The 71,133-nt window shown below is 48.8% G+C and overlaps 1 protein-coding gene and 1 long non-coding RNA gene across 5 annotated transcripts; both read right to left on the reverse strand.

Annotated features, from left to right (window-relative positions):
* Positions 1 to 4,200: 4,200 nt before the first annotated feature.
* Positions 4,201 to 38,782, reverse strand: DUSP26 (dual specificity phosphatase 26). Of its 4 annotated transcripts, XM_039526845.1 has the most exons (5): positions 13,650 to 13,723; positions 12,983 to 13,097; positions 9,095 to 9,345; positions 6,472 to 6,686; positions 4,207 to 5,002 (listed from the first exon to the last, which is right to left on the reverse strand). In XM_039526845.1, exons 3-5 carry the CDS (start codon positions 9,271 to 9,273, stop codon positions 4,803 to 4,805), a joined length of 594 nt encoding a protein of 197 aa, XP_039382779.1. In that variant the 5' UTR covers positions 9,274 to 9,345; positions 12,983 to 13,097; positions 13,650 to 13,723; the 3' UTR covers positions 4,207 to 4,802. The 4 variants fall into 4 exon arrangements, with proteins under 4 accessions (XP_039382781.1, XP_039382778.1, XP_039382779.1 ...); XM_039526847.1 differs by lacking the exons at positions 12,983 to 13,097; positions 13,650 to 13,723 and adding an exon at positions 10,347 to 10,454 and having other exon boundaries at positions 4,201 to 5,002; XM_039526844.1 differs by lacking the exons at positions 12,983 to 13,097; positions 13,650 to 13,723 and adding an exon at positions 38,742 to 38,782 and having other exon boundaries at positions 4,203 to 5,002.
* LOC120399004 lies at positions 34,331 to 36,181 on the reverse strand. The gene is made up of 2 exons (XR_005594878.1): positions 36,104 to 36,181; positions 34,331 to 34,776 (listed from the first exon to the last, which is right to left on the reverse strand). It is a non-coding gene; the product is annotated as an uncharacterized LOC120399004 (long non-coding RNA).
* Positions 38,783 to 71,133: the final 32,351 nt, after the last annotated feature.

Here is a 71,133-nt window from a genome sequence, read left to right on the forward strand (position 1 = left end):
GATTCAAGTTCTAAAGACACAGAGCTGCCCAGCCAGCCAGCTAGTATGTCAGGAAGTGGAAGAAGAATGGAGCTATGTTAGGAGCAGATAGACAACAACCCCCGGAAACATAATGGGGCCAGTTTAATGCAGCTAAATATGGTCTGAACTGTGATTTGTTTGTGGGTCATAATATAGCCACCGCTAATTAGCCCTGCTATAGTGCTTTTCAGCCATAGACCTCAGAGCCCTTTACAGAGGCGAGTATGATCATCTCCATTTTAAATAATGGGGAAACTGAGGCACAGAGGGTTTTCAAAACCCTCCACTGATTTCAGGATACTCCATTTTGGGGCACAACAACTTACAATACCTTGGGCCCGATTCTCATGTAACACATTGGCCAAGTGTGTCTTTGTCCCCTGATAGTAACTGACTCATAAATAGGTTGGAGCTGTTACTCTCTGAACCTGACACTTTAGCTCAGGCACTAGAGGCATGTGGTGTTAGAAGCAGGTGTCCGAGCATGAATGCCTAGCCGGGGTGCAGTTATATTTATAAGTGCAGAATGCCCACTGCAGTTATCAGGTGGGGTCACACCTCTCTGGTCTCTGCTTCATAGCCCTTCATGCAAGTTTCCCCACTCCTACACTGCAGGCTTGTGTAGCACCCTAGTTCCCACTTGTATGTGTGTAGGTAGCAAGGCTATCCCAGCCCCCAGACAGCTTTGACTGGGAGCTATGCAAACCGATTGGTTCCCAGCACATGACTTGCCTGATCTATGGGGGTTGTTTTAAGTTTCAGCTTTGATCAACCTGCCAAAACATGGTTAGAATGGTCACATGTTACCTGGCTTGGGGGCTTGAATGGGGCTGGGAATCTGGACCCAAACCTTGCAGCTTGACCTCATTTCTAGTTATAGGTTGAAACTACCACTCCTCCCTTTGGCAGCCATGGGGAGAAGGGACCTCACCCCAGACATGAAGGAACAGGGCCCTGCACCCCAGTAAAGCTTCTGGCAACCATGGCCACTTCCACAATTCCAGATCAAGTGCACTTGGGTAAGAACAATTGTGTACAGCTTGACTCTGAATCCTGTCTGGCTCATTGGAAATTTGTTCTTGCGTGCCCTCCTGTGACTGTTGGGAGCAAAGTGGAACACAACTGCAAATGGGACCAGCCTGAGTTGCTTAGATGAACCCCAGAAGGCCGCTTTCCAACGAGCTAGGACAGAGGCCCATCGTTCTAAAGGCTTCAGTATAAGCATAGTTCAAAGGCTGAGCCAGGGAGGTCAGCAAGTGTGAACTAGAGACCTACAGGGATCAGAGATGAGGGGTAAGAAGGGACTGCTTTTCATTTCGTCTCTTTCCAGTCCCCAAGTGTACGTCTAAATGGCATTTTGGAGTGAGTCTCCCAGGCCGAGTTGACAGAAATGGCTGTACAGATAGCGCGTTGAAGTTGCAACCTGGGCTCTGAAGCCTAGGGAGGTGGGTGCTCTTCAGAGCATGAGCTCCAGCCCAGGAAATGTCAAAGCTCTGTCTACACAGCTATTTTAGAGTGCTTGTGCGAGTCCTGCTAGCCTGAGTCTGCCAACTCAAGATCTGACTGTGCCAATCTCTGAGTCTGTCAACCCAGCCTGGAGGCTTGCCCCCAAAATTCTGTGTAGACATGCCCTGAGCTATGAAGGGTGAGGACTCGGTGAGTCCTTTATGTATGGGTAATAGTCTGTCTTGGTTGCTGAGCTCAGGTCAAACCAAGCAGGAGATTCCTTAGTGGATATATGAGCTGCCCTCGCATAGTACCAGCAGCCAGACATGATGACTGCTGCAGAACCAGCACTGACATCCTTGCTTGGGATGTGCCTGGCATACCCAATTTAGGTGCTTTGGAGAGTAGCCCAGAAACATCTCCCCTTGACCTTCCCAGACCCCTGATGCTATCAGAGCTGCTGTTGCTGCCGCCTGGGCCTTCAGCGTGTTTAGGGGTACAGCCCACTCCTGGAGGTTAAAAGGAGACTTTTGTCTCTGCATAGCTGTCAGGGAAGGTAACTTTTGCTGGTCCTGGTTTCCGTGGCCAGGCTTCTTTTGGCAGAGAACAACATCACCATCTGGTGGTTGATACAATTCATGACAGTGGGTTAAGCATTTCTTTGTATTGTGTTCTAATCCATTGTATTGTATTATATCCTGGGGCTGATTCTCCCCAGCAGCCCCACTGTAGATTGTGGGCCTCAGGCCTTTTATCTCACGGGTTTGTTACCTGCCTTCTTCATTCAGTTGGAAAAGACTTTCTCTTTTGCTTTCTGCCTCCATGGGACTGGTCCATCCATTACATGACTCCTTTTTGGGTGATTATTGAGACCCAAATGTTATCCTTGTAACATTTTGTAACACTGAAACAAACATGCCAAATTAGGGACCCACCCGCCCCCATAATGCATTACATAGTTTATGGACAGCCCCCTATTTGGCCGCCCATCCATTCACACTGAGCTAGGATTTGGCAAGGCAGATCAGGCTGCCGGTCCCCTCCAGCCCAGTCTCCAGAACTGGACGATACCTGGTGCCTCTGCAAAAGGAGAACCCCCTTGATAATGTGCCTGGCCAGTGGTGCTGTGCGGTAAGGTAACCTCATGCAGGTACTCCTATGCCAAGGCACCAGCTTTGCTGGCACCATTGAAACCCAGCCCACTGGCACAGGGAGGAGAATACCTCTGGGTAGAGCATAGAATCTGGAGGGGGAATTTGGAGCTCCTCAGGAGAGGACTTTACACCCACCTTTGCTTGGGACCACTCCCAGTCCCCATCCCAAAATCCTAAAAGTGGGAGGGGTGGGGAGCGGTTCCTTTGCAACATGGGGGTCGGGAGCTTCAAGTTAGTAATATGGGGAGATAGCTAGGCCCAAACATGGAGCCTAGTTATCTTGAGAGTTGAATCTCAAACGTGTTCCTGCAGGGATGGAAAACTGTGTCACAGTGAAGCCACCTGAAATGCTGGTGAGGGAGGATGACTCTTTGATCTTATGCTGCTCCCTTGTGGTCATTGGTAGTATGGCTCCCTGAGTCTTGTTATTTATGCAGGGAAACTTTTTAGCAGGGTGGCAATGAATGCAGCTGGCAGCAATCCTGGGAATATAGAGTCATAGGATCATAGACTTTAAGGTCAGAAGGGACCATTATGATCATCTAGTCTGACCTCCTGCACAACGCAGGCCACAGAATCTCACCCACCCACTCCCGCAACAAACCCCTGACCTATGTCTGAGCCACTGAAGTCCTCAAATCATGGTTTAAAGACTTCAAGGTGCAAAGAATCCTCCAGCAAGTGACCCATGCCCCATGCTGCAGAGTATATGTCATATATGGAATATGGCAGAGGCTGGGCTGGTTTGGTCTGCCTGTGGCAGAGGGGCGCGTAGGCTCTGTGCCCACTCAGTCTTTGCTCAGAGTCTGCTGCTCTGGAAGTTAGTTAGTGACTGCCCTGATGTCAGTAGACTTTTTAAGATATGGCCACCTGCCCCTCACCAAAAACAAGATGGACACTCCTCAAAGCTCATTGCACTCAACCCCCTTCCCTCCAAAGCTCATGTATAAACACTGTTCTAGAATGAACCCAAGCTTCAAAGATGGAGCCTGTCCCTTGGAGGTGCTGGGCACTCTGGCTATTGCCGTTGGATCAGGATCCCACCTCTCCCAAGCATTTTCTTCCAGGCCCATCCCTAGGGTCTCGGTTTCTTAGTCCTTTGCTGGCTCATTCCCTCCAGTAGCTCTGTGGGGGGGTCCCCATGTCCCGGTGAGGAGAAGGACTGGAGGGGCCTCTTAGCACAATTCTTATATCCCTCACTGCAGAGATAAGGAGGGAGACAACGCTCCCTCCCCCAGCCCACCCCATCCTGTCAGGTAGACGCCTTTAGGCAGATGGGATTTGCTTCCTTCTCACAAACCTGACCTCAGCCCAGGGGCTGGGAGAGGATCATGAAGAGTTGATTGTAGGCTTAATGTGGGAAGGGTCACAAGAGGCATAGCAGACTCCCCCCCCACCCCCCCAAAAAAACCCAACAAAACCCACCCTAATCTGAGAAGGGTTGCTGAGGGCTGCACTTTAAGCACTGTCTTACTTACACACACACACACACACACACTTTTTTCAGATCTCTAAGCACTGGCTGATTGGACCTTTGACTGCCCCACAGTCAATATATCAGTATATTGCACATGGAGCTACTAGTGAAGAGGCAGCAGCATTTCAGCTTTTTGGTGGGATGTGATCCCTGAATACACACAGTCTAGAACCTATCTCTCAACCTCCTTTGGGGTCTGGGCAAAGATGATCCAAAACACAGAAGTGGGGGGACATATGTTTTTCCTCTGCAGTAACTTTATTCTGACAGATAAATGTTTTACATTGAGGGCACCCCTAGTCTACGACTCCATGGGCCAGGCCTAATTCTCATTGTCACCAAGAAATGCACGCAGCTTGGATCTCGCAGCAACAACAGGCAGGGCTGGCTTGCTGCCTGGGTGTGCCCTCTGGCAGAACCAACCCGTGTGGGCTTCCCAGAGCCAGGGTACACCTCTAAGTCTTGCAGCCTGGAAGGAGGTTGCATGTTAGGCCTCCATAGACCACAGGACTGCAGGTTGGGGGCCCCTCTGAATAGCTTCCACTCCTTGAGGACCCCCCTGGACAGGGTGGACATGGGCCGAGGGAGTCCAGCTGCACCTGCCAAGTGCCTGGCCCATGATGAAAGCCCTGTGTCTGCTGCTCAGTTGGCAGTAGGGTTGGGCTGAGCACCGGACGCTGAACAGTGCCCTCTCCCCTCCCTGCTCATGCTCGCCGCTTCAGCCTCAGGGAGTTGTCCAGGGAGACCAGCTGGTGCAGGAAGCCCCGGTTGGGGATGATGCCGCGGTGGTCCTTAACCGTCTTTATGGCTTCCACCAGGGTCATACGGTGGCGGATCATGAGGTAGGCGAGGACCAAGGTGGCTGAGCGGCTCACCCCGACGGCACAGTGTACAAGGATCCTTCCTGCAGGGAGAAGGGGAGCTGAGTCACAGAGGGCTACAGCCCCAAGGCCCCACTTCCTGGGGTTAGGGAAGCCCAGGAAACAGTCCTATAATAGTGCGGGTGAGATGGTCACTCCAGTGCAGGAGTTAGGATACAGGGCTAGATGGGACAGATGGTCACACAATGGCAGGGGAGGAGGGTTCCCTTGGAAAAAGTTGACTTTTCATTGAAAAATCAAAATCTGAATTATCTTGATTCAGAAATACTGCTGTGGTGCCTTGTGGGAGCAGTCGTTTGAATGGTTCATGCCCTCATTTTCCTCTCTAAGCTGGGTGGACGGGTCAGATGACATCTGCCAGGATGCACTGTAGTGCTTCTTATAAGCATAACGGCACCACAGTCTCTCATTTTGGGCAGGGGAGGTGATGCATCATGGAAGTCCCACAGCCATAGTGAATCATGGGAGATGATGTCTGGCTAGGGAGCCCAGCTCCAACAAGGAGAATGGGAACATGAGGCCACTGAACTACAACTCCCATGAGGCTCTGCTGCAGCATTTTCAATCAATGTATTCCAGTGTACGGCTAAATAGTTCCGTTTTTGGTAGAAAATCAAAAACTTTTTGTTTGTTTTTTTTCAGTGAAAAAACGAAGCGTTGCATGGAAAGCAGATACTTTAGTTTTAGTGAAAAAATGTTTAGTCAAAAAAACAATCTTCCTTTGAACAACAGTTTTGACAGCAACATTTTCAACCTGCCCTACTCCACGGTCCCTATGAGCCAGACTCTGAGCTGTGCCTCCTGAATGTGGGAGGCCAAAGATGCTTGTACCCCACTATGCACCTCCTGAATCCTGGTCTCGTCTGGGGACTCCAGATCCATCCCATCCTGCTCTGGATCCACCCTGCAGCCCTGGCTTACCCTTATGCCAGGGGTTGCTTATACTCTCTAGCACCATAGGAATTCCCAGTGTTGTGAGAGGAAGGGATCCACCTCAGATTTGGCCTATTTGTTCCATCAGGGTGGCATGAAAGGGTCAGGCCATGGCCCATAATTGGGGCCTTGCTCCCCTTCCACAATGATGGCTGCTGGGATACTGGGCTAGCTGGACCATTGCTCTAGTCTAGCTGATCCCAGCGTAGATGGAGGTGGCTCTGTTCTGGTGCAGCAGGAGGTCTGATACTGAGCTAGGAGGACCATTGTGCTGGTCCAACATGGTGACTCTGGTGTTATGGTGGCAGTTTCGCAGACTCCAGAAGTGGATGGATTTGGGAGGTTTCTCTGAGCCAATCACATGGAGGTGGGAGTGAGGATCCCCATGTCTTGCTAATGGTATCTCCACTGCTTCCAGCACAGAACCCTGGGTGGCATGTTTATAAGGAAAGAAGGCAACTAGAGATGAGACTGTTGGACACGGCGTCTCCTCTTGCCCAGCCAAGCTCCTCAGCCCAACCGCTGCTCCCTCTCCTCCAATCCCTCCTCTGCCCCTTACCTCCTCTCTCGCTCAGCGCCTGGTGGATGAAGTCAGCTGAGGGGTGGAAGTAGGGACTCATGTCGAAGCTGGGCGAGTCGTGGGCCTCGATGCCTAGGTAGCGGATTCCGGTGCCCTCATAGTACTCGGCACCTCCTCTCCACTTGCTGTGTGAGGCATTGAGTATGTGGGTGATGTGCAGGCGGGCCAGCTCACGCCGATTGGCTGCTATATCTCTGCAGAGAAGGGAGCAAAGGGTTAAAATGTGGGATCTTATGTGGTGGCAGCTGAGCAGGGGCAGGCTTCTTGGCAGTGGACTGTGCAAGTATTGTCTGCTAGAACTGGTACTAGAGAGGGGAGAGCTATTGGGCCAGGCCAGCATGGATTTTTGGCTTGGAGGGAACAGGCCAGAAGAAGGTATGGGGGGAGGAGGAGTCATCTGGTGGGTACACTAAAAAAATAAAAAATAGGTCATTCCTCAGCTAGCAATACACATTTCTCTGGACTGGGAGTGGTTGGGTCATTACAAAACCTAAACCTAAACCTAATTTCCCCCTACTGTTACTCACACCTTCTTGTCAACTGTTTGAAATGGGCTACTCTCATTACCACTACAAAAGTGATTTTTCCTCCCTTGGTATCCTACTGTTAATTGAATTGTCTCATTAGACTGACCTCCCACTTAGTAAGGCAAGTCCCATCTTTTCATGTGCTGTGTATTTATACCTGCTACTGTATTTTCCACTCCATGCATCTGATGAAGTGGGTTTTAGCCCACAAAAGCTTATGCCCAAATAAATGTGTTCGTTTCTAAGGTGCCACAAGGACTCCTAATTGTTTTTGCTGATACAGACTAACACGGCTACCGCTCTGAAACACATTTATCTCGTTTTCTCACCCCCAAGTGATTCTAGCCTGGGGCTCCCCACACAGCTCCTGCCAATGGGCCTCAATCCTGACCCACAGCCCCCCTGCTATACCAATGTGGGTTCCCCTTATCCCTTTACAGGTCTGCTAGTGCCCCTTAATCGTGTACCCTTGGTTTCCCAGACCTCTTGAGCAAAGAATCATAGAAATGTCAGGCTGGGTGAGACCTCAAGAAATCATTGGGCAGGTCTACACTACCCACCGGATTGGCAGGTAATGATCGATTTATCAGGGGTTGATGTATTGTGTCTAGTCTGGATGCAATAAATCAATCCCTGAGTGCTCTCTCATCGAATACGGTACTCCACCGCTGGGAGAGGCACAGGCGGAGTCGACGGGGGAGCGGCAGCAGTCGACTCAGCGCCATGAAGACACTGCGGTAAGTCAACCTAAATACATATTCTCATAGCTGAAGTTGCGTATCTTAGGTCGATCTCCACCTAGTGTAGACCAGGGCATCTAGTCCAGCCCCCCCATGCTGAGGCAGGACCAAGTAACCCTAGACCAGTGGTTCCCAACCTTTTTTGTCTGGCGGGCGCCAGACGATGAGCCAGGGAGGACTGTGGTGGCGGACGAGCATCCTCTGAAATGCCTCTGACTAGCGATGTCATACAGAGGCGTCGCCGCCGAAATGCCACTGAATTTCGGCAGCATTTCAGTGGATGCTCGTCCACCGGCCAGTATGCGGGCACACTTAGATGCCCCGGTGGGCGCCATTGTGCCCGCAGGCACCGCGTTGGGGACCCCTGACCTAGAACATTGTTGACAGGTGTTTGTCTAACCTGTTCTTAAAATCCTCCAGTGATGGGGATTCCACAACCTCCCTAGATAACCTGTTCCAATGCTTAACTGTCCTTAGAGCAGTGATACTCAGTGATTCAGGAGCCAAATTAGCAATCAACATTACCCAAAAGAGCCACAGTCGTGTGAATTCATTGTTTCATTTACTATATATATTTTTTCTTGGATATTCTGACCAAGTATTATTATTCTATCAATGACAATTGGTTAACAACATAGTAAAAGCATCCTGATGAGTTAATAATTTAAATTGGTTAATAATTAAATCACCCAGTGTTTTACCTTAGAGAAAGTTTTTCCTAATATACGACCTAAATCTTCCTTGCTGCAAACTAGGGTGCTTGCTGTGTCCGGTTTGTGTGTGGTGGGTCTTTTTACATGGATACCTTTACTCTCAGGGGCCATTTTTGAGTGCCACTATCCCGAACGGAAAGGATGGGGACACCCACACATTGTTTTTCTTGTAGCCCCGGCTCCTGGAATCAGTTTATTACTAGGGAATCCCTGCTTTCATTAAAACAAAAAGTAAGTTTTCAGCCCTTGTGGCTGCAGAGAAAAGCTTGAAAACATGACCTGAATGTGCTACACAGGCTTGGAAACCAGAAGGCTAATAAAAAGAGCCCAAAATTTATTATTTTAAATGGCTCAGGATTTGAGGGTTGGGGGGAAGGGGGCTGCCTGGATGCTTGGCATTGGGAATACTGCACACATGTGCGCACACACACACACACACACACACACACACACACACACACACACACACACACTGGTGCTGCAGTCTCCTCCTCCCCAGTCCGTGCTCCTTTCCACAACTATGCTACCGAGTCCCTTTCCATCTTCCTTCCCACCCCCACCAATTCCCACTTCCCCTCATGACCTGGGGGCCTGTGCCCCCATCCCCTGGGCCCTTACTTACTGGTCTCCCAAGTAGAGTCCTGGCCAGACCTCATCTGCATGGTTACAGGCCGTCTTCCCCGTGTACAGCAGCCTCTCCAGCTCAAAGACACTGAGGATGGGGTGGTTGCTGGTGTCTTCCTGAGACCCCCGGCTGGGTGACCTGGAGCTGCTTCTGGAGAACCTGGACATAAAAGCCATTGGAGCTCCCGAGACCCACGATGCATCCCAGTGGTCAACAACACTGCTGCTGCTGTCACCCACGGTCCCGTCCTGTAAGTAGTGGATATGCCATTAGGTGACCCCGGCATGGGAGTATTGCCAAGCCCTTCCCCAAGTGATAAGCGATCAGCTCAGAGACTCCCTGCCTCCCTGACACACACACAAATCTAGCTGCTTCTTCCTGAGTGGGAGACCCAGGTCAAGCAGCTTTGGGCTGAGACTCCTGGGTCCACTGGAACTGGGGTGAGTTGGTCGTGCATCAGAATACCTCAAAACAGCCCTGCAGATCCTCCCAACAACCTGACTATGTGAACAACTAGCTGCAGATGTAGAGCCCTCTCTGCCCATGGGTTCCCAATGTCAGGAGGGGGCACTACATCATCGGCTTCCCTCCTGGAAGGTGGCACATTTGGGGAGAGTTTAATGGGGCCAGAGCACTGAGAACCAAGCAATGGAGGAAGTGGGGTCACCAAAGCCTTCAGCCCACTTGTGCACCCCCTTTCATGGCAAAGGGACAACGTTCCAGCTCTGCTCTGCTGGATCAGTGCTACACTGGCAGACCAGAGTACCCAGGGCTTTCGAATTTATGGCTGCTGCCATCCCTCTGAACTGGCTAGAAGGCACTGGCTGCCAGAATCACGATGCTAACTCAAGAGCGGGCTGTGCCAAACCTAGGGTTGGAGCAGCTGGCAGGCAGTGAAGACACTGGGCCTGGTGCCAGGCTCTGGAGCTGGGAGGAGAAGCAGGCGGAGGATTTCATATGGTGTCACATGGGGTCTCACTGGGCATCGTCCTGTCGTGTACCAATAAAAACAGTCTAATGGGAGGGAGAGGCTGTCTTAACCTCTCTTGGTACAGCAACCCCCCTGCTGCATTTTAAAAGCTTGGAGGCTGCTCTGGGTTTGGGGTGGGAGGCGTTAATCGTAGGGCATGAGACTTTTATTGCTAAGCAATAGAACCCAAGAGGCCTGACTCCCAGTCCTGTGGTCTAGCCACTAGACCATGCTGCCTCCTTTCTCACACCTACAACAAGCCTCCTGGGACAGTCTCACCCATATGGGGGATGTACCCAGCCTCAGTAACAAAGCCTCAGCCCTGGGAACAGTTTTCTTCTTTGCTGCCTTCCTCCTCAATGCAGCCAGCTGAATGCTGCTGCTGTTGATGTGTTGCCTCAGCTGTTGCCTGGAGCTGCCTCCAAGCATTTGGAACCCGTCCAAAGTGTCACATCTCAGCTCCATTCCCATCAGTGGCTCTGCACTGGCCAATTGTTTTCAGAGGCTAAAAGGGGAAATGGAGTGACCTCAGATTTGCCTTGCTGGCTTAGACTATCAGTTTGGTTGGTCTGGCATCCTGCCCTCAGCAAGGGCCAGCAGCCAGTGGTGCCAAAGGAAGAAACCCCTAGACACTTACCTGATTGTGCACAGAGGTTGCAAACATCATGAAGGCACTGCAGAATTTGGAAGGAATCTAGAGAGACCTGCTAAATACTTCCCTCCCTACTGACCTCTCTCAACAGTTTATTCCCTGCAGGGTATTTTGGATGCTGCCTTGAACATGGTTGTGCAGGGCATGGAATAGAGTATTCTGGAGCCAGAGTTCCCCGTCAGCCCTGGTATGACTGGGTGCAGCTGCCACAGATAGTAACAGGAGCTGCAGCAGCGTATACCATGGTCCAGAGTTGGCCCTATGTCTCCTGCACTCTGCTGAATGTTTGACCTGCTGGCTCCAGGAATAAATACCTGGTAAGCTTGTGGGCAGCACACTACAGCTGGGATCATCATCAGCACAATGCCGTGGGGTGTCTGCCCGCTCATGTTGCAGCAGGCCCTTCAGCCTGGGCCCATCCAAGCTTGGCCCATACCGTGCCCCTTAATATAAGGCTACAAGCAGATCCATGGCTGGCTAAGGGTTTGCCTACTGTAATTGGAGGTGTGATTGCAGTTCAGGTAGACATACCTGCACTAGCTTTAATCTACTAGCATGGCTAAAAATAGCAGCGAAGACTTGTCAACACAGACCCTGATGCAGGCTGCATATGCAAGTAGATATCCACAGTTCTGGGTGGGTTTGTATACCTGCAGACATGCCAACTCTCACAAATCGATTGGGAGAGTCACTCGTGATCTGGCGATAGAACTCTCAAATGTGGATTTTTTTCCCCCAGCTCCGCCACATTCTTAAAATGTGTTTCCAGTCCAACAGGAGTTACCCCCACCTTAAACAAAGGAATGTGGTTTCTCCACTGGGCAGTTATTTCCAAAGTACTTTGAAAGACAATGAGAATTCATTTACATATCAGATAAACAAAGCCATCAAGCTATCAAGTAGGGAGAAGAGACAGCATGGTTACACCCAGCAGGGAAGAGAAACTTCATCTGAGACATAAAGAAGGGGGGCAGGGCCAAATCTCAAATAAGCAATTGAATCACTGGAAAAAAAAATCCTGACGTTTGACAGTTCTAAAAGTGAGGCTTAATTTTATTTAGAAATCCTGCCAGCTGCCCTGGGCGCAGCCAGGACTCCAGCTGTCAGCCCTAGGCGGCTGCTCCCCTGCTCTTTGGTAAATGGGAGAGGGGACCCCACTGCAGCCCCCCAGGCCTAGGGAGGGTGAAGAACCCTAAGGAGCAGAGGTGAGGCTGGGGGCTGCAGGGGGGCTGAAGTGAGGAGGGTGGGTGTGCTGATGGGGTGGGGACCTGTATTGATGGTTGGTTCTGAGCAGATGGGGTGGTGCTGGGAGGGTGAACTGAAGGCAGTGGGGGTCGATAGGGCAGGGGCGCTGAAATGATGGGGTGGAGATGATGGGGGCTTGGGGCTGAATTGAGTGGGGTTGGGTGGGGACAGAACTGATGGGGGACTGGGGGACAGGATTAATTGCTGGGCAGGAGATCAGCAGATGTGGGGGTAAGAGCTCCTGCAGCAGGGGCCAAAATCACCTTACCCAGTACACATGGGAGAGTGGGTGACACTAATAGTCGCATGCACACACCTTATGATGGGCAGGGGGAATTCAAACATCAAGAGACCAATTTTAAAAAAACATCTTTTTAAAAAAAGTCATGATTTTTGGGCCAATCTCATGATTTTGGTGGCCCCGACTCCTGATTTTTGATCTCTGGAAGTTGACAATACCGCTAGTTTTAGCTGCATGAGCTAGATTAAAGCTAGCAGGGGTATGCCTGCTTGAGCTGCAACCCCACCTTTGATTGCAGTGGAGACAAGCCTGAGAATCTGTGGGGCAGATCCACTCTGGCATGTAACTCGATAGGCCTCACCGATGTATCTGACCCTCATCTTCTGCCCCCAACACCCACTGGGTGCTGATGTGCAGTGGGCTCTAGCTGGTAAACATCACCAATTGCTACCTGATATACAAGACCTAGAGCAAGTTCCCAAAGCACCATTGCTACTTGGGAGATGTGGCCCATTCCTGTATTAAAACACAGGGTGAGCTATTGCATGCAGCGACTCTTGCTAACAGGTACATGGCTGCCTCTGCCACTCCTGCCATTCTCACGCTGCACTCGGAGGGAGGAGAGAGACAGATAGACAGACCCTGCCTACACACACGGCTGCTCTGCATAGATGTTATCGCACCCGGGCAGGCTGCCCAACCCCACACACTCAGCAAAGAGACAGAAAGACAGACAAACGGGAGGCAGGAGGGAGACACCCACCCCTGTTACTCTACCTTTGTGCAGGCTGTGATTTCTCAGCTCAGGGTGAGTTTTCTAGTCAGATCCAGTCGGCCATGTCTTCCTACTGCTGCAGCTCTTGCTGCTGCCGCCGCTGCTGCTGTAGGAAGGCTGATATACGAACATCTATTTTAAGCCATGACATGTCCAGAGGCAGGTTTGTTTATATCATCGTGTGTGGGTGGGTGGAGGTGGGGGGAGAGAGAAAGCAAAGGGAGATTGACACAAACACAGAACATCCCATGCAAACACTCACATGTAGGTGCATGCACACACATAGAGCCATACATATAAACACACACACACACACATATGCACATATTCCTATGCATGGAAATTCACATGCACAGCCACAAGAATATACACATGCATCCAACCACACACCAATTCTTCTCCATATCTCTGTGCTCACCCTCTCCTATCCCCCCACACAATACAAGCTAGCTACAGGAAATAAAAAAGGCAAGCAAGACTAGTCTACTGATGAAAAGCGCCATCTAAGAGCTAGTTATTATTATGAATAGTAATAATAATTGGGAATAGAGTCATAGGGTTTAAGGCCAGAAGGGACCGCCAGATCATCTAGTCTGACCTGTATATCACAGACCACCCAGCACCCGCACACTAAACCCAACAACTGAAATGAGACCAAAGTATGACAACCTGCAGGAGACAAGACTATGATGTGCTGCAGGCAGAGAATAGGAGGAACCAAGGTGCATCAGTGCCCGAGTCACCTGCAATGTCAAGAAATGGTTAAGTGAGATATACTCAGATAAATCAGCATGGATTCACCAAGGGCAAGTCATGCCTGACTAACCTAATTGCCTTCTATGAGGAGATAACTGGCTCTGTGGATGAGGAGAAAGCAGTGGATGTGTTATTCCTTGACTTTAGCAAAGTTTTTGATATGGTCTCCCACAGTATTCTTGCCAGCAAGTTAAAGAAGTATGTGCTGGATGAATGGACTATAAGGTGGATAGAAAGCTGGCTAGATCGTTGGGCTCAACAGGTAGTGATCAATGGCTCCATGTCTAGTTGGCAGCCAGTATCAAGTGGAGTGCCCCAAGGGTCGGTCCTGGGGCTGGTTTTGTCCAATATCTTCATTAATGACCTGGAGGATGGCGTGGACTCTTAGTAAGTTTGCAGATGACACTAAACTGGGAGAAGTGTTAGATATGCTGGAGGGTAGGGATAGGATACAGAGGGACCTAGACAAATTAGAGGACTGGGACAAAAGAAACCTGATGAGGTTCAACAAGGACAATTGCATAGTCCTGCACTTAGGATGGAAGAATCCCATGCACTGCTACAGACTAGGGACCGAATGGCTAGGCAGCGGTTCTGCAGAAAAGACCTAGGGGTTACAGTGGATGAGAAGCTGGATATGAGTTAACAGTGTGCCCTTGTTGCCAAGAAGGCTAACGGCATTTTGGGCTGTATAAGTAGGGGCATTGCCAGCAGATCGAGGGACGTGATCATTCCCCTCCCAACACTGGTGAGGCCTCATCTGGAGTACTGTGTCCAGTTTTGGGCCTCACACTACAAGAAGGACGTTGAAAAATTGGAGAGTCCAGCGTAGGGCAACAAAAATGATTATGGGGCTGGAGCACATGACTTATGAGGAGAGGCTGAGGGAACTGGGGCCTTGGCTACACTTGCAAATTTGCAGCGCTGCAGCAGGGTATGAAAACACACCCTCTCCAGCGCTGCAAATTGCGGCGCTGCAAAGCACCAGTGTGGTCAAAGCCCCAGCGCTGGGAGCGTGGCTCCCAGCGCTGTATGTTATTCCCCACAGGGAGGTGGAGTACGGACAGTGCTGGGAGAGCTCTCTCCCAGCGCTGGCGCTTTGACTACACTTAGCGCTTCAAAGCGCTGCTGAGGCAGCGCTTTGAAGTGCAAGTGTAGCCAAAGCCTGGGATTATTTAGTCTGCAGAAGAGAAGAACAAGGGGGATTTGATAGCTGCTTTCAACTACCTGAAGGGGGCTCCAAAGAGGATGGATCTAGACTGTTCTCAGTGGTAGCAGATGACAGAACAAGGAGTAATGGTCTCAAGTTGCAGTGGGGGAGGTTTAGGCTGGATGTTAGGAAACACTATTTCACTAGGAGGGTGGTGAAGCACTGGAATGGGTTACCTAGGATGGTGGTGGAATCTCCTTCCTTAGAGGTTTTTAAGGTCAGGCTTGACAAAGCCCTGGCTGGGATGATTTAGTTGGGGATTGGTCCTGTTTTGAGCAGGGGATTGGACTAGATGTCCTCCTGAGGTCCCTTCCAACCCTATTATTCTATGAACCCTTGCTCCCCCAGGCTGCAGAGGAGGGCAAAAACCCACTAAGTCACTCCCAATGACTTTTTGATGTGGGGAAAAATTCCTTCCCAACACCACCTATGGCAATCAGTTAGACCCTGAGCATGTGAGCAAGAACCAGCCAGCCAACCACCTGAGAGAGAGAATGCTCAGTGCCACCTCAGAGCCCTGTCCCTCCCTGTCCTATGTCCCATCTCTAGCTGTGGTTATCCCTGCTGCTTCAGAGCAAGGAGATTAAAAAAAAGCCCTCCAGAATACACTAGGGGGCAACAAATCCCTTCCTGACCCCTGCAGGTGGCCAGTTTAAACCCTGAAGCATGAGCTTTTAGGAATGGTGCCTGAGAAATGATTGCTCAAAGAAAGAAGTCAGCACAGCTCCGACCATCTCATCCCAGGTGGTGCATCATCCTTCCAGTTCACCTGAGAGAGCAGCTGCTGATAGCTCACAGAGACCTGGTGTGTCTTCGCTGTAGTAGCATGCAAGGTGCATGTTGAATGTGGTCACAGTGTGAGGGACTCATCTGCACGTGGGGTCAAATTTCCCAAAGAGCTCATCACCCAGCAGCTACTATTGTACCCTTCTGGGCAGATTTCCAACAAAGCTTAACATCCAGTGTGTACCCAGTATGTTGGGCTCTCCTGAAAGTCTTCCCCCTAGCTGGCTGATACAGCCCATCCCCATCTTCCAGGGTGACAGCAGGAGGTATTGGGCTGATACCCATCATGGGAGGGCTATGGGAAGGTAAGCAGAGGCTGTGGGCACTACTCAAGGGCAAGTGAAGGCAAAAGTCACTGAGTGAACCTGAATGAAGGCAGCTTGGGCCACCATCTCCATCTTTTCTTTCTTTTCTTTCCTTGCCCATCTTTCAATGGCACCTCAGGAAGTTGGTCTTTGCCTTTCACAAGAGGGTCTGGTACACTAGCATAAAACTAGAGAAACGCAGCAGGGAACCAGACCCACCTTCCAGCTGGGTGGCCAGCACTGGTCAGGAGCTCAAGTTTGATGGTAAAAAAGGTCCAAGATGAGGCTTGGCATTTCTGGTGCAAAGTCAGGGTTCCCTGACAGGGGTGCCAGTGCTGTTTTAACATCTCACTTTAAAACACAGCGATCACAGTGAGGACAGAAAGCTGCAAGACGGGAGGAAGCTTGGCTGCATGTCTGGAAGGATACCTTGGATACCCTCATGTAGTTCCACTGATTTCTATGGGAGACCACATGCACAAGGGCAAGAGTTTGGGTCCAAGACGCTCCCAGGGAGCTGTGGGTTCTTGGGGAAAACCATCAGCCCCTTTTTGCTGGTTAGGATTTACCAAATTCTTTCAGAGGATTCAGCCACATATCTCGCTAATGTTTGTTTCCTGGCTTTGCCAAATCAATCTGCTGTGTAATTATCCCCAGGGTGCCTCTGAAATGGTAGCTACAGCAGTGAGCTGAGGAGAATTTGACAGGATCCTGTGTTAACTAGCTGGTTACACACACAGTGCTGACTGGAGGGAGGGAGAACGTGTATAATACCTTTAATGACTGTGTTGCTGCAGCCAGTTCCAGGGATGGGGAAGAAAGGTACAGCCTGCCACCGCCATCCACTGGAGGCATCAGAAGCCATTCTGCTCCTCCAAGAGCAGCCTCACTGCCTCTTGGGATGGGGTATCCAGGCCCTCTGCCTGTAAGAAAACCAGCCAGCTGCTAGCAGCTCCAGGCAACAGAAGGAAAGAGATGGGTTGCTGATCCTTCCCTTTGGCCCTGTAACGGGTTGGGACTCACCCCAGCAGCGCCTCCTCCTGGTGTCTCTGGGAATTAGCTCGTTCCAGTGGAGCGCCCCCTTCTGGCGGTGTCCCGTCCGTCTTTCTCTCTCTCGCTGTCTCCCTGGACCCGCGTTGCTGCGTGCTCGGCGGCGTCCTTTTCGAGGCCACTGCCCTCCGGCAGTGCCCCTTAATCCATCTGCGCCCCCTTCCGGGGGTCAGTGCTCAGCAGTCCCACACCCCAGTCTCTATGTGCAATCGCCCTTGATTCTAATCCCTCTCGTCAGGGATCTGGCGTAGCACGATGGCCATTCCCTACGGCCAATGGCTGGGTGCACTGCAAGGGGTGAAGGGGGGGACCCAGGCCCGCCCTCTACTCTGGGTCCCAGCCCAGGGACCCTCTGGCGTCTGCCTCGCTGTCCTTCTCTCCCCTTCCACTGTCTGTTTCCCCTGGGCCGCTTCCCCTACGGCCCCTTGCACCCGCTAGGCCCTTCCCTTCAGGGCCTGCAGCCTGGCAGGCTACGGGTTCAAGCTCCCTAGCCTCCCCGAGCCTGGCCAGCACTGCGCTGTCCGCGGTGCTAGTCTCCTCTCCTAGAGACTGACCTTCCCCTGTCGAAGGCCTGGGACAGACTGACTGCTCCTGCTTTGGGCAGCCTTTATATACCTCTGAGCCTGGCTCTGATTGGCTGGCTCTAAACTGGGCCCTGATTGGCTCTCAATAAGCTCTTCTCTTATTGGCTCACTGTCTGCGCAGGCACCCTGGCCTGCCGCAGCTCACTCTCACAGGGAGTGGGGCAATCCACCCCACTACACACCCTCCCCCTTAAGAACCCTCGGGGGGGGGGAAGAGAAACCCCCTATCGCCCCTGTGCTCCTCGCAACTGGGCCCTCAGGGAATCTCTTTCAAAGCGCAGGTCCTCCACTAACTGGAGCCACCTGCTTCCTTCTTCTATTGTTTGGGTCCCCACCGTAGACCTCTCTGGTCCTACGTGGGTTCCCACATTGGTTTGGGTTCCCACCTCGGCCCTCTTGGCCCTTAAGTGGGTTCCCTGGCTAAGGTGGGGCCTCTCTACCCCAGCCTCCTTCTCTCTGGAGGCTTCAGTCTGGCCTACCCCTTCCTGGCAGCTAGTTCCAGACTGAGCCTTAGTTTCGGACACTCCCCCTCTTTGCCTCAGGGGGCAATGCCTCTTTATGTGGCCCTTTTTGTGGCAGTGGAAGCACCCTCGGCGCCTTCCCCCTGCCACGGCCCTGCTCTTGCTTGTTTGGGCCCTAGCCCCTTCTTCTGGGCTGGCCCGGGCCTTGGGAGCCCTGCAGGGGCACTCCCTTTTCAGGTGTCCTGACTCCCCACAGACCCAACAAGCTGGTGGCCCCCCTGTTCCTCTCACAGGAGGAGCCTTGTCTGGGTGAGGCCTCTCTGCCCTCTCCCAGTAGGGACACTCCCTCCTGAAGTGGCCCTTTCGCCTACAGGCGTAACAGTTCTTAGACCCAGGCCCCGGCCTCTCGCCCTGGGTGCCTGGTCTCCTATATGGTCTCTGATATGGTCTGGGTGCCCACCCCCGCAGCAGCCAGAGCACCTCTCTCTGCTGCTCGGCAAGCCGAGCCACCCAGGCCCTCCAGTACAAGTCTCGTTTCTCCACCATTTCTATTTCTCAGTCTCCTTAGTCTCTCAATGTGGCACAAATTGCCTAGTCCTCGCTCTTGTCCCTTGTATCAGGGACGGACCGCTCGTGCCCGCATTCTCCACCACGTGTAACGGGTTGGGACTCACCCCAGCAGCGCCTCCTCCTGGTGTCTCTGGGAATTAGCTCGTTCCAGTGGAGCGCCCCCTTCTGGCGGTGTCCCGTCCGTCTTTCTCTCTCTCGCTGTCTCCCTGGACCCGCGTTGCTGCGTGCTCGGCGGCGTCCTTTTCGAGGCCACTGCCCTCCGGCAGTGCCCCTTAATCCATCTGCGCCCCCTTCCGGGGGTCAGTGCTCAGCAGTCCCACACCCCAGTCTCTATGTGCAATCGCCCTTGATTCTAATCCCTCTCGTCAGGGATCTGGCGTAGCACGATGGCCATTCCCTACGGCCAATGGCTGGGTGCACTGCAAGGGGTGAAGGGGGGGACCCAGGCCCGCCCTCTACTCTGGGTCCCAGCCCAGGGACCCTCTGGCGTCTGCCTCGCTGTCCTTCTCTCCCCTTCCACTGTCTGTTTCCCCTGGGCCGCTTCCCCTACGGCCCCTTGCACCCGCTAGGCCCTTCCCTTCAGGGCCTGCAGCCTGGCAGGCTACGGGTTCAAGCTCCCTAGCCTCCCCGAGCCTGGCCAGCACTGCGCTGTCCGCGGTGCTAGTCTCCTCTCCTAGAGACTGACCTTCCCCTGTCGAAGGCCTGGGACAGACTGACTGCTCCTGCTTTGGGCAGCCTTTATATACCTCTGAGCCTGGCTCTGATTGGCTGGCTCTAAACTGGGCCCTGATTGGCTCTCAATAAGCTCTTCTCTTATTGGCTCACTGTCTGCGCAGGCACCCTGGCCTGCCGCAGCTCACTCTTACAGGGAGTGGGGCAATCCACCCCACTACAGGCCCCCACTGAAGCCCCACACATATGCAGCTCTCTGTATGTTATGTGGGCTGCATCCACACAATACGCATACTACTTGTATGGCCCTGAGGATGTCACATGGGCCACAGCTGTGCTGTGCTGATTGTGCTGCAAGTGGCCTGAAATCCATGGGTTGCGAACCACTGCACTATAGCCATTGTTCTCCCTCCCTCTCTTGTCCTCACTGCTTGTTATCATCACTTAAATATGAGACAGATTTTTGCAGCAAGGACCTGGCATGGTGGTAAAGTATCCTGCATACCTATGGTCCCGCAACAATGATTCATGACTCCAGGGAATGCTGATGGGCAATAGGGGTCTTTGCATGTAGATCACTGGTCGGGGCAGCAGTAATCAAAAGCTTTTGCCATCTGGATGTTGTTTGGTGACTTATGTGAAATGAACTGATGGGAGGGGATACATAATTTTGTGGCTATGGCAGCAGACTGGAGAGCTATGGTTGGTCCCTAGCTCTGCCACTGACTCCCTGTGTGACCTTGGGCAAGTCATGTAGGACCAAATTTTTAAAGGTCTTTAGGTCCCTCATTCACACTGAAATCAGTTGAAATCAACAGGAGTTAGGCACCTAGATACCTTTAAATATCTGGCCCTTAGTCTCTCTCTGTGCCTCAATCTACCATCTGTATAATGGGGATAGTATTACTGCATACTGGAAGATGGATTTGTTGATATTTGGAAGGCTCTTAGATACTATGGTGATTGGGACTGTATAACTACATAGAAGGGTATACCTAGTGGACAGGAGTCCATAATACATCTGCACCCCTTGCTGGTAGTCTCAGCAGAGAAGCGAAGAATATTATGGACCTGGAGACGGTAATATATTTACTTGCAATATTTAATCCAATCTCTACATGCTGCATGACCCTCCAGAGAAAATATGATTCCTGGTAAACAAGGGAGACAAGACTGGAACTCAAGCTTTGTGGAAGCATGCATGTTTGTCTGTAGTTGTTTTGTTGAAAAAATGCCACCTCAAGAATAAGGATTATGATTCTACATAACATGATAGAGACTGAACTCCCCACTTATTCCTGGAAGTGTCATGGCAGAGGAACATTGGCCAGGCAGTGTAAGGGGAAGATCACACTTCCACTGCCCTGTGCAATACCTTTAATGTGGATAAACAGAGGCCTTTGCTTCCCTGGGCCACCAGTCAAGGACTGTTCACACAATTCACATTGAAAAAGAAAAGCTAATCCCCATCAGTCATGTGTAAATCTGAATAAAAAAAATCTCTGAGAAATAAAATTAGGTGGATAAATGTTTTGGCTTAGTGCTGCCTGTAGGGCACTTACTGGTCATTTAACGGGGAGGATTTTCATTCTGCATGTTTCTACTCCAATAATAATAATGGAGATGCTTTGAAAAGTAGCCAAACTCTGTAGCAGAGCCAATGAATGCCTTTCACATAATGAAATTTCAGGCACTTTGAAATGCCTGGGCAGCCACATAGAGTAAAAATGTCAACAAGCCATCTTCTGATTAAGTTAAGGGAAGTCGCTCAGATATGAAAAATGGAGCTATGTGCATAATCTACCCCCCGCCTACTTCTCCCTAAACATTGGTCCTGGAGCAGAAAGTGATTTGCTTCCTCCTTCCCGGCTGGGGTTTTTACTTGCTGAGCGGCTCAGTGCATTTCTTATGAAGCGTGTCTCTTTCAAAGATAAGGGGCAGCTCAAAATATGTCTGCAGTCTCAGTGGAAACATGGACACTCTTTGGGTTTTGTGGTGACTCCTGCATGCAGGACCGGGCGGTTGATTTACCCCAGCTGAGGATCTGGTCCTTACCAGCCACGTTTGCATGCCTCTTGAAATAGGAGTTACTTCCGCAACTTAACCCCCACCCTCTTGATACAAGGTGGGGAGATGGCAGGTGTACGGATCCCACAGAATCCAGGTGCCACAAAAGTCAATCTCACCTACCAGTCTGCAGCCTTGTTGAGACAACGTTCAGCCACAAACAAAATTAATTCTCGGCTGATTCAATGTTGACACAAGCTACACCAGGGATGAATCGGTATATGACACCTCTAGTCCTACGCCCTCCCAGAGAGGAGAAATGGGAGAGGAACCCCTGGCCTAATCAATGCTGTGTCAAGAATCCAACGTGGACTCATAGGATAGCGTGGGTCATTCTGGACAATGTAAAAGAGAGAGAGGGAAGAATTCATCCCTGCCTGTGTCCCCTTTGCATGAGAAACAGCAGCCAAAAGGGGTGGCAAAGCAGCCGTATGATGCTCCATGGAGAATATCACCAGGGAGGGGTCTGGCATAATGACTCTATACTCTCTTCCTGGCAAGAGCCCCTGGTGCAGAGCACATGCCAGCAGCATGCTGGGGGGGGGGGGGGTTTGCAGGATTTAAAAGGGGTGTCCGGCCTTAGCTATTTGCAGGTACGCCCATGCCCAGAAGGACTATTGCAATCAGGGCACAAGAGCTGCTTTAATCTGCTCTGGATGGCAAATTAGCCCCCAGCATTCCCCCCAATAGGCAAGGTGCAGGCCACCCCCAGCACGCCCTCTCTGTGCTGGGCTCAATGCCAGGGCTAAGGAGACAGAGCCTCACAGAGCTTGCAAGAGAGACAAAGCAACAGGCACCTCCGTGAAGGAGTTCATGGATGCAGCCACTGGGGGCTGCTCTGGTTATACATAAATCACATCATGTGCATTATCTCGACTGCAGTAAAACACAGAAAATGGAACACAAGGGAATAAATTGCAGTGTCTGAGGAGTTTTAGAGCTGCCGCTTCCCAGCTTCAGACTCCAGATGCATGCAGATTTGCTGTGGGCCTCACAGCCCTATTTTAAAGATCAGAGATCAATCACTGGGTATTTATGCACTAAACACAGCGCATCCAACGGCCACCTGGAAAGCGCAGTAGCCAGAGTTTATTATATTCGCTCATAAACAAGAGAGGATTTACATGTTTCATTGAACATCTGCCATCCAATAGACCGATCACAGAAGGAGGCTGGCAGAAAGAGAGATTGTATTAGAGAGGGTATAAATGGCTGCAGTGCAGCAGGGTAAGGTTAAAGCCATTGCATAAGAACATAAGAAAAAGAATGGCCACACTGGGTCAGATCAATGATCCATCTAGTTCAGTATCCTCTCTTCCAACAGTGGCCAGTGTCAGATGCTTCAGGGGGAATGAACAGAATAGGGAAATTTTTGAGTGATCCATCCCGTGTCATCCAGTCCCAGCTTTTAGCAATCGGAGGCTTAGGGACACCCCGAGCATGGGGTTGCGTCCCTGACCTTCTTGGCTAAATTCCATTGATGGACCTATCCTCCATGACTTAGTGAATTCTTTTTGAACTCAGTTATATTTTTGGTCTTCACAACATCCCCTGGCAATGAGTTCCACGGGTTGACTCTGCGTTGGGTGAAGAAGTACTTCCTTCTGTGTGTTTTAAACCTGCTGCCTATTAATTTCATTGGGTGGCTCCTGATTCTTGTGTTATGTGAAGGGGTAAATAACATTTCCTTATTCAATTTCTCCATGTCATTCATGATTTTATAGACCTCTATCATATCCCTGTTAGTCATCTCTTTTCTAAGCTGAACAGTCTCAGTCTTTTAAATCTCTCCTTATGTAGAAATTCTTCCATACCCCTAATCGTTTTTGTTGCCCTTTTCTGTACCTTTTCCAGTTCTAATATATCTTATTTAAGATGGGCTGACCAGAACTGCACACAGTATTCAACGTGTGGGTGTTCAATAGCTGTATATTATGGCATTATGATATTAACTGTCTTATTATTTCTCCCTTTCCTAATGATTCCTAACATTCTGTTCACTTTTTGACTGCCACGGCGCATTGAGCAGTTGTTTTCAGAAAACGACCCACAATGACTCCAAGATCTTTCTTGAGTGTTAACAGCTAATTTAGACCCCATCATTTTGTATGTATAGTTGGGATTATGTTTTCCAAGGTGCATTACTTTACATTTATCAATAGTGAATTTCATCTGCCATGCTGTTGCCCAGTCACCAAGTTTTGTGAGATCCCTTTGTAACTTTTTGCAGTCTGCTTTGGACTTAACTATCTTGAGTAATTTTGTATCATCTGCAAATTTTGCCACCTCACTAAGACAGAATTTATGATCCTTTCTATTTTCCTCAGAAGGATTTGACTTACTATTTTTAAAGGATGCTTTTTTACCTCCACCCACCTCTTTTAGTCTGTTGTTTAGCCACGATGACATTTTTTGGTCCTTTTGCTGGTTTTTGTTGTTGTTATACATTTAATTTGAGCCTCTATTATGGTGTTTTAAAAAAGTTTCCATGCTGCTTGCAGGCATCACACTCTTGTGACCGCAGGTGGGTGGCTTAACTGAGAAGCAGGCACACAAAAGGAGGGAGCTCAGAGGGTGTGGGAAGGGAGGATGGTATGGGATAGGAAAGCAGCATGAATGCAGGACACTGATAGAAGCTTTCAACTGGGTCTCTCTTACAGGGTGCACCAGAAGGGCAGATAGAAAATACAAGAGGATCTGTAGGATGGGACCCCTGCCTAGCAGGTATCTGAGGGAGTGAGCAGAATGGCCCCATGACGGATAGTTGTTGGAACCCTGACGCACCTGCTATCGGCATGTGACAGTTAAAGGCATCATGGCAGCCACCTGTCCCATGGCAATTCCCTACCATCAGGGCAGCACCCCTCCCTGAGCAAAAGCAGGTGTGGGAAGCAGTCGTGCTCTGAAGAGGGGACTGTACATAGTCCCAAGGAGTCAGGCAATGCCACAGCTGGGTAAGTCCAATGAATAGTCTGCCACATGAGTTTATCTACTGCATTCATAACAAGGGAGAGGTGACCACTGCCCAGACTCTGTGTGAGTTTGGAGCTGGGTCTGGACTTCCCAGCTCAGGGCCATGAGGTCTGTTCCCATCCTTCTCATTCAGCTTCTCTATAGGACCCAGAGAGGGAGGAACGTTGCATTTGAGCCTCCCCCTTTTCACATCAAATTGGTTAGTAACAGTGGACAATGTTTATTCAGACAAAAGATTCCAAGGAATGAGGCCAGTGCTCAAACAAGCAGGTCCCCATAGTTACTTAGAGAGAGGGGATGTCGCCCATAAGGTACATTTTATTATCATTATTTTGCAGATTTAGGTCAACAAAAGCTTTGTTTTCCCTGGGCCTGTGTGTGTGTGTGTGCGCGCGCGTGTGTAAATGGAAGAGAAATGACTGATGGTTGCTGTACTTGTCTGCCATTGAGCAGAGCAGGTGCATTGAGCGACAGCTTAATACCCTGTTTGCAGACCCTTATGCCTATGGATTCCCTCGCAAAGTCTCTTGTAAACATCAGATACATCTTAGCAGCAAATCAGACCCTGCAAGTGAGCCAGCAGCACCAGGCAGCTGCCTACCTCTGTTGATTCATTGGGACCTTATAGCAAAGGAAGGTGGCAGAGAGTTATCTGGGGGGCAAGTGACATGCTCTGAAGCTTGAGTGTTGTTTGCAGTGCCTCTGGGATGTAATGATGGAGACCCAGAGGGATGTTGCATTCTATCACTTTCTAGCTGGTTTCAGAATTCCCAGCGCTGGGGAGCAAATGCATAAGTAGTTGCAGGAGAGAGGCGTCATCAGGCAGAAGGAGTGCAGAGGCCTGAGAGGGGACAAGTGTACATGTGACTGAGCATAAGCAGTCAAACCAGGTGCTTCCAGTTCATTTGATGGAAAAAGAAGAGCAGCTTGGTAGGGAGAGGCAGCTGGGAGATCTGGGTTATATTTCTGATCTCTGCCACGGATTCACTATGTGACCTGCAACAAGTCTCTCTGCCTCAGTTCCCCATATGTGAAATAGGGGTGATAATACAGCTTTTATCTCTCTTGTCTATTGAGACGTAAGCTCTTTGGGGTGGGGAATTATCACTTCCCCAGCACAATGGGGACCCAATCTTGGACGGGGTCTCTTGTAATACAAATAATGTCTTTTAATACAAATAAGAATTATGACCTGGCAAATCACGTTCATTTCCCATCTGTCAAATGAAGAAGAGAACACAGCATACAGATAAGGCTTCCATTATCACAGCAGCTCAGCACATCACAACCTTTAACATTTTTATCCTCACAACACCTCTGTCAGGTAGAGAAGTGCAGTTATCCTTACTGTACAGAGAGGCTAAGTGATTGGCCCAAGGTCACACTGGAAATCTGTAGCCAAGCAGGGCTATGCCCCCCCCGCACATTCTCCTAAGCCCCAGGCTAACACCCTAACCAGTCAACCATTCTTCCTCTCCTGACCTGCCTTACTTCATGAAGGAATGTTTGCAAAGCACACAGTGAGCCTGAGCTGGAAAGTGCTGGAGGAAGGAAAAGGTTTATATATTTATTACTATTATCAGAGGAGCCCTAGTCGTGGAGCAGGACCCCACTGTGCTAGGTATTGCGTTCTAAGGCAGGGGTCGGCAACCTCTGGCATGTGGCTCGCCAGGGTAAGCACCCTGGCGGGCCGGGCCAGTTTGTTTACCAGCCACATCGGCAGGTTCGGCTGACCATGGCTGCCACTGGCCGCGGTTCACTATCCCAGGTCAATGGGGGTGGGGAGGGGAGGACGGGCTGAGGGATGTGCTGGTCGCAGCTTCCTGCCACCCCCATTGGCCTGGGACGGCGAACCGCGTCCAGTGGGAGCCGTGATCCGCCACCTGCCGATGCGGCAGGTAAACAAACTGGCCCGGCCTGCCAGGGTGCTTACCTTGGCGAGCTGTGTGCCAGAGGTTGCCGACCCCTGTTCTAAGGATTTGAATTTATCGGTATGTTTCTCTTTTAGCAGCAGTCTGCTAGCCAGCAGGCCAGAGCGAGGTGAACACTCTCTGCATACCCATATCCATCTCTTCATGATCACCTCATGACGTCATTGGAGCTGGAAAGGGTAGGACGGGGAAACACTTTCTAATGTGACAAAATGTCTCTCCACCCCTTGTGTGTTTTCCTCTGCAATGGTGTGGCAGAGAACACGAGTGGCAAGATGTCAGAGGCTGACTGGCCCTTTGAGGCAAGCTGGGCTCAGCCTGGCCCATGACTTAGCCGCTGATCTTCAGCCTCCCTGATGATCTGGCACCATAAGGACTAATCAGTGATCCCAGCTGGGTGTAATGGGGCTTAATTAGAAGGACTGACCACCCCCAGCTGTGGGGCTGAAACAGGCAGCACACAGCTTAAACAGAGCTGGGCCCTCAACAGTGCCAGGAATACTGGGGGAGTAGCTCCTGGAAGAGCCCTTGCTGGGAGCATGATAGGCTCTTGTGGGTGAGGCCTGAATTAGAGCCTAGAGGGAATTGAAGTCAAGCCTGGGAGGGGCAAAGGCCCTGCAAGTTGAGCTCAGGAGAGTGATGGACCTGCTGTTTAGAAGTGAATATTGGAAGGGGACTGAGCTATTGTGTGACTTGGCTGGAGGGCTGAAGCCCTTGTGAGGAAGTCTGGGGAAGGGATCAGCTAGGTGTGATTTGCTGTGGCCACTATTGCGGGTGAGGCAAAGGACCCTGTAATGCCATGTCCAGATGTGAAGAGATGACCTAGGCGTAAGGATGTGTGTTTACAGAGGGGTCTGCTGGGTGGGACACTAGCACAGACAAACAAATCTGAAATGACAAAGAGGTGCTGTCTGATGGCATGGCCCTGGTTTTTCCTGCAGCAGATGGAATGGGCTGGAGACTTGTATGAGGAGACTCCCTTTCCCTGGCTATGCTGATGGAGAGGTGTAGAAGCAGGATGCCATGTTAGGGCTTCCTTTGCTGAGTTCCCCAGTGGTATGAGTCACTGCTAAATAGAAGACATCATCTCTGAGCAATAACTAAGTGAACTTTCTAGGGAACCCAGAGGCTCAGGGGATCATGAAGCCCTTTGTAAGAGAGACTGTGTGTGTTTGCTCTGTGTGTGTGTTTGCTGTTAGAATGACTTTAGTATGCACAGGATTACATCCTGCTAGTATGAAAAATAGTGTGGTCCCTGTGTATGATTTGGGTTGAAAATGTTCCAGGACCCCTCTGCCTTTCCAGGAAGACTTTGAAAATGGACATGTTTGCCCTCTAAATAGCCTTCTATATAAATGTGGGTGCATGTCCCATGTGAGGTGTGCTCTGTGTATGCTACTTGTGCATGGTGCACATCATGCAGGTTTGTGAGGTGTGAGCAAGTCACAGATGTGTGGTGCATGGATCACATGTACAGCATGCAAGTGTCATGTATGGGTGTGTGAGCTGTGGCCATGCACTTGTGTGGTGCACAGCCCATGTATGAGTGTGAAGTATGTGTAATACACATGGCCTTGGTGTGTCATGCCTGTGTGTGACTATGGGGATCACACATATGATATCAGTAGGTGAAGCATTTTTGATTAAGGACCGCTGTCCAGGATTTTAGGAATCTGAGTTCCCTAGTCTCTGAGACACTTATTTGCCTTGTTGAGGGGAAGTGAATCTTTAGCCAGTGTGCATAGCACTGCATACAACATTCAAGATTGATTTAATGCTATACTAACCTGTCTGGAACTATTTTCTGCTGGAGAAGCAGGAAGGCTCTGCAGAAGAAAATTAACACCCTACTGGAGGTTGCAATATTATTGCTATTATCCATATTAGGGTACTGCCACAATGCCAGCTGAGATCCAGGCTTTATTGTGCAAGGTGCTGTGCATATGTAGTATAAGACAGTCTCTGCCCAAAGGCAGTCAACCTATATAGACAAGTGATGGGAAGGGAAAGAAAGTGACATACTAAAGGCCACAGAGCAGGTTAGTGGCAGAACTGGAGCCAGAATTAAGGTTGCCCTAGTCCCAGTGACTTTCCATCTAGATCATGGTGCTTTCCCAGATGAAACACTAATGTGTTTCTCTAAGTTTTATGAAGATTGTGCTCTCTCCCTCCCAACGTGTGGGCCAGGGGGTGAACATTTCATTCAGGGATATAGTCTCTTAAAGGAAACCGCAAAGCTGTAAGTGATCCTCCTCCTGCAAGCTCCCAACAGTTAAGTGCTCTACCAAACTCCCCCATCATGCTGCATGCTAGGCACCAGGGAGGAGACAGAAGCTGTCTGGCCATGACTGGAGTCCAGGATGACAAAATCACCTCAAAATAAATATATGCTTCCCTATAAGAAACATGATAGACCAAAGGAAGGAAGGGCAGGTAACTCAGTCTCTCTGGTGCTGATTACAGCAGTATCAGCCACAAGGGAAGTTAAAACCTTCTGGAACTTTTTGATTGGCTCCTCTGGCAACCAATTTCAGCTCTTGTGATGAGATCCCTTTTTAAAAATAGGGGAAAAACAGGCACCAAAGGTCCCCAACAAGTCATTGTCCTGCAGCTCTGAAACCTGAGGAGCCTTAATAGGTTAGAGGAGACAGTCATCTTAAACCCTGTCTAGAAGCCGGGTGCTTTGTAGAGAACTTGCAGCATTTATGATGACTGAGCTGGCAATCTCTGATTTGCTTGTGGATGCTTTCTGCTTGTCATATGCTGCCTCGTTAGTGTCAGTTGAAGTCTGGGATGGATTTGAGTTGCTGGTGTGCAGAAAAGGGGGGGGGGGGAACCTAAAAGACAAAAAAAAAAGTTGCTGCCAAAATGTGTTAAATCAAGATGCTTCCTTTCTGACTTCACTAAAGCTAGGGGCTTGTCAGCAGAGGAGGTCAGGACCTGATTCAAACCGCTGAGCTTTTTTTGGTTGGGGGCTTCCATTGACTTCAGTGGATTTCAGATTAGCCCCTTGAATACAAGATTTTAAGTGGTAGAGAGAACAGTACACAGTTCATGCCACTTGACCCTGCATTTTGACTATCTATAAGGTATGTAATGTCCTCATTACCATAGCATCTGAAACCCTCACCTGGTAAAGATTCATCTTTTAAGACTTCAGGCTTGTCTTCACTACTGTGCTAAATCAGTGCTGCAGCACTGATGAAAGTGGAATTTGCTGGGGTGGGGGGAATGCGCTACAGTGGCTCAGCCACTTGAGGGTTAGGGTCCATGCCTTCGTCCTATTAAGGTCAATAGCAAAACTCCTACTGACCCCAGTGGAGCCAGGATCTGGCCATCTATGAGCAGGTAAAGCATATATCCTCCTCTGTCCCTATTTACATATTGACTGATTGAATGCTTTTCAGGGCAGGGTTTGTCAGGGATCTGTCCATCAGAGCACACCCCCTTCTTGGATGCTACATAGCAAGTGCACGCTCACAAGGTCAAATCTTCCAGCAAGAGTATTCAATGACAGGTCCTCAGCCCAAGGCCTCCTGACTTCTTCTCTCCTTTTCCAAGTGGGAAAACAAATTCAAGGTCAGCACACAAGACTAAAGGCAAAGAGGGGGAACCCTGCCTGTGGGAAGTTCTAGTCATGATAGTTGGACTCTTCAGAGGGGCCCCAGTCCATCCAGAGTCTGCCAGGGCCGCCCCGGGGTGGGGTGGGGTGGGGTGGCATAGGGTGACCAGATCACCCAGGTCAAATATCGGGACATGGGGAGACAGGGACAGAGGGGAAAAAAATGGCGGCAGAGCGCAAAAAAAAAATAAAAAAATCCCCCACCCCCGATTCCTCCTCCCTCCGCAAGCGCTGGAGGGAGGCCCGGGAGACTCAGGGGAGCGCGGGGCTGGGGTGAGTGAGAGTCTGGCCTGGCCCCAAGCAGGCAGGACTCGGGCGCGGTACCTGGAGGGAGAGTAGGGGGCGGCCTGCAGGGCCAGGCGGCGGTTGTTCTCCCCACCTGGGCAGCGGGACTTGGGAGCAGCCACTGCCGCAGCTCCCACTGCCGCGGGGGGAGGAAGCAGCCGCTGGCCAAGCTTGGCGGCTGCGGCTCTAGCACCCATTAACCCCCCGAGCCCGGGCCTTCTGCGGGGACCCAGCGCGCACCCAGCCCCTGGCCAGTCGCGTCTGGGCTGGCTGCCCGGCTGGTGCAATGCTGCGGGCGGCCCCGGAGTGGGGGCAGCAGGCCCCAGCCCCCACATCCCGCTTGGGTCCTGCAGGAGAACGAATGGGGCTGGGCTGCCGATGCCTCTGCTGCGGGATTGCACCAGCCGGGCAGCCAGCCCAGACACAACTGGCCAGGGGCTGGGCGCAGCGTGCGCGCTGCTGGGTCCCTGCAGCAGGCCCGGGCTCGGGGGGTTCTGGCCCGGGCGCCAAAGCCGCAGCCGCTGAGCGCCACGTGCTTGGCCGCTTCCTCCCCCCGCGGCAGTGGGAGCTGCAGCAGCGGCTGCTCCCGAGTCCTGCTGCCCAGGTGGGGAGAACAGCCGCCGCCTGGCCCCGCGGGCCGCCCCCCTACTCTCCCTTCAGGTACCGAGTCCTGCCTGCTCGGGGCCAGGCCAGACTCACACTCACCCCGGCCCCGCACTCCCCTGCGTCTCCTGGGCATGGCATGCTTGGCAAGAGGTGGGGATTTGGGGAGGGAGCCAATGGGGGAAGGAGGGGGCAGAGTCAGGGCGGGGGAGGGCGCGAGCCCTTCTGGGCTCCGGAGCCTTTGCTTGTTTGTCCAGTGTCCCGACCAAACAAGCAAATATCGGGACAGTCCCGATAAAATCGGGACGTCTGGTCACCCTAGGGGGGCAAGTGGGGCAATTTGCCAGGGGTCCCCACAAGAATGTTAGAGGCTCCCCCACCTTCCCCCATCCCCTAGCACCTAAGCATACAACATCCAGGAGCCGCCACACACTTCTGAAACCCCAAACCACGTTCAAGTTTTGGCAGACTAATTTCAACTTTTCAATTTAAAAAGAAAAAACCACCACATTTTGAAGGAAAGCAGACATTGTCTGTGATTTTTTTTTCCTGCTTTTTAAAAACCTAGTTTTCAATCCAAAAGAAGTTGACGGAAAATATTTGTCCAACCCTTTTAATGAGCTTTAGTGCTTTTTAGCACTAGCTGATGCTGAGAACCAGTGATACCTTGTAAAGGTGACTTGAAAAGTAGTTCTCTCAAAACTGGCTTTGTGCCAAGATGTGGAAGGTTTTTAAATGTTTATTTTTCCCAGGGCTGCCCGGAGGGAGGAGGGAGCACAAGTGGGACAATTTGCCCCGGGCCCCACAGGGGCCCCCATGAGAATATAGTATTCTATAGTATTGTAACTTTTTTTTAATGAAAGGGGCCCCCAAAATTGCTTTGCCCCAGGCCCCCTGAATCCTCTGGGCGGCGCTGGAGTCTGCTGGGCCTCCAAGAACAAGGTATAAATATTCTCTTCCCCTTCTTTAGCATAGGGAACCTGTGTTCCCTTTCTATGAGGGCAAAGGCTCTGCTAGCTACCAGGCTTCAAGCTGGGAAGTTCAACAACCTACTCCCTTTCCAGGGCTGCCTACTACTGCTTCCTCCTCTTAAACTCCTCCAGACCTGGAGTGACTTGTGATAAGGCAGGGCTATTCCAAACCAAAGCAGCTCCTTAACCTCTTCCATGCTGGTGGAGTTTATATACCCTGTCAGTCTCTTTTCATTTTATATACACATACAGCCCCTAGCCCAATGGGATGCTGTTAGATATACAAATCACCATACATTTCTTGTTCCATTTCCTACCATAATATCTAGCCTAAAGTACCTGGGATTTTCAAAGCTGCCAAAATGATTCAGGAGCTCAGAACTGGCCCTTGAAAGAAAAGGAAGTGGCTGAGAAGAGTCCAGGCTACCCCATTCCAAGAAGTACCTTCTGAGCCAAGATCCTGGGGATCTCAGGGTCAGATGTGGGAAGAGAGGAAGAGTCTTGCCTTTTCTTTAAGGGCCTAGGGCTGGGACTGTTGTGGTGTTGAGTGAGGCAAGGCTCCCTTCTCACTCCTGTTCAATCACCCAACCTCTTATAAGCCCAAATCTAAATTCACTGAGTTGGGTGCCTAACTACCATAATCTCCTTTGACAATCTCAGCACTGGGGCTTTAGGGCCCCAGGCCACCTTGTACTTTTTTTTTCTTTGAAGAAAAGAGCTGTTGCATGAAGGGCTCTGATGCCTGTAGGTTCCCATTTACGCTGTGATGAACCCAGGCCCTCACTAAGGCTGAGCGTGTTGCTAAGGCATATCTTTTTGTCAATGTCATTGTCTTAAACACACGCTTGCTGTAATAACATTTGCAGTAATGAAATTGGCCAGCTGTGCAGGCTGCTTTTAACAGCAGAAATATCTGAGTCTGCTACAAAGGGAGATCTAAATGTCACAGAGAATGTGCTGCATGCAGCCATCAGAAGATAAGGTTTCCGTTTGTTGGAATGGAGCCGCTATGGCAGCTGCTGGGGATTTGGAGAATAAAGGCTTGCTGCAGCTCCATTAAAGGAGAACCAGAGAGGGCTTTGTGTGTATGAGGATGATCGAAAGATGTCCAAGATCACAGATCTGTAATAAGATGCATGCAAATGTAACAATGACAAATGATTCAATTTGCAAGCCAAGTCAGTCAAAAATCAGCTCCCCTTTTGCTGTTGCTGAGTTGGGGCTTCCCCCCGCTTGAAGTAGCCGACGAGACCAGGCAGAGCAGTGAGATGTCCAGTGATTAGGTCAGGCAGATCTCAAATGATAAAGGGGTAAATCCAGAGTAACTGCATTGTGACAGCAAGGAAGAAATTCAAACTCCAGGTCCGATCTTTCTCTCATTTACACCCATGTAATTTGGGAGTGACTCCACTGAATGTAGTGGGGATTACAATGTGAAACAAGTATAAGGGAGATCAAAATCAGACCCCCACATGTGTACTTCTGTGTATGAAAATCCTGGAGGCTCAAGTCCTTAGGAGGAAAAGTTGAGGTGATAATGCTTATACAGCACTCTGCAAACATGTTCTAATTACTCCTCAAAAGGAACTCTTCATTATTATCCTAACAAGACCAATAAAGGAACAGGCACAGATTGTTGTGGTGCATCATAGAAGACATGTGACCATGGTGTATTATGAGACAGCTAGTCTGAGCCATAGAGAAGAATGGAGGCATGAGGCACCCAAACTAAAACTCCCATGAGACATGTGGTAGCTCAGGTGGACTGTTTGTGGGTCAAGTCAATATCAATTACATGTCAATTGTTTTTCTAACTGAAGTACTTCAACATTTCTAATTGTTTTTAAACTTTCTATTTCATGCAAAATTCTAATATCTTGACTTTTCCTCCCAGTTTGGGCCAAAAACAAATATTGGAATTTCCCCTGGGATGGAAACTCCAGTTTTCAGACAGCTCTCCCTGAGATGCTTTTGGCCTGATCTGCAGATCTCATGGGCTTCTGTTGGAGCCATGGGTTTTCAGCACTTCAGATAACCAAACCTTTAAAAGTGTTTCAAGTTAAGTAGCAAAAAATCACTGTCCACTCTTGAAGACTTGGCTGTGTGAGTTGAAGGCTATGCCTACACTGCAGATGTCAGGGACTCTAACCCCGACAGTTGAGAGGTTTGATTGTTGGGTATGTCTGCACATCCTAACTAGATAGATCAGAGCTAGCTTGAGCAATGCTAGCAGTGAAACCATGGCTGGTAGCTGCTTGCATATGTACCCAGGGTCCTGCGGGGTGGGCAGGTGAGCCTAGTCCCTGTAGTTAACCATGCTGCTGGAGCTTCATTGCTATTGTTGCCTGAGCTAGATTTGATCTTCAATCACACCTCCCAATTGCCTACTTTCAGCGTAGGTTCTGTTTGGTAAGCATGAAAGCTGGCATAAATAAAAAGAGCTAGGAATTCAGTGGGGCCAGGGTTTTAGCCTTAGACCTTGGTTACACTTGAGTTACAGCGCAATAAAGCAGCCCACAGTGCTGTAACTCACTCCCCATCCACACTGGCAAGGCATGTACAGCACTGTATCTCCGTGGCTACAGCACCGCATGTACTCCACCTCCTCGAGAGGATTAACAGCTGCTGCAGAGTGGCTGAGATGCTGGTGCTCCAGTGTAAATGGGGAGTAAGCTTGTTATGCAGTGATTGACCTCTGGAAACTCCCCATAATCCTTTTAAGTGAAGCTTCCTCTCGTTTCTCTCCTTGTTTTGTTGTGATTCCTTTTTGTTTTGTTGTGAACTCCAGAAGCTCCAGGAGTGGCTTATCAAAAAAGCCAACATAGCTACTGTTTGCTTTGAATGAGTAGAGGCAGGCATGGGGGCTCCCTTTGGAACGCCCACAGATAATGTTTGTTTGAAGAGAGGCGGCGTGGGGGGTGTCCGTTCAGTGAGCAGCTGCTTATCTGGTCTGAGGAAAAAAAACAAACAGCTGCTGTTTGCTTTCAGTGAGTGAGAGAGGGATGGAGGAGGGAGAGGGGTTGGAACTGGCAAGGCAGGGTGCTGACAGTGTGTCAGCACTCCAGAAATCCACTCTCCCCCCCCCCCCCCCACATGCTCCCTGTCACACTCTACCTCACCCACCTCTTTTGAAAAGCACATTGCAGCCACTTGAACGCTGGGATAGCCGCCCATAATGTGCCGCTGCAAGTGTGGCCATGACAGTGCGCTGGCAGCTGCCAGTGTGGACAGACTACAGCACTTTCCCTACTCAGCTGTACGAAGACAGATTTAACTCACAGCGCTCTACAGCTGCAAGTGTAGCCATACCTTTAGAAGTGAAAGGCAAGACTCATTTACTTCAACAGAGCCAGGGCTTTACTTCTCCACTTCTACTCAGAAGACTTGAGGCACAGCTGTTCCAGTGACTTGAACTGTTGTAACCCTTCACTACATTTTGCTTCTGGCTTCTTAATGGTAAGATCTGGGCCTCAAGCTGCCCTCCACCCAAATCCCCTGCCTGGGAGAAAGTGATGTTTCAGTAGAGGTAGAAAAAGCCTCTTTTTGCATGGGGAGGGAAATATTAAAAAAAAAAAAAAAAGGGAAAATGTTGAAGCTGATGACTTAGCCTGAGAAAGGGCAGCTCGTGTCAGTTAATCTGACACATTGTCTGGCTATGAAAGGCATGACCTTTCCATTGTGGTAATCTGTGGTGCAATGGGAAGGGAGACGCCTGCTTTTCCATCTATGGCTTTTTAAAACAATGGCTTTTCGCATGAGATGGAAAGGTCACACAGGACAAAACTAGAAGGGGTAAAATCCAGCCCCCCCAAAACTGACCAGCTCTGCTGCTGTGCTGGACTTAAGGGAAACAGATGGTGAGGAAGAGTTTGTGATCTTAATCATCTCTTAGGAGAGAGAAAGTTCAGTTCCTGACCCAAACTTTGTGGGAACACTAAGGTCCCCAAACAAGATCAGAGCCCCATTGTGCTAGGAGCTGTACAGGCATGTAGTGAGGCAGTCCCTACCCCAAAGAACTAACAAGACAGACACATGAGGGGAAGAAAGGAACCATTATACTCATCTTACTGATTTGGGTGGGGGAGGGGAATTTATGCACAAGGATAATGAATGAATTGTCCAAGGTCACACAAGGATTCTGTAGCCGAGCCAGGAACTGAACCCAGATTTCCTAAGTCCTGATCCAATTCCTTGCCACAAGGACATCCTTCCTTTCTTTTGAAAAGGTCTCATTAGACTGCCCAAGATGTTTGCCTGTTCCCCCCCCATCCCTTTACCTTGAGGGATCTGGAGTTGATTCTTTGAGTCGCATGGTAATTCCTATAGCTGTCAATCCTACAGAGAGACTGAGCACTCCTAGGAACTAGGATGTGCTGCATGATCTGATTGTTTATGGATTGTTGGATGGCTTGAAGACCCAGCACAACTGGAAGCATGAACTGGTGATTCTTCCAGGTGTAGGAATCACTGAGGACTCTGTGGAGGGGCTCCCCCACATGTAGGAGTTTGGTTTCAAGTTTGGGTCAGGAACTGAACTCTCTCTCTCCTATGTACAGTAGGATAGAAAGAAATACTTCAATTGTTTCAAGGTATCATAATTGTAGGTTGAAATCCTGGCAATAGTGAAGGCTCCCCTTAAGTGAGGGTCTGGGAAACAAGGCCTCTAAGCCTTAACAGCAGTACATGGTGCAGGAAAACAGACAATGGATCTACAGCCTTGTCTGAATCCCAGGCACCAAAAAACAACCTCTTTTGAGGAAGAGGCAGCTGCTCATTCTGTCCCTCCAGGTTCCTGAAGTACAACATACTAAATGACATTTGTCACGGAGTCCCCAGGTGATGTTCTGGAACTGCTCCCCACAAAGCCAGTCAGGACTTTGGGGAGCCTCCTCTCCCTTGGAGCAGACTTTTTCAGGGCAAGAAGCTCACACATCTTCACCTCGTGGGTCTCTCCTCGGATCATTCAGCATCCTCTGCCCCTCCGTGCACTTCCCACAGCGAGCCCACCCCAACGGGGTCCTGGGGAAGCCACAGGGTCCTGCACCCCACTTTGCAGTCAGACGTGACTCTCAGCCAGCCAGTAAAACAGAGGTTTATTCGATGACAGGAACATGGTCTAAAACAGAGGTACCGCAAACCAGACCCCTCAGCCGGGTCCATTCTGGGGGGCAGTGAGCCAGACCCCACGCCTGCACTTCACTCCTCGTCCCCAGCCAGCTCCAGACTAACAACCCCCTCCAGCCCTGTCTTCTCTGCTCAGTTCCTTTCCGGGCCAGGTGGTCACCTTATCTTTGTCTCCAACACCTTTAGTTGGCACCTTTGCAGAGGAGGGGCCCAGGCCATCAGTTGCTAGGAGACAGCATGCCAGGCATTTAGATGCACTGGCCCTTTGCTCTGTAGCAATCACACACCCTTATTCCACCACCTAGATACTTAAGAACTGCATAGGGGACACTGAGGCACCAACATAGTATTCAGAGAAAACATTAAGAACATTCCCAGTTCGTCACAACATTGCTACTGGATGTTTTCCTTTCATCATCTCCCTTAGGAATGAAATATCTTGAAAGAAATTTGAAGGGCTGGAGCCAGCTCTGCAAGAGCCACTGGGCCTAATGGGATGTGACAGCAGGTAAACAGAAGTGTTCGGGGGAGGGGGGAAGTCTCATCAGATCTAGGTGCACTTGGCCTGCATCGCTCTGGCTGGCTGATATTGCTCAGAGGAAGGTGAAATGAAGCTTTCTTCAACTCCATCTGTCTGGGGTATTCCCTACTGATGACCAAGCATATTCCATAGTTCCAGTCTCAGGATCCTGTTTGCTCCATGCACTGCAATGGGAGGCACAGCAGAACTGACATTGTCTCAGCAATGTTATTCCTCTCTGAAGTGGTGATGGGTGGGGGAACTAGTTACACATTTGGCCATTATCACACAGCTCAGCCAAGGCCCTGCTCTCCTCACCTGCAATAACTTCCCTACCAAACAGTCAAGGGCTTAACTAAGGAACTTGCACGATCCCCATCTCTGTAGCACCACAGTCTTTGCATTTGTGCTCATGGCATTGCCCTTCCTCACAGGGGTGTTGTTACCTTTATTTTATGCAGGGAACTGAGTCACAAAAACCAAGTGACTTTCAGACACAAAGTCCAGAGCAGAGCAGGGAATTGAAGATGGGTCTCCTGAGTTCTAGGATAGAGCTCTAGCCATTGGACCATCCTCCCTCTCACAAAGTCTGATACCAATTTTTGTTGATTGAGCATAATCCTGATCTGCTGCACCTCCTGATCCCAGTCCTGAGTCCTGCACCCATTATACTGACTGCAGGTTTCCCTGCTTACCCTTGCACAGTTCTAGTGCCCTGACCTGTAGCACCCTTGCTATTCAACTCATTGGCTTTTGTAATTAGTGCCAAGCTGTTTTTCTTAAAAAAAACAAACTGTACCCAAATGAGAACTGAACTGTTACCACCCAAAATTCTCATTTGCAATGGCATTACATTGAGCTTTTAAAATGCAAGTTCCTGATGTAGTGTGACAAAGTTCCTCCTCTACTTTGGTGGGTCCTGCGCTTATTGGCAGATTTGCTCACCTCACAGATTCACCCTGTGGCTCAGGAAACAGCCCAGAGGCCTTCCCCTCTGGTAGGGGCCACAGTCTGGGTCAATTCCTGCTGTGTTTGATCAGGAGTTGGGAGGGGGAACCCAGGCCTGCCCTCTACTCTGGGTTCCAGCCCAGGGCCCTGTGGACTGCAGCTGTCTAGAGTGCCTTCTGGTACAGTCACACAACAGCTAAAACTCCCTGGGCTACTTCCCCATGGCCTCCTCCCAACACCTTCTTTATCCTCACCACTGGACCATCCTCCTGATGTCTGATAACACTTGTACTTCTCAGTGCTCCAGCAATGTGCCTACTCACACTCAGCTTCTTGCTCCCAGTTCTTCTCATACACTTCCTCTCCTCAGGCTCCCTTTGGCCTGACTGGAGTGAGCCCTTTTATAGCATCAGAGGGGCCTTAATTCGAGTCAGGTACTTAACAGCCTCACCTGACTCTTAGCAGGTTAATTGGAGTCAGGTGTTCTCACTAGCCTGGAGCAGCCCCTGCTCTGGTCACTCAGGGAACAGAAAACTGCTTATCCAGTGGCTAGTATAGCTCCCTTTCTCTGCTCACTGTCCCCATTAGGTTCCCTATGTTTAGCCCTTTGACCACACTCCTGTCCCTGTTATTTCATTTGTTGTCCCCCAGAATTACTTGGTTATCCAGGTCCTGTGGATCCTCCCCTTAGGCTGGGGGAAGGTCCTTTGGCAGTGGGCGGGCTTCACCTGCCCACTTCCTGGCTACCAATAAGACTACTCTGCTGTTCTCAACTGGCTTGGGTCTATCACAGTAGATAATAGATGATACAGGAAAAATAAGCTGCTCATACTTTTCCGTGAGCCCTATTTCCCATTGACTCACCACATGTGACCCAAAGTCATTACTGTCTGGCATCTGGGCTGTGCCTTGTGTGAAATTAATCACAGAAAACCAGAGCTGGAAAAGACTAGATGGTCTAGTAGGTCTCTTGGCTAGTGCAGGATTGTTCCTGGCAGTATATTTCCTATTGATCTGTCCAGTTTAGATATAAATGATCCAAATCATGGGTCTTCCTCCATATCCCTTTAAGATGGAGTCTTGACCCAATTATCAGAATAAATGATCACAAATTGGTCCTCTGACTGGCAGCCTGAGCAGAAACGAGTGAATAGGCCATGGAGACTTAACTGTCCTCTGATTCCTATAGTGCCTCAAGGCGTGCACTATAGTGTGATAGCTAGAGTGTATGCACATGAGAAGATTGTACTACCTCTGCTTGTGCTATACTTGTCCCGTGGATAAACAGAAGACTTGTGGGCCTGCCTCTCATACACACTAGGGCCCCTTTACAATGCTCTTGCAGTGACAATATATGCTGACCATATAATGGGTGCCAGAACAGTATAAAGGGCCTCCATGGTAAAGGAGAACTGGTTCCTTGACTTCAAAGGATCATCAGTCCCGTTACTCTTACCATGGCTAAAATCCTAATCTTTTCTGCCTTGATCATGTAAATACTTAGGATTTAGCTAACATTTGTCCGTATTGTCTTCGCAGCTCCAACCAAGATCAGGGCCCCATTATGCGAGGTGCTGCACATACACATAGTAAGACAGTCTCTGCCCTAAAGAACTCAAATCTAAATAGTCATGACAATGACAGGTTTCTCCATTATACCAATGGGGATGGGGAAGGGGGGGAAACCAAGGCACTAAAAGATTGACTTGCCCAAAAAGTTGCAGAGGGAGTTTGTGGCAGAGTCAGGAATTGATCCCAGCTCTCCTGAGTCCAGTGTTTTAATCCCAAGGACTTTCTTGCACCTAGAAACCAACTAATTACCTGTCTACAAGGGTCTCGTGCTATGATGCAATGCCATGCCAGTGTCTCCATGATCCGGCTCTCCGTAGCATGCTGTTTTAAGATCTGTGGCTTTGCAGCATGCAGCCCCACTCCAGGCTATATTGCCGTCACAGTCTGACAGTCATTTTATGAGCCCAGGGACCTGTCTGTGCCACTCTTGTTCATTTCAGAAAACACTTTGCAGAACAAACGAAGGTGAGGGGCAAGTGGAGCAGGAGCACTTCTGAGGCTGAATCTTTTGTTCTTTTTTCCTCGTTACATTCACTGGCTTTCGTGATCTTTCTTCATACATTTCCTGAAGGACAAGGGCAATTTATTACATGCGCACGAGGCCTTGGGAATCTCCTGGAGACGTATCATTCCTGCTATTACCTTCCTCACACAAGGAGCAGTTGTTCTTGTCAGCCTTGCTCACTCCTCCTTTTGCAGGGAGGAGAGAGGATTCTGGGGAATTTTTCATTAATCACTTTTATATCAAGAGCTGAGGGTCCTGTCTGCATTCCAATCACTTCTGATCTGTTACCATTTTTCATAGAAGCACTTATGGAGGTTGTCTTATGCTGCCGATTCGAGGCACGTTAATGACCAGCCATTCAGCGTCCAGAGTGAAGGCTTAAACTTAATGTACACTCCAGTGGGGAAAATCTATTATGGCTATCCCTTTTTCTCTCACTATTTCTCTTTTCTGGGAAAGGTGCTGTGGGCAGGGGCTGGGCAGTGGCTAGTTTAGGGTTACAGAAATATAGGAGTGAGTTCAGATTTCTGATCTCTAGCTGGCATGGGGTGTGTGTGTTGAGAACTCAAGATCCAGCTTAGGAATCAACTGGAGGAAAAATATTCTAGTAGTTTCATATAATGACTTCCAGCTCGGGGGAGATCAGCACAGCACCTTTTTTGGCTTGCAGGATTGAACAGCTCCCTATGAAGCATGAGGCTCTGAGTGTGAATCTAGCACTTCAGGCCAGGACTAGTTTCTTACTAAGTTTGTTTGTACAGCACCTAGCACAATGACCCTCTATCTTCATTGGCGCCTTTTGGTGCTACTGGCACCAATATATATAATCACTCTTTTCCATAAGGGCACACAGGGAGTTGCGGGATCTAAGGCTAACTCCTTCCTAGTTTCTCCTGCCCTGAATACTAGTCTGAGTTTCTCACCACTGTCTAATAGGCTGGCAAGACAGCTTTATTTCATTTCCACTCTAGGAAGTGGTGCAGCTGTCCCTCATCCAAAGACAAGGATGAAAGGCGACAGTGGGCAAATCACTTCCTCTCTGTGTCTGGTTCCCCTCTCAATCTTTGTCTTGTGCATTTAGATTGTAAGCTTTTCTGGGGCTGTTTATATTCAGGGCTGACAAGGGGGTGGGGGAGCCGGTACAAATTACCGGGGCCCGGCGGTCCAGAATGGGGCCCGGCTTCATTGGCCCTGTTTAGCTGGTCCGCCCTTGCTGGGGGGCCTAAAACATTTTTTTCACCGGGGCCCGAACCCGCTCTCGGCAGCCCTGTTTATATTGGGGCCTCTGTGCTACTTTTAATCCAATAATAAAAGCTGAGGATCAGCTGCTAGCAGGGGCGGCTCTAGGCACCAGCAAAACAAGCTGGTGCCTAGGGCGGCAAAAGGCTGGGGGGGGCGGCAGGCTGGGCTGGCAGACCTGCTGCAGTCATGCCTGCGGGAGGTCCACCGGAGCCCCAGGATGACTGGACCTGCTGCAGGCATGACTGCGGAGGGGGCGCTCGTCCTGCGGCTGGACCTCCCGCAGGCATGACTGCGGCAGCTCAAGCGGAGCCGCCGGACCTGCGAACCGTCCGCAGCCGCGGGAGGTCCAGCCGAGCCACGCGGGACCAGCGGTCCCTCTGCAGTCATGCCCGCGGGAGGTCCGCTGCTCCCGCGGGCATGGGGTGCAAAGACTGCTTGGGGTGGCCAAAAAGGTAGAGCCGCCCCTGGCTGCTAGGCCCCAAAATATTGCCAGCCCAAGCTATTTCTATGATAACATCTCCTATTAAACAGGCACATCCAAGTCAGAGGGTCTAGGCATGTTGAGAATGTGAAGCTGACTGGCAAGAGGTGAGGCAGACTTTCGGAAAAGCTTCTCAATGCTGGTATGGTTAGGTGGAGCTAGATGTAAGGTGGCAAGAGAGCTTTGTTCCCCTAGTGTGGAACAATCTGCAAACAGCTGCTGGGTCCTGTGGGGACCCACAGGATGAGAACTGCTCTGTTTGGCTTTCAAGCTGGACCTACATCAAACTCATTAATGTCAATAGGAGGGAAAATGATTTGAGCTTTGTAACCCTAATGAATCCTTTGCTGGTTACAGTAAATTTATTCTTTTGATTTCCTTTTTTCTTCTTTCATGGCTTTATTTTTTTACTTACTTTAATGTCCCATTTCTGGCAGCAGCTTCTTTTTATTTCTCTCCTGTTTAAAAAGCTGTGGTTGATTCCAATTAAATACCCCCTTTGGGATTATTAAAAACAGACACAACCCCTTTTCCATTTCCATGGTAACATGGCCTCCATGGATTCTGAATGAAGAGCTGAAGTATTTTGAGGAACTCTTCCTCCCCACTCCTCTCTTCCCCAAATTATTTGTGCTACAGGGAGCAGCTGATGGGAGAAGAGATACGGACATCCCACTTTTAGCCTTGGCTAAAACATACAGTAAATGTATCGCAGACTTCCTTGAGCACACCCCAAAGCGGGGGAGGGGGGCGGGGCCCCGGGGGGGGGGCGCGGCGGCCCCGGCCTCAGGGGCCGGCCAGGCGTGTGGCCCGGCGGGCGGGGCTTGCTTTCCTTTGGCTCCATTTGCCTGCCCTCGGTGTGGCTCGGGCGCGGCCGGTCGACCCGGCCGAAGCGCGGATCTGCATGCTGCGCATGGTGGCGTGGGTGCGGTGGTCCCCTGCCCCGCGACCTGCCTGCAGTCGAGGGAGGGGAGGCCCAGCCGAGCGCCAGGCCCCGCCGCCGCCAGTCTCCGCTGCCCTGCCTGTCCGGGCTCCGGTGGCCCCGTGCCCTTGCCATGTGGAGCTCTCAACGAAGCTCAGAAGGCGGGCGGGAAACTGGGGCCCGGAAAACAAAATTTGGGGGGGGCCCCTGGCCCCTGTGGCAGCCTGGAGCAATTGCCCCTCTTGCCCCCCCCTCTGGGCGGCCCTGCCCCAAAGTGAAGAGAGGAGTGGAGAGGAAGAAGGAAACGTTTAAAAGAAGGAAACGTTCAAGAAGAGAGTATAGTCTAGAGCAGGCCTGCACAACTAGTAAAATGGCAAGGGCCATGTTACTCCAAAGAAAACAGCTGAGGGCCGAACCCTCCTGGCCCCACTGAATCCCCCCCCCAGTGCCAGCAAGCCCCCCCCCAACACACAATACCCACCCCAGTGTTGGAAAGCTTGAAGAACTCAATAGAACAACGGATGTGTATTCACCTATGTCAGCTATTTTGCTTATCTTGTTTGGCTCCAGGGGCCAAGTATATGTTGGCTCCCCAAGTATATACAGCTGTGTTCCCATGTATGTCTTCAAGATATTTAGTACAAAGGGTCAATAGGTGTATCTTGTTTCCCCCTTAGCATGATAAATGTATCCTCAACAGCTGTACCCTTCAAAATGACGAATGTACCCTCAACAGCTGTATGTATCTTATGTCCCCCTCAAATTGATATATGTATCCTGCGTACCCAATTATCCCCTACCAGATACATGTACAGGTTCTGCAGGTCAGCCAACTGACGTAGACAAACGTAGGCTAAGTTGTTTGTTACTGATTATAAAAGGGGCCCGTCCGGGCTTGTGAAGTGTGTCTCTTTCTCTGGCACTAGCCGAGAGGAGCACCCGCTCAGCTGACCTATCAATAAAGGGTGTGGTACTCGTCTTCCTGTTCTCCGTGCCTCCTTGGTGTAATTAGGTAAGCTCCGGGGGGAAACGAGCCCTATTTGGCTAACACCAGCACCGCCCAGCCCCCCGAAATACCCACCCCAGCACCGCCCGCCCCACGGAAACAAACCCTCCTTCCCCAGCACTGCCCCACCGAAACAGCGGTATTGAACCTTGGTAATATGTTATAGGGGGCCCCTAAGGTAGTATAATTAAGATAAAAGAAAAATGTCTTTTTGCTAGAAGTAGAATAAGATCTTCCCCCAACTTTGTAATCGATTGTCCTGTTGAATGAATGAGGTGTGAATGAGGAAGGCGTGGAAGGCAGGCACCTCCAGACAGCTGCAACCCTTGGAAAGGGGATGGGAGCCAGACCAGATCAGTAGAACAGGTCAGCCACTGACTCCTCGCTCGCCTCCTCAGCCCCCTACCTCCCCCCACCGCTCGCCTCCTCACCCCCCGCCACTGCCTGTCCACTCACCTCCTCAGCCCCCCACCCCTCCTGGCTTGCCTCCTCACCCCCCACCACTGCCCACCCGCCTCTTTAGCCCCCCTCCCTCACCCGCTGCTTGCCTACTCACCCCCTGCAGGTCACACAGTGAACCCACACGGGCCACATGTTGTGCAGGCCTGGTCTAGAGGTTAAAGTAGGGCAGGGAATAAGGCCTGATTTCCTGGGTTCCAGTCCCAGTTCTGCTGCTGGCTAAACTGTACCTTTCTGTATCTGTTTCCTGATCTGTAAAGTGAGCCTAATGCTGACATGCTTCTTGGTATGTTTCACATCCTAAACATCTCAGCTCATCCATAGCTTAGAATCAGAACTGAAGTGTTCAAACTGTGCAAAAACCTTCACTCATGACTGAATCATCTGTTAGTTTCTTCTCTTACATCCTGGAAAGGAAACTTAGCTCTCAGGAGCTTATGTCAGAGGCTCTGGAATGTCCAGCCGTTCAATAAAGTTTCCACTGTCTTTAAAATTTGAGCAAGATCAAACTTGTATGTGGGTGTAACAATGGCTACATACTTGCCTCAGTGAATTCATACATGGGGGGTGTGGATCTGGGTAGTTATGTGAGTGGCTTATGCAGTGTGCTTACTGATCACATGTGTGCATGTGGTGGTGTTTATGGGGGTGGTCTGCAGTGTGCACATGTACAGGAACTGTGCAAGCCTGTCTAAACCCAGAAGGGAGCTGTGAGGTGAGGATATTGAAATACCTGCTGTGTCCTTGACATTTTCTCCCTTCCTCCTGTAGTTAAGAAGATGGGTCCTGTGTGAAACGACAGCTTTGCAGCTGTTAATTATTGACCCTGCATTTTTATAAAGGCTGTATTTTACCATCAAGTGCTCCATCTCCAAGGAGGGAAAGGAAAGCACACCAGCCAAACAATTACCTAAGTAGCAAGAGAATGTCTCCTACAAAGCACTTGTTTTTATCAGCTGTTCTCTTCCTCTCTGCCACTTGGTGACTGCTCACTTCCTGACTGCAAGTAGCAGAGCTTCTGGCTGAGGCTTCCATGCCCACCAACAGACTAGATTTAAGGGATGAAAAAACACTCAATGCAGAAACGTTGTTTGCAGGTGGCCTAAGGTATCCTAGTGTGGCTTTTGAGGGTCACACAGGTCAGAGGATTCTGTCTCTTGTAAGCCATTTCTGGGGAGCAAGCAGCTGCTGTATTTCTTCTATGGGGGTGGGGAATTGGGCCTTTCTAAGCATATGCATGTTAGGATGGGCCTTTTTTGGTAGGCCAGTGTCCCCTTTGTTTATGCATGTACTGGAGTCTTCTTCCCCTTATCTCATTAAGTGTGGGTCTGCTTATCATCAAGCATCCACCCTTTTTGTCTGTCCAAGGCAGCACAAAGGCCCACTGACTTTGTTGGCTTTCCTCAGGGGGGGTCTCTTTCCTACCACCATCTCCTGCCACGCAACCAGGTCCCCCTCATTCATTCCTGCAAGCATCCAAACAAGCAGAGTTGTTGTGCTTTCTGGGTTTTGTCTACACTGCACTCTGATTTCCATCCTAATAGGTCCATGCTTTTGCAGGGTGCACCATTGTACTATTGTAACGCCGACAGATCCTGATCATCGGTGGGCAGGATCGAACGGGAGACCTCTGGAGCTTAGTGCATGAGCCTCTACAACATGAGCTAAAAGCCAACTCGCCATTAGCTAAGGCTGTAGGGCAGACTCATTTTATCTCTCTCTAAGTGGTCTCAGTGCCACTGGATGGGACAGAACACCGCACCCAAGAGGTGTGTGGGTTACACTATACAGTGGGGTTTTCTGCTTGTGAATCACTCATCCTGAGATGATGTTCCACACTCTCCCCACTCTGGATAGTGTATCAAATTCAAGCTCCTCTTCTGTGACCATGATACTTGCAATACATGTAGGGTGACCAGACGTCCCAATATTTAGGTCTTTGTCCTGCGTCTCGACCGATCTTTGACGCGATCTTTGTCCTATCTGTCACACAAGAGGCAGCTCTTGGCTTTGCCACTGAAGTGTAACCATTCTGACTAGACAATCTTCAGCTTGTCTATGCCAGTGTAAATCTGATGTCATAATCACTTCTACAATGGCTTAATTGAGAGTCTTATCCAAAAGAGACTTAAGACAGTGAAAAGACTCCCATTGATTTTAGAGGGCATTGGATCTGGCTGAAAGTGAGAGCTTCAGGCACATTGTTTGCAGAGCTAGAGAAAAGAGGGGAGGGTCTTTGCATCACCAATGGCCCCTTCTTGTCTGCACTCAATTATACTTAAGCAAACAGCTCTTTCCCCTGACTCCTGGGCTGAAATACCTACTCAAATGTCAAAAGTGAGCAATAAACTGTTTTACTGTTTTCAAACTCGCAGCTGGGTCAAGGGAAGGAGCCAGGAATTGCTGGATGATTTTATGATCTAATTTAATTCTTCTAGTTTATCTGCCTGAAGTTCCTATATTTGTTCAAGTCCCTGAATGACATACCAGGACAAGACCTATAAAACAGGAGTGAGTGAATGAGTCCTAGTATAACTGTGAAGGAAGAGAAACCCACCAGAGGAAGGGAAATACTTGCTTATTGGCCTGAATGTTCAACCTAAGGAGGGCCAGATCCTGGCTGATGTAAAGTGGAGCTATGCTGATTTACACCACCAGGATCTGGCCTGCAACATCTATTTTTAGTGTAGAAACTCATTCAAAATCTACATTAATCCTATAGAAGAGGGAAAAGGGGTTTAAATATGCATGCACACAGTTACCCCCATTGCCTTCACTGGAATTAGCCCCAATATAACTGAGGGCAGAGTTTTGCAGATGGTGCTCATCTTGCTTACAAAAACACCCAGATCAAAAGCCTTGAACTCTCTGAATTGTTGTTGCTGAAATATTCAAGTGACTCAAGGTCCAAGGTCAAACAGTCTGCAGGAAAGCTAGGAAACAAAATCAGATCTTGAGTCCCAGTCCAGTGACAGCCACCCTTCCTCCCTCTGGAATCTTATTTTCTTAGCCTGGTAATTATACATCAGATCTTGTTTGGTGTTCTCATCACCCTCCACACTCTTCCATTCCTAGTACTGTCTTGAAACAGAACCCCCCTCCCTGAAAAATTCCCATGTGAGGCTGCCAGAGGAATTATGCATAACAATGGCTGGGGGGGTTATGTCACTCCATGAAAGCTGTAATTTCCCTGGTATTGATTTCCTAAAGATAAACTTGTGGTTTGCGTGTGGTGAAAGCTAATTTAAACAAGAAAAATGTGTCTCTTCAGAACACCTTGATTGGCAATTGTGATAAATTCCTATAATTACTATCGACTCCAAGAGGGATTTTCATTTGTTAAAGATGTTGCTGAAATGACAGCCCAGAAACGGAATGAGACAGGGAAAGCAGCGTGCAGCTCCTGCCTTTGCCAAGTTACCTGAGTATTTAGCATCGTGCAGATATGCAAAGGGTCACCAGAGTCAAACTACTTTGGTAAGCCCAGTATTGCCAACTCCAATCATTGGAAAATTTATGAGTCGGGCCACTCAATCATGAGCTTGGCTTAAATATAAGGTTTTTCTTTAAAAAGGTTTTGGTTCTTTTTAATTGGCCTTCTGGTTTGAGCATTTAGGATAAGCTTGAAAAGGTGATTCAAGTGTTTCTGTGCAACTATGAGGACTAGAAGCTTATTTTAAAAAGTGAAAGCTGACAGTCTTAGATTCAGATGTTGAATGCAACACACACACCCCGCTCCTTTCAGCCTGGGACCTTATATAAGCAGCTAGCCTGCCCTGAAACCACTGTACCTTCACTGCTATTGGTACTTCTGCTTGCTAGATCAAAAGTAGCTCAGGTACATCTACACAAGCTGCAATCACACCGTGTCATCCCTCCCCCGAGTCCAGTGCAGACATGCCATGAGTTCAGATGAGCACCCATGTGGCACACAGCACCAGTGCCGATCCATTTGGATCTGCAAACTCAGGCTGGAAACAGCACAGGAGCAGCCTCTTGGATGTATTTCTATTTAGAACATAGTTGCAAAAAAATAAATAGTGAATTTGGTAGGGGGAGTTAGCCAATTTTGCGAAGCTTCAGTGAAAGTTCCATTGGAAGATCAGCTAGAGGTTGAGGGGCATACAAGTATTGTATTACATTGCAATTAGGGTGACCAGATGGGAGGGAGAAAATATTGAGACACATGCGGGGGGTGTCTGCCGTCGGAGCAAAAAATAAATGCTGCTGGCGGAGCGAAATATTGGGACAAATTGTGTCCTGATCAAAGATCGGTCGGCACTTTGGTAGATAAAACTTGTCAGTCAGGGGTGTGGAAACACCCCCCCCACACACACACACACACTGACACAAGTTTCACCGACAAAATGCTGGTGTGGACAGCACTACACCAGTGTGGGAGACTGGCATAGACCAGCTACACAGGACACTTTACAGCAGTGGTACAGCTGTGCTACTGTAAGGTCTGTAATGTAGACAAGCCTTAATGTTTGTCTACGCTAGGAAAAGTGGTTTGAAGTTAGCTAATACCTTGTAGCTAACCTCTACCTTTCCCTACGCAAATGCAAGTTAACACATTCTACCCCAGTCTAGCTGGTGGATGATCGACCAGCTAAAAGGTATTTAACCTGCCTCCACACTAGACAAGGTCAAGTCTAGCTACAATGACCACTTGTCTAGCATAGACAAAATCTGAGTGTCAGCACCAACACTTCCACCAGCCCAGCATCCCTCTCATTGCTGTTTCCCCTTTATTGCTGCCACCACCACTTCCTCTTGGCACCAACCCTGCTGTCTTTTAGTGATTCCTGACTCCCAGCTTGGCAGGGGAGTGATGAACTATTTAATGGGGCTCATTTCACTAGCTGATGCCCCTGTGTCTTGAGTTTTCTGGGTGCACTTTAACCATCTATGGCGCTTCTCCTTAAGTGGCAGCTCAGAGGGGAGCCTGTGCTGCTGCCTGTTGTGTTAACAAATTAAATGCACTTAATACATAATTTACCTTTCCCTTACAAAACACTGAGCTTTTCATTATGGGGATAGAGGGGGCAGAATCGGGGCTTTGTAAACACAACTGTTGTGGGAAAAATAACCTGCCACAGATGGGAGTTACCTAGGAACAGAAGCAGAGGTAATGGATCCAAGAAGATGTAAGGTGAGAAAGAGAACCATTTATGGAATAATTGCACTTACCCACTGCTTGCCTGTTTCAGGGGATGAGCCATATCCGCTCTCAGAAACTGTCACGACTGATGGATTGATTTAAAATCGCAGCAGAGAAGCACAGGAGAATGTGAAGAGAGGTGAGTAATTACTGCTGTGGGTGGCTGCACACTGTGCAAGCAGGGACTCTTAGATGAGAGGGGCTCAGCATAGCTGCTAACAGAGCAGCTATGGATGAGGCTTCTGCTTTGCCCACCTGGAAAGGCTGCTATAGACCAACGTCATGGATCAGATCTTCCCTGTGACTAACATGCAGGGAAGGCCTGATCTTCCTCTTGCTTATGCAGGTGCAAATCAGGAATAACTCCATTGAGACAATAGTTTCACCTGCATCAAGCTGGTATGTGCCCTTTACAGGGAAAGGGAGGCCCTGTGGTTAAAGGCTGAGACTCTAAAGATCTTGATGAAACTCCTGGCTCCACCAAAGACTGACCTTGGGCAAATCACTTAATCTCTCTGTGCTACTGTCCCAGAGCTATAGAAGAGGGATCAAAAAGATTGTCTGCCATATTTTTATCTGTCTGTTAAGATTCTAAGCTTTTTTGTGTCAGACTGCTTGGTTGTGTGTCTCTGTTTAGCACCCAACAGACGGGGGAGGGGAGGAGGGTGGGGAGGCGGGGGCTGATGTTGGTTGGGACTCTAGATGCTACCACAACAGCCTTTCTACCATAAGAATAACTCTCTCAATGCTGACTTCCTCTTTTATCCCAAAACAAACCTACCCCAAGCAGCGGTTTTGACCCCACAAGGGAGAAGCACCAGAGATTTCATGAAATCCACTAGAGAGTTGGCTATTGATATTTTTATGGCAGGCAGTCTGATAACATAGCGACGGGCAGCAGCCTGAAACCTTAACAAAGTGCAAATTATAGAGGTTTTTTAATACTCAGGTCTGCCTCTCAGCATGGCTAACATGCTGAACAGTCTGGGCTGGGCTGACAGTTCAGGCCACTGCTGATGCAGTGTTGTGCTGTGCCAGCCCCTTGCTTGCTCTGGGCTTGTTTTCCCCACCTGAATAAAACTCATTCCCTTTTGTAGCATGCCAAGGTATCCTTGAATGGCAGGGGCCATGGCCAGCAAGGACCAGGTGCCACAGGTTTTTGGAATGTTCACTAGCCAGGGGGCTTGCAGCAAGGTGCCTGTCCCAGCATCGCTCCTGTGACAGCAAGCAAATGGCTAATGGAGTCTGGATGCTTAATGAGGTGTGAAAAGCTATTGTCTGCTCCATGAAACTTCAGTTTCTGGTGGCTTGGCTGGTGGTTTCTGGTCTGACTAATATCTCTGGCTGATAGCTTAGGGCCATGCATCTGAAACTAGTGCCCTACTGAGGGCCACAAGGGGCCTAGTCTTTGTTCTCCACCACTGACCTGCTGTGTGACCTTACCTAGGCATTCTGTCCCACCATTCGCCAGCCTTGTAAACTTTCTAGGGCAGGGGCTGTCTGTGGCAGTAGATCACCCAGTACAATGGGCTCCCATCTCAGTTGGGACATCCAGATACAGTCATAATATATCAATGTATTTAAGGCCCCAACATATTTATGTAAATATAAAGCATCCCAAGGCCAAGAGTACAGAATCATTGACTCCATTAGCTGAAAGCAAAATCACCCAATGAAGTGTAAAGCAAACACAAGCATTGAGACATCTGGGTGTGAACAGAGGTCCAGCCCCACCCTGGTGGGAGATAATCAGAGGTCAGTGTCCCTCTAGACTATCCACACCATTTTGTTCAGCTCATTTTGGTTCTCAAACTTTCCCACCTCCCACAGAGCCCACACTCTGGCTGCAACCCTCAGGCTGCTATCTTCTAATTAAAGTCAGCAGAGCTGTAACATTCCTTAAGGAAATAATTTCCAGTCCAGTGGTATGAGGGTGGGGACAGATGGCTAACATATCACAGAGTAAAGGGCCAGTCTAAGGGATGTGAAATTAAAAAGTCAGAACAGGAAAGGCCATCATTTAAATTCATCAGGTTCAATTTCATGAGATGCTTCTGAGCTGCTGCTAAATATGCCAAGAGTGGCCGAGAGAGAAATGGATAAAACTTAGCCTTTGTCAGCACTCTTGCATCTCTAAATCTCTAGGACTTTTCCATTGCTTAATTGTTTACTGGGTTTCCAGACAAAAGAAGCCTTTCCTGCATAAGAAATATCTCTCCAACTCCCCCCTGCATAGGTGCTGACTGTGTGGATACTCTGGGCCTAGAGCACCCAGGGGGCAGGGTGGGGGAAAGGAGAGGTTGGATGGTAGATGCTGAGCACCCACAGGCAGCCCCTCTTCCCTCCCCCAGGCTTTCTGCCTGCTCATGGGGCCCTGCCAATCAGTGCCTCCCCATGCTTCCTGCCCACCACAATCAGCTGTTTTGTGGCATGCAGGAGGCTGTGGGGGGAGAGGAGTGAGGACATGGCATACTCGGGGGATGGGGTAGAGTTGGGATGGGGCCTGGGGAAGCCTCAGGGATCAAGCACCTCCCCAGCACCTTGGAAAGTCGGCATCTGTGCCCCCCGTGACATTCTCCTCCTCTGTTCAACATCCCCTGGCGGAGGTTCTTCCCTGTTTGATTAAATTTTCCTTCTCATACCCTCCCTTTGAAAACAGAATGCTAAGGATGGACAGCCCTCTCCCCACCACCCTACATATGAGGAGCCGGACTCCAACAACTAGAACAAAGGCCTCTCCTGCAGTTTCTCCATCTGTCAAATGGGGATCATGATACTGACTTCCTTTGTAAAGTGCATTGAGATCTACTGATAAAAAGCACTACCTCAGGACTAGATATTGATACATATCCTTCGTGACTTGCAGGCACTGAGTTAGTGATAGAATTGGGAATAGAACCCCTGATTGCCACGTCCCTTAATCACAAGAAAATCTCAACTTCCAGGGGTGGGGGGAGACTGCTTGAGTTTTCCCAGTAAAACAAGCTCTGCTGACAGCCATGTATGGAAGCCATCCGACTGCAGCTCTACTGCTGTATTTGTATCCAGGGTCTGTGCACGGGGTTACTAAAAGTTACTTTGAAAAAGTCGTCAGCTGCCTATTGCTGATCACTGAGTCTGAAACGGCAGTGGTTACATATCACTTGCCTGCTGTCTTCCACAAGATTGCTGATTACTCTGAGATGACAGTGACATTGTGGCCATACTGGGTACCATGACAACCATTCCTCCTGTGGGAGGGAGTGGCATTGCTGTTTTGCTGCCTGAAAAGTCCTCTCTTTGCTTTTGTGGGATGCACTTTAAAAAATCAAAACTGATGTCATTGTAATATAGAGCAGTCAGTCACCCGTATAACAGTTAGAAAGGTGGTATCAAACCCCCCCCCCCAGTACAAGCTTTGTAAAAATAGTTCAAAGAGACAATTGGGGGAGGGAGGGAACATAAAGCAGAGAAAAGAACACAACAGGCTTGTACAGGAAGTAAGACACCATGGTCAAACTCCTGGCCTCATTGGAGTCAATGGGGAATTTTGCCAGTAGGGCCAGGATTTCATCCTAAATCTACAGCATAACTGCACTAGCAGACCACAGATAAATAAATATCTAAGGAGGCAGTTGAACTTGGCTAAGAAACCTAGGCTGAACAATGCCCCTATACTTGCCAACAGCTTCAGGAATTCTTTAATGATGCCAGACAGGATGATTGGTTTTCTGGGTTGTCCAGAGGCCATGCCCGCCAGATTCTCAGCCATGCCCAGCTTTCCCAGGGTGTTTCCATGGGATCCTGGGGCTTCAAGGGAACCAGTTCTACACTGATCTAGGCATAGATTAAAGCTACCTTGGGCCTGCTCTAATCTGTGTCAACCAGAGCCGCGGGACCAGCAGACCCTCTGCAGGCACGTCTGCGGGAGGTCCACCGGAGCCGCGGGACCAGCGGACCGTCCGCAGGCATGCCTGTGGGAGGTCCACCGGAGCTGCCTGCCACCCTCCCGCGGCACGCCGCCCCAAGCGCACGCTTGGCGCGCTGGGGTCTGGAGCCGGCCCTGGTCGTGAGGGGGTGGAGAAGCAGGCTTGGTCATCTCTACAGCCATTGGTGTCTGCTCGATAGTGGGCTAATCTAGCCGCTTTCCACCCCCTTTGCTTCATATGAATAGCGCAGAGGGACTTGGCTGTATTCTCTGCTACACTCTACCATCACAACATCTGATTTTGTAGGGCCTTGAGCCCCATCAGGGACAGGAGGGTAGAATGCAAGTTAAGTCAACATGGCCACATTCTGCAGCAATTCTGTGTTCGCTGTAGGTCTTGCATCCAACTGTTGAGCAGTCCCAATGCTGCTTAGTATGGGAAATACATGAAGATCACAGCCCAAGATAATGACTGTATAGAGAGACCAGCTCACCTTGGTGGCATCTGACTTAATGCTTTGAGACACCTTGGGTCTTATTCCCATCTACGTTACACCAGTGTAAATTTTGCTGTGCTTTCAGTGCAGTTATGCCAGCCTCAGAGTGGTGCAATACAAGGGAAATACAGTTTGAAGGTGCCATGGAAAAAAATTCAGTTTTCTTCAGCCCTATTGCCCAACTGGGGGGGTGGGGGTTGGGTTCTAGGTTTCAAGTATTAAAAAGGCATCTACTTCTAGAAGTAGCATTTTTCAGGAGCAAATCAAAATTGCTCCAGTTCCCCAGCATCTGCCCCACATGCTGGATTTTTCTGCTCGCTTTACAGGCCAAGAGCCTGGCCTTCAATTACGTGATTAGAGCATCCGTTGACAATGAGAAAATTAAAACTCCATGCTGCCTTTCAGACAACACTTTATTACTTTATGAAAGGGAGCCTGAATGCAATTTAGCAGTGTTGTGCTGCGCAACCGGAATTGTTCCTTGCTGCCTTCTCCCCTCCCACTCTTTCCCCCAGAGACAACAGTATTTGCAAAGGCATAATACAACAGGAAAGAGAGCAGGTGTGAAAGGAAACATCAATTACCATTAGCCTTGACAATCCTGGGTCATCCCACCTGGTGAGATGGAGCTATGGCAGTCAACATGATATCTTTCTCTGTAGATAATTCACTGGGTGCTTTTCTTTTCTTATAAAGGCAAAGTTGGTTAGGATTTTGGGCTGGGGGATTTGGATAATATTTGTGCTACGGGGCGACTCTAGGAGATGAGATCAGAGCCCATTTGTACTAGACACATAGCAAGAGACAGGCCTGGTCTTGAAGAGCTTACAGTCAGAATAAACAAAAGTGTTATCACTCCCAATATAAATGAGGAACTGAGGCAAAGAGAGATTAAGGCCAAACCTACACTCCAAGAATTAGAGGCGCAGCTTCAGTGCTGTAGCTATGTTGCTGTAGCGCCATAGTGTAGATGTTTAGGGGGAAAAACCCCTTCCAATGTGACTGTTCCACTTTCCCACGCAGCAGGAGTTAGGTTGATGGCAGAATCCTTCTGTTGACTCAACTGTCTGTATGTGGGTTTAGATCAACTAAACTCTGTTGCTCAGTGGTGTGAAGCAATGTAGTTAGATCGAAAATCTGGCCCTTAGGCCTGTTTTGAGCAAAGGTGCTGGAGGATAGACTTTGAAGCGCTCAACACAGACAACTTTCGAAGGAGACAAGTTCCTATTTGCGCAGCCAGTTAAGGACCAGATTTTCAAAAGATTTCAGAACCCACCAAGCTGAGTTCTTTTGCAAACCTGGCCATTTATCTTGGGGCAATATATGTGAGCTGGGCTCTTCTGAAAATCTGGATGTGATTTTTAGATTCTGAACGCTTTTGAAAATCTGCTCCTAAGTGACTTGCCCATAGTTGGAGGCACAGAGTTTTTGGTACCGCTCTTTCCTCAGAACTCTTCTACTGGCACGCCTCTGGAATTTCCTAGAAGTTAAAATATCAGGTCCCTAAAAAGCTACTAGGTGGTATTTATTCAGTTCCTTTGGTGCATCTGTTAAACTGAATTATTGCCATAGTTATCTCACTTTTGGGGAATGAGAGATTACCCTTAATTTTGGCTCATTTTTGTTTTTCTTTCCTCTTTTCACTCTGAGCATTAATAGTCAATCCTCATTATGTTGGTTAATTTTTCAAATCCCCATATTCTTCATGCCTCGTACTATAAAGCCAAAAGCTGAGACTAATGCAGGCAAATTAGATGGCTAGAGTTATTTTATTTTTTTTTAATTTGGCAACCCAGAGAGTATTGAAAATCTCATTTTATATGGCTAGAGCATCTTTTCATCCTGAAGGATCCCTATGAGCTATTCTATAGACAAAGGGATCACTGCCACATCAATATAACGAAGTACAGGCCTGAGTGAATAGCATGCATTTCAGTTTGTGTGAATTTCTGTGAACTTTCCCAGATGGGTCTTGAGGTTTCAGGTCCTCTAGGTTTCCCCTTCAGTGTAGGGAGGTCACGTAAACCACCCCCATACAACGGTCAATGGCTGATGGGGCATTTCCCATCCGGGTACCGATGCATCCCAAGCCTAAGTACTTGTCCCCAGGACCAGGTGCTTTCACTGCAGCCTACAGAGGGGAAGGCAGAGAAGTGGAGCACTGTGTGCATGGTAATTCAGCTACCCCTGGTAATGTTGGGCACTGAAGGCTGGGGATTAACGCTCACTTGAAGGTGGCAGGGACTGAAGCAGTCCAGGCTCCCCTATTTCATCTGAGGAGATTAGCTGTAATGGAAAATGCAGAACATTAAACAGCAAAGTGGATTTGTCCCAGGCTGGGGGGGAAGAGGGGCAAGGGTCAGAAAGTTGACAGCCTCCCCCCTTGCTCACCTCCGTGTGAGAAAGTTGAGGGGTAGGAGGAGGGCTGTGGGTCCCATAGGCATGTGGGCAGGGGGGCAGTGCTTGATCCACAGATGGGGAAGAATGGCATGGAGGTGGAACCAGAAAAACAGGCCTGCTCATGTGCAGGGGATCCCATGTGGTGCAATGTGTGCTTCCTAAGGAGTTGCATGAGGAATCCTGGTGTCCTGTCTATCTAATCACTCATTGTTATAATGGATTCAGATACCACAACTAAGGTAAGTTCAATGGGGCAGTGAATGTCAAGGTCTAGGCACCCTATCAACCACCATACTCTTTGTTCCCTCATTTTTTAGATGATGCCCTTCAAGTTCATGAGCTCTTAACCTGGTACATCGGAGAAAGCTCCCTCCCACAGTATATGGGGTGGGGGGGAGAACCTTCACCAGACTCATGAGTGCCCTCTCGCAGTGCGTGGGAGAGAACTCACTCGACTTTCAGTCCCATCTGTATGAGCACCAGAAGCACTGTGTGCTCAGCTGGGATGGGAGGGCCAGATGGCTGTGCAGGGGAGCGAAAGAGTTGCAATATTTAGCACCTTTCATTTTGGCTCCTTTGTAATGCCTCTTGTATAAGAAGTCAGGTCAGACCTGCCAAGCAATCCCCAAGGGGATCTTTATTCCCTATTCTGGCCAGGTTCCTTCCTGGGATTCAGTTTTAAATCTCCGTTTCAAACAGATAATTAAAAAATCATAGTGTTGACATTACAAATGGAGCTTCAGGGAAAATTAAAAAAAAAATGCTACTCAAGGGAATTTATCAAAGCAGCTCCTGGAGAGACTTGGCCTTCTTTAGTGATTTGCAGAGGTATGAAGTCACTCCAGCAATTTACAGAAATCCAGCAAGCCAGCACCCATGCAAATTGCTGTACTGTGGAGATCTCACAGCTACAGCTTGTCTTGGCTCACCAGTGATACTCTTTGGGAGGGTTATTAGTGCTTAGCATCAAAGGAGGATTTATGCCTGCAAAGCAGGTGTTGCCACCCTACAGTGGCTCATTCACAGATGGGATAAAAGCCTACTACTGCTACTAGTTAACGGGGTTCCTCCAAGTGGTGGAAGTCTGTACAGCTGAGAGTTGTGGCTTCAAATCATGCTAGAGACCATTCAGTTTACAGCTCAGATCATAGTAATGTGTTTGGGGTTTGCCACATGATTCGTAGATTTTTAAGACCAGTAGGGACTATTATCATCTAGTCAAATCTTAAATCTAGTCTGATTTCCTGCATACCACAGACAATGGAACTTCACCCAGTGATTCCTACACCTAGCCTGTATTTTAAGTTTGAGCTAGAGCATTTTTTAAAAGAGACACCTAATCTTGAATGAAAGACTCCAACTGCTAGAGAAACCATCATATTATCAAGCAAATTGTTCCAAAGGTTAATTATGCATCAATTAAAAAAAAAAAGCCTGTTTCTAACCTGATATAGTCAAAAGCAAAAGAGATGAGGCTTTGAAAAATGTGGCAAGTTCTGAAGCCATCAGTCAGCACATCCAATTTCCTGGTGGGATCACTGTGATACAGGCCCACATTAGCTGCTGGTGTAAATTGGCACAGGTCTATTGACTTAATGGAGCTACTCCAATTTATACCTGCAAAAGAATTTGGCCCATTTCTTTCTGGTTTCCTGACCATTCAAAACATTTGCTCATGGGAAGAAAAGGTTCCCCAGTTTCCACCAGTCCTGAGTTCTGTGCTCAGTGCTGCTTCCTTAAAACAAAACAAAACAAAATTTAAGCAAACCAAAGACCTACAGGAAAAGGAAATTTTAACATGAATATGATTTCCCCTCCCCTTCCCCACATACACAGCTTTAATGAAAGGATTCACGTAGGACAAAGTGACTCTATTATTGTACATACATGACTAGTGATGTGAAGACAGATTTTTAGATGTATATAATCTTAGGAGTCAAAGTTGAGTCTGTAGCATAACAGCATTAAACAAAAAACAATCACCCTTAGTGTATAAGCTGTGCGGACTGGAACTGCAACCCCCTAGGGTTCAGGAGCTATCTTGGAGAATTAATGGACAGCGTTTTCCGGCCCACTCAAATTATCCAGCTCATTTCATTTGAGATAAATTACAGGACCTTGTCACCCTTACTGCCTAAAGGGAGAGCTTTTATGATTCATGGTGTGCTTGCTAGGCAGTGAGGAGTCCACAGATGCCCTGAGGCACGCAGACCTCCTCTTGAGGCTGAAGCATCAAATTCACCCTACAGCAGGTGGAGCAAATAGGTGAGTCCAAAGTAGAAAAGGATTACAATGAGCGCCACTGACGTGGCCAGCTATGATAATACTCTTAGTGGGAAGATGCAGTTTAACCATTCATGCCTTGATCCAGTAAAGCATTTTAGCATGAGTAACTTGAAGCATGTGAGTAGACTCGGGGACTTCAGTGGAACCCCTCACAGGCTGAAAATTATGCAAGTGCTTTGCTGGAACAGAGCCTTAGCAACCAAAGGACACAAAATGAACGCCATATTGTTCTCAGTGGTGCCACTACAACTCCATTGATTTCAATGGGACCGCATGGATGGAACTGAGGGCAGAATTTGACCAACTATATATTTTTATAAATGTACAATTATTATATATATTCATAACAAATCTGATTCTCCATGGCCTCACAACTTCTTGTCATTTAAAATCTATGTAAAATATTATCATTTCTATTTGGTAGCATTTCATACCCACTTTACACTCAATTCTCTCTCTCTATTGTTTTCTTTCTGTAGATAGGGGAAAATGAGGCAAAGAGAAGGGAAGTAAATTGCCCAAGTTCATGCAGTAGGTCAGTGCTGTGGCCAAGAATAGGATAGAATGCAACTGTTCGGACTCCCAGACCTGTGCCTTTTCAACTAGAGCTCAAAGCTCTTTGACTGTGTACTCAAAATCAGGTGACATTCTCCTCATGCCTTGTTTTATGACAATGGCTGGAGAAAATGTGGCTTGGGAAACTGGCTTGCTCTGAATCCTTCAGTAGGAATAACAACAGATTCAGCTAGATGCCATATCGCTGGGATTTTTTCTCTCAATTTTTAATGGTGTTAAAATTGGCTCAATTAACTTGAACAGCCAGTTATTAGTGCTAATAACACTACATACCCTCTCCTCATTTCAGGAGGTTTGAGCAGGAATGCTAAGCATCCAACAGGCTTTACCTCTAGCCATATCCCCCCATTAACAACACCTCTGTCAGTCTGAAATGTGTTTTTGTCGCCTTTCTGGGCCACTTAATTATGTTCTTTTTTTTTTTAGGAAGAAAGCTGGCATGTAATTATTTTTATGATTAACAGTCTTATGCAGCTAATTGTAATTATACCTTATAATCACAGTTATGATCGTCAATTACTCATCCTTGCCTCATTTGAATGTTTTTCTTTATCTGAGTTTCAGAAAGTTGTCTTGAGCTAACACACACAAACTGTAGCAAACTTTCCAAACTTGTGTCTCTTTTATTTTTTTTAGGAATTAATTTTGGGGTGGGGGATAAGTGGGAGAGAGAAATTGTCAGTTTGCGTAGATCAGCATAGCTTTATTGATGTCAATGTAGCAATGCTGATTTACGCTGGCTGAGAAGTTGGATGTTTTGTTGTATTGCATTAGGGAACTGGAGTCACCTAAGAATCTATTTCCATTTTAATAATTTGTTATAGTTTCCATGCGCTGAGCAGTTCATATTTTTCCTTTTAAATCTCTATGCTCTTATATATTTATGGGAATTAAAAATCCTCATCTACTTGCTATTCATATTATCCAACATTCTGTATGCATTTTATACTACATTTTCCAAATATACAGGTGCCTGATTCTCCTTCTACTCGGACCATTTTAAAATGGTCTAATTCCATCAATTTCCATGACTACTCCTGATTTACACCTTGGTATAGGAAAGCAGCATCAGGCCCAGAATGAATGTCAGTTACAGGGAAGATGCTAGGACATAGTCTGCTCTCAACTACATTCAGTCCAATAGTTGAGGCTGCATAGATAATATAACAGATTGCAATGTACAACTCCCTGGGTGAAATGCTGATCTGATTGAAGTCAGTGGGAGTTTTGCCATGGACTTCACTGAGGCCAGGATTCCATGTGCTGGACCTAACTTTGGTATCATTCAGTTTTTACATTGGTGAAACGCTGTGACTTCAGTAGGATTATTCCTAACGGTGAATGAGTGACTGGTGTTGTTTGTTTGTTTTTGTATTTGTGGTAGCACCTATGAATGAATCCCTCTAGTGGAACAGGGCCCCATTGTGCTAGGTTCAGCCTGTTGTGTTTGTACAGTAAGTGAGATGCGAATTTGGCTCACTAAATTTATTTTCATAGCTGATCTTTAGTTCCCAGTGATTGTTTATGTGTTATGTAGGTTTACATGGGGAATATGGATGATTTTGTGGTAAAGGCATTGGACTGGGACTCTAGAGATCCACATTCAGTTTCTGGCTCTGAAACAGACTTCCTGTGTGAAGTTGGCCAAGCCAATGAATCTCTCTGTACCTCAGTTCCCCATTTATGCAGACTTGTAAGCCTCTTGGGGCTGGGACTGTCTCTTAGGATATGTGTATACAGCTCCTAATAAAGCAGGGCTCTGATCCTGGTTATGAGTCTGGGTGCTTTTATAATATAAATAATAAATATATGTGCTGAGTTTCACTCTTTTTCCCTAAGGAAAATGTATTGATTTTTAGGTAAGCATGAAATGTCACTATTTTTGCTAGAAGACTTGATTTGCTTTGTACTGGAAAAACTAGGTTTCCAGGAGGAGGAAGGGAAAAGGTGAACCTGTGTTCATGTGCCTCTAAAAGAAAACACTTGGCATTTACACAACAAAGTAATTGCCTTTGAATGTTTCTGCTGTTATCACAGTACATGTAGGATACTGCAATGATATATTTGATGTATTGTGTAAACTGCCCATCTGTATTCATAGATAGCTTCCTGCACCCATGTATTTACTGTACTGGTCAACATTTTTTGATTATTGCAAAATTTTGCTGAACTTTCAAAATTTCAGAAACAAGTGCAAAATTTTGAAATTTGAATAAACAGTAAAAATAAAATCCCCCAAATTGCAAAGTTGTAACTTTTTTTTAAGCCACTGGTACCATCTTGCAATATATACTTCACTTCTGTGTTTTCCTTTCAGTCCCAGGGGATCAATGCTATGGCTTTCAGGCACTCTCATTTTTAATACAGATATGCAATCTGTAGAGGAGAGATTTTCACTGGTCCAGTTGATTTTGGGTTCTAGTTGGAGACACCTTAAAAGGGCCAGTCTCAGATAATGCTGAAAATCAGGCAGCTTTTAAGGCATCTCAGTTTGGGCAACCAAAGTCACTCAGCAGCGCTTGAGCCACATCACACATCAGGACAGCCTCTACTCTCCAGTTCACAGGCTCTGCAGCCATCGTGGACACTCTGCTCTGCCCTGCTCCTTCAGCCTTTGCTTGAGCTGGGTCATGGTTCCTGTTTGCATCACGAGCCAGGTCCAAGGTGACAGGTGCAGCCAGGGAATGCAGCACCAGTCTGCAGCAGTCATGCAGGCATCAGTGCCCCTGGCAGTCAGGGTTTAGGAATCAGGCGCCTGGGGGCCAGGTGAGGAGGTCAGTGTGTTAATGGCAGTGAGCAGGGAGCACAGGCCATGCAGGATGAAAGCACTACCGTACATCTGGGGAATTTTAAAGCTATCTTGCAGCAGGGCACCGGGCCGGGGCCATCGGAGGAGGATCAAGGACGACCACGCCGTGCAAGGCGGCGAGGAAGCTGATGGATGGGGGAAGAACCCCACTAGGCCACCGAGGATAACACCCCGACCCGCAGATGCAGGCTGGGGACAGGGCTGGAGGAGGGAGGAGGAGGGAGAGGGGGGGCGGATGGAGGAGGAAACTGACAGGGGGATCCCATAGGCGGAGGGCAGGAGGGGAGGGAGAGGGAGAGGGGGGAGCGGAGGGGGGGGACCCAGCTCACCGAGAGCCGAGGCAGGCAGCAGGGGAGAGGCAGGAAGGCGGGCCATGCAGCCAGCCAGCCAGTTTCTGAGGAGGAAGGCAAGGGAGAGTTGGGGGAGGCGGGCAGCTTGCCAGGTGGCCAAGCAAATGGAAGGAAGGGTGGTGGTTATGGCTGTTTCTGTAGAGGAACCAATCTGGAGCATCTGGGCTTCATCAAATGCACGCCCGCCAGCCTGATCAGTCATATCAGCAAAGCTAGGGCAGAAGCGGGCAATGCGTCGCCCACTGCGGCAGGGCCGGTCCACTGCCTGCCTTGGTCCTGGTACTGTTTCTGCAACATGTCCACGGTCCCGGGGTCCCTTCTGGAGCCAGGGCTGGCCAGGTTAGGTGTACGGTTGCCACACTGTCATCGAGGAGGAAACATCCCCTAATCATTCCTCTAAAGATCATCTGAAGCAGATAGGGAGGGAAAAATCTTCTGAGCACTCATCACTCAGAGATAATTCCTCACTCCACCCCTGCATCACTGGAGCTCACTCATCACCCTGCCCCCTCTTTCACCAAGCCCCTCCTCCTATCACCATTCAACCCCTCCCTATCTATACCCCCCCCCTTCTGCCTCTCAGGTAGCTAAGCCTCTCACTAACATTTCATGTCTGTGTGTAGTAGATGGTGGCTGCCGTGTAACAATTCATGTCCTCAGTGTAACAACACATGTCTGAGACTACAACTACTGTGCTGCAATGTTATCACAGATGCTTCAAAATTTGACAGTGACTGTGAACTGAGACTGAGAAGATTCACTGAGCTGTTCTAAAAAATTTGTTAAAAAAGAGTAAAAAGAAAGAAAGAGAAAGAAAGAAAAGAGAAAGAAAAAGAAGAAGAGAGAGAAGAAGAGAAGAAGGCAAGAGAGAAGCAAGTTGAAAGCAGAAAGCAGGAACCGGCAGAGCGAAAGCGGGTCTAAGAGGTCAAACGGTGCCAGTTGAGCAGAGCCAAGCAGCAGGAGCCACCCGAGAGCTACCTCGTGTGCCTTGTGCACCCATGTGCACTCAGCCCACCCCACCCCGCCCCCCAGCCCCGTCAGCCCACCCGTCCAACCAGCCCCCAGCCCCAAAACCCTCCTGCACACTCCACCACCCCCTCCCCACAGCCAACACTCCCTGACCCCCCCCACTACATACCCCTTTACCTCAACCACCCACATGCCGCATATGCTGCACCCTGCACCTACCAGAGAATGCAAACAGCACCAACAGCACTGCATAAGTTTCCTTGTGTGTCCCTCTTGCTGTGTGTGCCCCACACCCTGTGTTCTTGTCTGTCTGTCTGTCAATGAAGTCTTTTGTTTGTTTTTTCTTTTTTCTTTAAGCTTAAATTATTCTTTAAAATGAAAGATAGAAGATAAATAAAATCATATTATACCAGATAATAGTAGAGCAGAGGCACTGCAAATCATATTATGGCAGATAATCAAATAACAGTGTAAGCAGTGCAATTTACCAAGCAGCACCAGGCAGCCAGCCTCAATCTCAGCCTCAAATGTGCCTGTCCCTATTAGCCTAATCTCTGTCCCTGTGTGTCTAGCCTCCTCTTAGCCCTTCCTCTGGCTGTCCATGGTCAGCCCTCTGACCTCCCTCTCTCGGTGGTCCATGCCTCACTTCCTTATTCAAGCTCCTATATGCCACTGGATGCTGCTTTCCCATGCTGCTTTCCTTCCATATGCTGCTATAACCAGCGAGCTTAAACTTCCCTTAAAACGCCCTCCAGCCAGCTCCCCAAAAGCCTCACACTCCACAGTCTCAAGCCACACCTCCTGCCCCTTCCTGAGTCCCTCCTTGCTCCTCAAGGCTTCCCTTTATAGGGCAGCCTGCAAGGATCACAGTGGGCACAGTAACATCCCCTACTGTGATCATCCAGGGCATCAATCTATCCCCTACATCTCCTCCTTCTGCTTCCACTGTTCCAAAAATCATCTGCAGGCCATCACCTGCACCAGGCCACTGTTTCAAGTCCATCCCACACCATCCGTAAGCATGCAAAGAAACGAGAGATGTGAGAAATACTGATTACATGATTATAGAACTGTGATGCCAGGAGGGGCCAGAATAGAATATGTGCCCATCCTATCGCCCCTCCACAGGAACCACCATATGGGAAAAGCCATCCACAAAAGCCATGCACTGTGCCCCCACCACCATTCACTTTCTTAGCAGGATCGGTTAACGATTAATCCTTGCATCAACAAACTTGCATCAAATTTCGACCCACCAAACCACACCAAACTGGTTTCCCGACCGACGTAGCTCTCTGACCTGCCAGCTGCAATGATTGTAAGCTTTTCCATTGCCAGCCTTCAGGGCAGCTCTCTCTTTCTTGTCCTTGCGCGGCAGCAGAGTCGCACAGCCAGCAGCACACAGTCCACAGTCAGTGGTGAAGTGGCTTTAGAACTCGCTTTTCTCCAGCCCATGCTGACCATCCCAGACTTCCATGACATCCCACCACCCAGTGCAGTGCTTGTTTCCCAAAGCGGCGCGCGAAGCGGTTCTTGCTGATTTGCTGGTGCCACAAGAATGCACTTTGCACACGAGAGGAGAGGAGTCATAGAATCTCATCTCTCCTCACTGTCACTTTCACGCTGAAGGATTGACTCTGAAGCTGACTGTGTGTTGTGCTGGTGACACTCATCATCTCACAGTCCAGCTCAGCGCAGGCTCCCTCCATTTGCAGGTGATTCACACAGAAGACACAGAAAAACGAAACTAAACACACTCAGCTGCCCGCAGAAAGAAAGAAAGAAAGAATGCTGGGACTGGGATGTGGGGCACTGGGGAACAGGGGCGCCAGCAACCACCTTCCTTCCCCTTTCCTTCTTCACAATACTCAGCGCCAAAATGGGAAAAGGCTCTGTGGGATAGCTGGATACCCTGCACCTGCTCTCAATAAGTGCACGCTGAAAGTGTGCAGCCACACACGCTGCTGCGTAGCTGTGTGTACACACCAGCAGCTGGCCCTCCTACACTGCTGCGACCAGCTGTAAACTCCCAGCGCTGCAAATTGTAAGTGTAGCCAAGCCCTTAGGCACCTTTGTAAATTTTGCAGTGCTCCATCCTCATCTGAGCAGAGGTCTTACTGTGTGCCTGTCCATGTCATTTCTAAAGAGCAACAGGGCTACCATCTTTCCCCCTTTCATAATTGGCCACTGTCAATCCAAACTGGATTATGGTATACATGTATGAGGTCAAATCAGGTGCATGATGAAAAATTGACACCCCCCCACCCTTCATATGACCTGAGGACACTCAGGGTTAGAGCAGGTGTGATTCTTGTAGCAAACTGCCAGTGTGACCCCTTCTTTGGGTAAAGATGGGGCAACCCTGCTTTAGTTTTGTGCACTGTGTTGGGGAGCTCTCCCATCTAACTGGAGCATGCTCAGAATGCCAGCAGTTTCAGGAAACTCATTCCCCATTCTCAAAGAGTCAGATGTATTAATAAGGAGGCGAACTCTCAATCCAGAGATTACTGCTGCTTTAATAAACAACTGTAAAGGAATCATCTCAGCTGTCTGTGCTGACCAGGGGTATTCAACAAGGTCCCTGATTTACTTAGGATGCTTCAAACTTATGCTAACAAATGACTGCTGCGTTCAGCTGGAATGGGTGACTGGAGCATAGGGAAGGGTCACTGCTAACGTCAGCTATTACAACAGTTTATTTACCATCAGTAAATCACATGTTAAGGGGGAGCTGGATGCCTCAGGTGCTAGTGGATGGAATAAGGTGCCAGGCATCTCTGAGACACTGCTTTGAATGCTGCTGTGATCAGCAGTGAGTAAAGGTTGTTGCCGTCTGTTCAGTGGTCTGAACGCAATGGGCTAGGAGACAGATGTCTACATTAAAAATAAAACACAGCAACCCCATCCTCATTGTCAGTCTTGTTCAGTCTAAACAGAGAAGCCAAGGATTGAATGGGCCCTGGTGACTGAACTCCCCTCTGGGTCCTAGAGATGGTCCTTCTGTGACAGGAGAAAGAGAGAGACCGATCTGTTAGGGGAAGCTGGTACCCCTGATCTAGATAAATGGAAGCCTGCAGCCAGGACTGGCACTATGGCCCACCTCACCAATGCTAAATTCAGTTATATGCAACTCAGTTGACTAGTAGAGGACATTATTTAATGCACTGAACTCTTCTTGCAGTGCTGACAGACTAAGCACCGTTCAGCCTTTACCAGGTTGAGTTGGATTTGAACTGATAATCTAGTGGTAGAAGGCACCACTGCCCAGTACCAAACCTGTGAACTAACCAGCTCTGTTCTAAAAGAGGAAAAGGTCTGTCTGGATCTACTACATTGTCCTTGCTATTTCCAGACCACAAAGACTCAATATTAGAGTAGCTTTCTTCTGGCGTGGGAGAGTTTGCCATATGTGCTCCTGCAACCTACCAAACCTATGCTCCAGCGACGTGTTGGAAATTGGTTCCTTCTGCTGTCTCTGTAACCTTACCTGGTAGCTGAGATTGGATCCCGCTGCTTGGTAGCAAGTGAAGAGACCGCCAGGTTGAGACCAGAACCCAAATCCTTTTTAATAATAGAAAGCAGAATAAAAATGCCCCAGGCAAATTAAGCTCAACAATAGAATCATTTAACTTTTCTTTTGTAATCTAAGTGGTTTCCAAATGGACCCATCAAAATAGAATTTTGAGAATTATTTTAATTGATAGCTACAGATTGACAATAAGATAAACAGAGATTAGAAAACACCCGTCATGCTCAACTGAGGCTGAAGGAAATTTTCAGCTTCAGCTAATTGTTCCATTTTGCAGTTTTAATTAAGTGCAGCCTCCTGAACCAAACCACTCCAGATAGTGTCAGAGTCTGTGCAGACTGGATGCACACAACTTTTCCTAGATAAGTTTTTAACTCCTTAGAACAAGACCAGAAAGGCGGCTGAATTTGAGATGGAAGGTAGTAATACTGGGTGAAATTCAGCCTTATTCAGAGGGCTATCATAAGACCTGTGTGGGACTTTTACATAGTTCATAGACCTTGACCTGGCTCACTACACAGGATTAAATGTTGCCTCCTGTGCACTTCTTTAGTGTTTTCCATAGTCAAGTCGCAAAGCATTCTGTGTCCTGGCTTACAAGCTGTGTGTGTGTGTTTGGCTATTATTATTTGGACCCAATTTAAGCCACGTAATGTACACCTAGATACTACAATGATGGTCTTGTAAACTGTGAATGATCTCTTTGCATTTAGATTGTAATGTCTTCGGGGCAGGGACTGTCTTTTTGGTTGGGTGTTTTGTACAGCACCTAACACCATGGGGTCTTAGTACATGGCTGGGCATCTTAAGTACTACCCTAATGCAAATAATAAATGAATGAGTAAAAATAAAAGCACTTTATAAACATTGACTGATAAAGCCTTCCAATATGACTGCACAGCTAGGAAATATAAAGATACCCCTTTTACAGCTAAGGTAATGGAAGCACAGAAAGGCAAAATGATTTGCCCAAGGGCCCATTGCAAATCAGTGGCCAAGCTCCGTAATAATACACAGAACCTCAGAGTTTCTGAAACAGAAGTTTATTAAAGAAAACAGCTTTAAATAAAGGTGGTCACAGTTTTTGAAATTTGGAAACTGTGATGCAATGTCAGGTTTTAAAATGTCTTAAAAAGGGGAGGGGGATATTAAATTTTCATAAACTCTCTCATTTTTCGCCCACCTCCATTATTGGTCAAAATGTTTCAAATTTCAAAATTTGGATGAAGTTTGAGATTTCAAAATTAAAAAAAAATCACAATCCTCCTCCCATGTCTTTAAACTAGCTGTAGCTATGAACTACAAAGTACATGTTTCCATCTGCCTTGAGTCCCTGCTTTCCTGGCAATGATGCTACTAAAAGACAGTCTCATCTCTTACAAATGGCAAAGCAGAGTTCTCCACACTCATTCAGGGGCTTGATGTTTAGGGTTGGGAATACGGGCTGCAGTCCATACAAGAAAAGCTAGTGTAATGGAAGATTGGTCATGCTGCAACCCGGGGGCCTCATGCAGAGTGCACCGTTCTACTGTGTGGCTTGTGAATGCTCTGTTTAACACGCCCAGTCCCAGTATGCTACGCTCCATCACAAGCTTACTGTCTGTTGGTGCTGGGATCAAGATAGTACATTGTACTACGGGCATGTAGTCTTGCAGGTTGCACCTCCAGGGTGGCTGCAATCTGCTCCATTTAAACACAAATTAGGCACTGTCCTTGGGCTCCTACTTGCCAATGAGCCTCTTGTCTAGACATCCCTGGTTTTGGTCCTGTGTGACAGGGACTACTCTCTTTCTCATTGAGCTGTATTATAATATTATAATAACCAGGAGAATATCTCTGCAGCACAGCAAGCTTATTTTGCAAACTGACTCCAATATCTACACACAAAATAGCCTGTTCAGTGAGGCCAAGGATTCCATTTATCACTGAAATGTTACTTGGAAGATAAAATGATACATTTAATTAGACAGCAGGATATGCCAGGCATGAAGGAATTACGTGGCAGGAACACGTTCATGAGCCCAGATATATGGGCATCATATAAGAGCTTTAGAAGGGCTAGATCAGATTCTAGCTGCAGCCTTCCTGAACAGGAAGCATTTGTAGTTTTCTGTGGTTTTAACTTCCTCCTCTGAGAGGTGCTGAGGGTGAACAGAGCAGAAATAACGGTATGAGTATTGATAGTTCTTTGCTTTTAGGGCTCAAGTCCCTGTTCATGAAAAAAATCAGAGTAAAGTTCAGAGTATCAACATCTTCAAGACTCTGCAGTGAACATAAAGAAACAGCCGCTAGACTTGTCCCAAAATCTCCAGCAATCCCTGGCAGAATGAAAAAATAGATCCAGACACAGTACCCCTTCTGTTTTAACATTCATTCATCTGCTCTCAGAACCAAACTTAAAGGGAATCTTTGCAAAGGTTCTGAAACTTATTCACATAGCCAGCATGGTCCAGTGGCTAAGGCACTGGGTTGGCAATCAGATGAACTGCTTTCTTTTCCCAGAATGCCACTGACCTTGTGTGTGATTTTGAGCAAGTCCTAGCTGCATCTTTAGGCACCTAAATACCTTTAAAATTCTGAGATTTTATGGTCCAAAATGCTGAGATAGATCTTGCTGATTAGTTTCTCCTTTCTGCTCCGCTTTTGTTTCCCATAGCCACTTCTTGTTCTTGTGTGTTTTCCTATTTCATGCACTGTCTGTGGTGCTGATGGCAGTAGGACTCTATCATAGGCACAAGAGAGACAGAATGTGTTAAATAATGGGCAGAGTTTTAAAAGTGCCTAAGTCTGAGACTTGTGCTTCTTTGTCACTTTTGTCCTAATCCTGAATCTAATGAAGTTAGTGGCAAAAGCCTGAAGGCATCAAAGGAGTTAGGAGCCTAAGTTTCAGTTTCAGGGCCAGTGTGATCCACACAACTGGTGCTGAACCTGGTAGGTGCCTAAACTCATTCTTTCTATGTTTTCAGGGTACAAGTTCCCTTGGCACTTTCACTCTGGCCTAATGACTATTAAAGTATTTATCCACAGCAGCAAAGCCACTGGGTCAGAGAGAGTGTGAGAATGACTCTGTAGTTTAGTGGTTAGGGCTCCTCTGTGGGAGATGCCTGATCCAGTTACCCTGTTCTAATCACTCTAATTATTTAGCCACAGTGGAACACCTTCAACAGGAGAGACGAAGGGAGCTTCCTATCCCAATATCCCATGGCTCAGTGGTTAAAGCACTCTCCTGAGAAGTAGGTGACCCCCTGTTCAAATACTTTCTCCCTATCTAATCTGGGCAGGGGGGAGACAAATGGACCCAGGAGAGTGCTTTAACTACCAGGGGCGGCTCTAGGAATTTCGCCGCCCCAAGCATGGTGGCACGCCGCGGGGGGCGCTCTGGCAGTTGCCGGTCCCGCGGCTCCAGTGGACCTCCTGCTGACGTGCCTGTGGAGGGTCCGCTGGTCCCGCGGCTCCGGTGGAGCATCCGCAGGCATGCCTGCAGGAGGTCCACCAGAGCCACGGAACCAGCGGACCCTCCGCAGGCATGCCTGCGGGAGGTCCACCGGAGCCACCTGCCGCCCTCCCGGCGACAGGCAGTGCGCCCCCTGCGGCATGCCGCTCCAAGCGCGCGCTTGCCGCACTGGGGTCTGGAGCCGGCCCTGTTAACTACTGAGCTAAAAGCTATAGGGTGGACACCACCTCCTTCTCCTTCTGTGAAAACAGCATAGGCCTCTAACTCCAGTAGAGAGTTCATAGCTGAGAATCTCAAGCAGTGGTAGGTGCCTATCTATAAGAGAGGGGTGGTGCTTAGCACACACCCCTTTTGTTGGCATCTCCTATGGGCTAGCTTAGGGGTCTTCTTGCCTAGCATGCTGGCTTTTATGAATTGCTTTCTAAGGTGCCTATCTCTCCCTGTTCATTATATAGGGAGCCTAGGAGCCTAACTCAGGCTTTATGAATCACAGTGACTTTCTAGGTGCCTAAATATTAGACACAGTGATGCTCAGCATCAGAATGCCTAACTCCCTAGGCATTGTGTCTGATGAAGTGGGTATTCAC

This window comes from Mauremys reevesii, linkage group 2 (assembly GCF_016161935.1).
Source record: "Mauremys reevesii isolate NIE-2019 linkage group 2, ASM1616193v1, whole genome shotgun sequence".
NCBI lineage: Eukaryota > Metazoa > Chordata > Testudines > Geoemydidae > Mauremys > Mauremys reevesii.

What these genes read in the sequence shown, in the direction of transcription:
- DUSP26 (XM_039526844.1), bottom strand. Translation starts at nt 38,771, where the DNA reads ATGAGAAGAACTGGGAGCAAGAAGCTGAGT. An exon ending in CTGGGAGCAAGAAGCTGAGT is followed by an intron (nt 9,346 to 38,741) that starts GTGAGTAGGCAC and finishes CACTACTTACAG; the next exon opens with GACGGGACCGTGGGTGACAG. An exon ending in GGACTCTACTTGGGAGACCA is followed by an intron (nt 6,687 to 9,094) that starts GTAAGTAAGGGC and finishes CCTTCTCTGCAG; the next exon opens with AGATATAGCAGCCAATCGGC.